Below are 72,089 nucleotides of genomic sequence, written 5' to 3'. Positions count from 1 at the left end.
GCCTCCAATGCAAGTATATCCTTCCTTAAATAAGGAGACCAAAGCTGTATGCAGTACTCAAGGTGTGGTCTCACCAATACCCTGTACAGTTGTAGCAGGACTTCCCTGCTTTTATACTCCAACCCCTTTGAAGTAAAGGCCAACATTCCATTTGCCCTTTTGATTACTTGCTGCACCTGCATGCTAACTTTTTGTGTTTCATGCACAAGGACCCCCAGGTCCTTCTGAACTGTAGCATTTTGTAATCTCTCGCCATTTAATTGTGGATGCATTGGTAATAATTTTCCAAAACTCCCTGGACTCAGCAAAGGTCCCAGCAGATTGGAAAACTGCTAATGTAACACCCTTATTTAAAAAGGATAGTAGGCAGAAGGCTGGAAACTATAGACCGGTTAGCCTAACATCTGTGGTTGGTAAAATGTTAGAGTCCATTATTAAGGAGACAGTAACGGGACATTTGGATAAACATAATTTAATAGGACAAACTCAGCATGGTTTCATGAAGGGGAAGTCATGTTTGACAAATTTGCTTGAGTTTTTTGAGGAAGTAACATACAGGGTGGATAAAGGGGAACCAGTGGACGTAGTGTATTTAGACTTCCAAAAGGCATTTGACAAGGTGCCACACAAAAGATTATTGCCCAAGATAAAAAATCACGGGATTGGGGGTAATATTCTGACGTGGGTGGAGGTTTGGCTCTCTAACAGAAAGCAGAGAGTTGGGATAAATGGTTCGTTCTCAGATTGGCAACCAGTAACTAGTGGTGTTCCACAGGGGTCAGTGCTGGGTCCCCAACTCTTTACAATCTATATTAACGATTTGGAGGAGGGGACCGAGTGTAACATATCAAAGTTTGCAGATGATACAAAGATGGGACGGAAAGTAGTGAGTGAGGAGGATATAAAAAACCTGCAAAGGGACATAGACAGGCTAAGTAAGTGGGCAGAGATTTGGCAGATGGAATACAATACTGGAAAGTGTGAGGTTATGCACTTTGGCAGGAAAAATCATAGAGCAAGTTATTATCTTAATGGCAAGAAACTGGAAAGTACTGTAGTACAAAGGGATCTGGGGGTCTTGGTGCACGAAACTCAAAAAGTTAGTATGCAGGTGCAGCGAGTGATCAAGAAGGCCAATGGAATGTTGGCTTTTATTGCTAGGGGGATGGAATATAAAAACAGGGAGGTACTGCTGCAGTTGTACAAGGTATTGGTGAGACCGCACCTGGAATACTGCATACAGTTTTGGTGTCCATACTTAAGAAAAGACATACTTGCTCTCGAGTCAGTACAAAGAAGGTTCACTCGGTTAATCCCAGGCATGAGGGGGTGGTCATATGAGGAGAGGTTGAGTAGATTGGGACCCTACTCATTGGAGTTCAGAAGAATGAGAGGCGATCTTATTGAAACATACAAGATTTTGAAGGGGCTTGATCGGGTGGATGCGGTGAGGATGTTCCCAATGACGGGTGAAACTAGAACTAGGGGGCATAATCTTAGAATAAGGGGCTGCTCTTTCAAAACTGAGATGAGGAGAAACTTCTTCACTCAGAGGGTGGTAGGTTTGTGGAATTTGCTGCCCCAGAAAGCTGTGGAAGCTACATCATTAAATAAATTTAAAACAGAAATAGATAGTTTCCTAGAAGTAAAGGGAATTAAGGGTTACGGGGAGCGGGCAGGAAATTGGACACGAGTCTAGGTTCGGAATGGTCATGGCCCTGTGGGTAGTGGAGTGAGCCCAGGGGCCGTGTAGCCTGGTTCTGCTCCTACTGTGTTCTAATTCTGTGTTAGATTTCAGGAGATGGTTTTATTCCTGTTCCTGGCTGGGGTGGAGATCGCTTTTACAGAAGGTAAGTACTGTAGAAAATATAGGGACAGAGTGATCTCCTGGAAGAATTTCGATCGCCTAGATGGGTCGGAGAGGAATTTCCCAGATTTCTTTCTCCCAAATTGGCCATTGAGTCTTTTATCTGGTTTTTCGCCTCTCCCGGGAGATCACATGGGTTCGGGTGGATGGAGAGCGATAGAAGATTTGAGGTTAGGATCAGATCAGCCATGATCTTATTGAATGGTGGAGCAGGCTCGAGGGGCCGATTGGCCTACTCCTGCTCCTACTTCTTATGTTCTTATTTAAATAATAATTTGCTTTTTTATTTTTCCTGCCAAAGTGGATAACCTTGCACTTTCCCACATTATACTCCATCTGCCAAATGCTTGCCCACTCACTTAGCCTGTCTATATCCCTTTGCAGGTTCTTTGAGTCCTCTGCACAACTTGCTTTCCCACCCATCTTTGTATCATCTGCAAACTTGGCTACATTACACTTGGTCCCTTCATCCAAGTCATTAATGCAGATTGTAAATAGTTGAGGCCCCAGCACTGATCCCTGTGGCACCCCACTCGTTACCGTTTGTCAACCGGAAAATGACCCATTTATCCCAACTCTCTGCTTTCTGTTAGTTAGCCAATTCTCTATCCATGCTAATTTATTACCCCCCAATTCCATGAGCTCTTATCTTATGCAGTAACCTTTTATGTGGCACCTTATCGAATGCCTTCTGGAAATCCAAATACACCACATCCACTGGTTCACCTTTGTCCGCCCTGTTTGTTACATCCTCAAAGAACTCCAGCAAATTTGTTAAACATGATTTCCCTTTCATAAAACCATGCTGACTCTGTTTGACTGCATTATGATTTTCCAAATGCCCTGCTACTGCTTCCTTAATGAAGGACTCCAGCATTTTCCCAACGACAGATGTTAGGCTAACTGGTCTATAGTTTCCTGCTTTCTGTCTCCCTCCTTTCTTAAATAGGGGTGTTACATTAATGGTTTTCCAATCCGCTGGGACCTCTCCAGAGTCCAGGGAATTTTGGTATATTGCAACCAATGCATCCACTATCTCTGCAGCCACTTCTTTTAAGACCCTGGGATGCAGGCCATCTGATCCAGGGGACTTGTCATCTTTTAGTCCCATTATTTTACCAAGTACTATTTCCTTAGTGATAGTGATTGTCTTTAGTTCCCCCCTCCCTGTGGCCCCTTGATTATCCATTATTGTTAGTGTCTTCTACAGTGAAGACGGGTACAAAATATTTGTTCAGAGTCCCTGCCATTTCCCCGTTCCCCATTATTAATTCCCCAGTCTCATCCTCTAAGGGACCAACGTTTACTTTAGCTACCCTCTTCCTTTTTATATACCTGTAGAAGCTCTTACAATGTTTCTTGCTGTTTTAATGTTTCTTGCCAGTTTACTCTCTCAATTTATCTTCTCTCTCTTTGTTTTTTTTTAGTCAACCTTTGTTGGTTTTTAAAAATTTCCCAATCCTCTGGTCTCCCATTAATTTTGGCAACATTGTATGCCTTTGTTTTCAATTTGATACCATCCTTTACTTCCTTAGTTAGCCACGGATGGTGCTCCCTTCTCTTAAAATCTTTCTCTCTCACTGGAATATATTTTTGTTGAGAGTTATGAAATATCTCCTTAAATGTCCGCCACGGCATTTCAACTGTCTTCCCCTTTAATTTATTTTTCCAGTCCACTTTAGCCAGTTCTGCCCTCATACCATTGTAATTGCCTTTGTTTAAGATCAGAACACTGGTTTGAGATACAACTTTCTCACCCTCCAACTGAATTTGAAATTCAACCATGCTATGATCACTCTTTCATAGAGGATCCTTTACTATGAGTTCATTTATTAATTCTGTCTCATTACACAGTACCAGATCCAAGATAAACTGCTCCCTGCTTGGTTCCATTACATAGGAAACCATCCTGGATGCACTCTATGAACTCATCCTCAAGGCTACCATGGCCAATTTGATTTGTCCAATCAATATGGAGATTAAAATCACCCATGATTATTACCGTACCTTTTTTACAGGCCTCCATTATTTGTTGATTTACACTCTGTCTGTTGGGGTGAAAATAAATTCACATCTAAACCGTGTAAAAGTAAAAAGATGCAGTTTATTACCTGAGCTCTGGGAGAAGCGTCTCAGACCCCGCGGTCTGTGCGAGCACCTTCTCATTCTCTCTTGGTTGGTACAGCTTTTTATTCTATTTTCATCCAATCACATTGTATTACAATAATCACCTGATCACATATGGCTTATTTATTCTTTTCAGTATTAGTAAAGGTTAGTTACATCTTACTATGCCTTTGGTCACAGGTCAAATTCCCATGACCCCTATAATCTGCTGTGTCTACAATTTTTAGCTAAAGCAGCATCTTCCTTATCGCTTACGCAAAACACACATATTCTGTCTTGTCCCACCACTGCGTCTTATCTTGGTTTTGCGAAGCTTCTCACACTGTTCTTTGTTTATCACAGAATCACAGAAACCCCACAGTGCAGATAGAGGCCATTTCGGCCCATCGAGCCTGCACCGACACATATCCCACCCGATCCCCGTAACCCCTACACCAACACATGTCCCACCCTATCCCTGTAACCCCACGTATTTAATCCCCCTAACAATAAGGGTCAATTTATCATAGCCAATCAACCTAACCCGCACATCTTTGGACTGTGGGAGGAAACCGGAGCACCCGGTGAAAACCCACGCAAACACGGGGAGAATGTGCAAACTCCACACAGACAGTCGCCCGAGGCCGGATTCGAACCCGGGTCTCTGGCGCTGTGAGGCAACAGTGCTTACCACTATGCTACCGTGCTGCCCTTAGTTTTGCCTTTTTACGTAAGTCAATTTTTATTGTGATATTTCTTATCTCAACCTGGTTTCTTTTAGTTCTTATTCACTTTCACATGACCCCACTCCTTTGTTCTGATTTTAACTTTGCTGGCATCACTTAAGTAGTGGTCACCTCGGCTGTCTGAATTCTGAGAGGGTTCATTATAACCCCTTCACTGTTCTGCTTCTTGTCTCTGTCACTTGGACCATGAGTTCGGTTCTACAAACTGCCAGACCATGTACTAGGCTGATGTTCCTCTGTCCTACCTTTCCGAAACTCAGAACAACTATTAATTAATATATATATGCAAGCCAACTGCCAATTCTGTGAAGCCATTTTATTTCTTTATGTTACTACTTCTAAGTCTAGCTGACATTTTATTAAATCTTTCTCACACTTCAGCATTAGCTGTGTGTAGCCTGGTGGCTATGCCTTTTCTTATTCTTGTAAGGCTCTATTGTATAATGTCCTTGAGCTGGGCAGACTTTTTATCACCACCTGGCTTCTCCTCAGCTCTTAGTGATTTTGCACATGACCCCTCTCTCTTTCCTTTGTCTAAAGTAATTTGTTTGCCCTGCATTTTAAACACTGAGAGGATTTGCTTTTTAACCCTTTCAATCCCTCCTGTTGGTCCCGTACCAAATTTAAATTTTGGCTAGGGATACCAGCTTCTTTTCTGCTTTTACCATCCTCGGGATTTCTCCTGTATTGATGGTTTCAACTTATTAGTTTAAGTTTGTCTCTCCCTTCTATCCGTCATTTTGTGTTGGGCATGGTGGTCTGTGCGAATTCCCCAAGAGCCTTACATATACATCTCTGCTTCCGCCAGTTCTGCCTTCCATATTAGCTGTGCACCGTCTGGTTCAATATTGACCACAGCAACTAGTATTATCCAGGACATAGCTGCCTTGCAACACACATTCAAAATCATCATCATTACACAAAGCAATATTATAATTACAATAACAATTATCAGTCCATGCATCAAATACGATCCCCAAGTTCCTCCAAATAGCCATTCCCACCAGTCCTCCCCTGGGGTCTTTCGTAATTTCTTAACCTCCTTCCGTATATGTTGTGCCAGGTTTGTTATGTTATCCGAGCTGTCAGGGATATACGTACAACATTCAGTTCCCAGCATTGTGCACGTCCCCCCCTCTTTAGCCAAGAGGTAATCGAATACCATCCTATTCTGGAAGGCTACCGTTCGTATGGCTACCATTTCGGCACTGATCTCCAATAAAGCTTCCGCTGTGTCATTTGCTACCATTTCGAAAATCTCCGCCATTAACCGTACTTCTAGAATAATTCGAGCTGTCCCACAAGACGGGAACATTATGGTGGCAAATCTCTCCGCTTCAGTTATTGCACGTTTGTTTCGGTTTATGGGGTGGTCTGCTAGTGTAGCCACGTGATGCACATAAGGAACTGCGTATCCTAACTAACACAAACCCGTCCAAAGCTGGGGTAGCCACGGATACGCTTTGTGACCACATATAAAATATGTGCCATTATATGCAATGTAATTCTTCCAAACATTGTGCATCTGGGTAATCTTTCCCTTCCATAGGCCTTTACTAGTCTTATTCCAAACTGTACTTATGTTCCAAGCCCCGTGGGTGAAGGTACTACTATCGAGTAACCCAGTTCTGGTTTCCTTCAATTCATAATTCTGCTCGCACTCACTCCATCCCACAACCTGCCCATTCAGTCGTTTGCTGATTAAGCATAAGCTTCCCTTGGGTTGACCGATTCCCGATGTGTTAGTAACTACCAGGAACCGGGGGGGGGGGGGGGGTGAGTGCGGTCATACTTCGGTTGGTAACATCCTTGGAAGGCAGTGAGGCTATAGCCTGCACTCCTCCAATCCTCTGCCTCCATCTTTTGTCTAAATCCCCATTCTACCAGAGTTCCCTCGGTACTATTGTGTCGGATAATCCATTCGGCCATGTCTGAGGCGTTAAAAGGAATGGCTCTTAAGGGAATTCCCCCCTTCGCATGGGTCGGAACATGGGAACATACCCAACAACTAGACTGATTAAAACGCTCAGCATAAACATACGACATGTAAAGAAATGTATTCACGCGCAATTCCCTCTTTAGTCGCTTGAGGGCATCCGGACACCGTAAGTCGATAGAACACAAAGTCTTTCCACATGGAACAGTCCAAATACCTCTGCCAGTCAAGTAGGTTCTTGAATTCCGAATAAGCAGGCTGTCGTTCCGGTTTCTCGCTCTAGTATCCACTCCTTCCGGTCGGCATCATCATGGGCTGGGCATTGAACGGTGTCCCGATTACACAGTCTTATCCGATTCCATTGCTGACAAAGGCATTCATAATCAAGCGGGGTGATGCCCATCACACATGCTGCAACTACACTAATACATATAAGCAATTTCATCTTATTACTCTATTTTAACAACGTCCCAAAGGCTATACCGCCAATCTAACTAATTGTTGCTTGTAGATTCTATTGTCCTGTAGGGGCATATAAGTACATAAGTATTAGTTTGACGGCCCCATCATTACCATTTGGATTCCTCCTTCCCCCTCCTGGCATCGAGGTGGGTGGGATTGTTCCCATGTGTACTTCAGAATCCAGCCCAAGGTGGAGCAAATTAAAATAATACATATTGCTCAAACCAATCCTCGCACTACCGCCCATTCCCATTCTTTATACTGTATCCAGTATCTTGCACTCTCTACAACTGGTATTTGTCTTGGGGCATCCATTTCTACACTGGTGCAGGGTTGTAGGTCTTTAGCTGTGTCCAGTGCTTCCACTGCCCCATACCCTTTATATCAATACAAGCACACGTGTCTCTGCTGATAAGAACTTGATGAGGGCCGGACCATTTTGGTGCAAATCCTGGTTTTTCTGGTAGGACTCCAACCATTACTTTCGTTCCCGCAGGGGGAACGTCTGGCAATGCAGTCAATTCTAAATCTTTGTCCTTTTCTTCCTGTCTTTCTCTAGTCTGTTGTCTCATCTCCTTTAACTGTTTGCTCAATTCCAGGACATAAAAACATAAGAACATAAGAAATAGGAGCAGGAGTAGGCCAATCGGCCCCTCGAGCCTGCTCCGCCATTCAATAAGATCATGGCTGATCTGATCCTAACTGCCAATCTACTATCACAGAACCATCTCCTGAATCTAACAGAATTAGACACACGAACTAGGAGCAGGATCAGGCTACACGGCCCCTGGGCCCGCTCCGCTACCCACAGGGCCATGACCGATCCGAACCTAGACTCATGTCCAAATTCCTGCCCGCTCCCCGTAACCCTTAATTCCCTTTACTTCTAGGAAACTGTCTATTTCTGTTCTAAATTAATGTAATGATGTAGCTTCTACAGCTTTTTGGGGCAGCATATTCCATGGACCTACCACCCTCTGAGTGAAGTGCTTCCTCATCATCTCAGTTTTGAAAGAGCAGCCCCTTATTCTAAGACTATGCCCCCTAGTTCTAGTTTCACCCATCATCGGGAACATCCTCCCCGCATCCACCCGATCCAACTCCTTCACAATCTTATATGTTTCAATACGATCGCCTCTCATTCTTCTGAACTCCAATGAGTAGAGTCCCAATCTACTCAACCTCTCCTCATACGTCCATCCCCTCATCCCCGTGATTAACCGAGTGAACCTTCTTTGTACTGACTCGAGAGCAAGTATGTCTTTTCTTAAGTATGGACACCAAAACTGTATGCAGTATTCCAGGTGCGGTCTCACCAATACCTTGCACAACTGAAGCAATACCTCCCTATTTTTATATTCTATCCCCCTAGCAATGAAAGCCAACATTCCATTGGCCCTCTTAATCAGTTGCTGCACCTGCATACTAACCTTTTGAGTTTCGTGCACCAGGACCCCCAGATCCCTTTGTACTTCAGTACTTTCCAGTTTCTTGCCATTAAGATAATAACTTGCTCTACGATTTTTCCTGCCAAAGTGCATAACCTCACACTTTCCAGTATTGTATTCCATCTGCCAAATCTCTGCCCACTTACTTAGCCTGTCTATGTCCCCTTGCAGGTTTTTTATGTCCTCCTCCCTCACTACTTTCCCCCCCATCTTAGTATCATCTGCAAACTTTGATATGTTACACTCGGTCCCCTCCTCCAAATCGTTAATATACATTGTGAAGAGTTGGGGACCCAGCACTGACCCCTGTGGAACACCACTAGTTACTGATTGCCAGTCCGAGAATGAACCATTTATCCCAACTCTCTGCCTTCTGTTAGATAGCCAATCCTCTATCCATGCCAGAATATTACCCCCAATCCCGTGATTTTTTATCTTAAGCAATAATCTTTTGTGTGGCACCTTGTCAAATGCCTTTTGGAAGTCTAAATACACTACGTCCACTGGTTCCCCTTTATCCACCCTATATGTTACTTCCTCAAAGAACTCCAGCAAATTTGTCAAACATGACTTTCCCTTCATAAAACCATGCTGACTTTGTCCTATTAAATTATGATTGTCCAAATGTCTTGTTACTGTCTCCTTAATAATGGACTCCAAAATTTTACCTACCACAGATGTTAGGCTAACCGGTCTATAGTTTCCAGCCTTCTGCCTACTGCCCTTTTTAAATAAGGGTGTTACATTAGCAGTTTTCCAGTCTGCCGGGACCTTTGCCGAGTCCAGGGAGTTTTGGAAAATTATTACCAATGCATCCACAATCCCTACCGCCACTTCCCTCAAGACCCTAGGATGTAAGCCATCCGGTCCAGGTGATTTATCCGTCTTGAGTCCCATTATTTTACCGAGTACCACTTCCTTAGTGATTTTGATCATGTTTAGCTCCCCCCCCCCCCCATAGCCCCCTGTTTCTCCAGTGTTGGGGTATTCTTAGTGTCCTCTACTGTAAAGACTGATACAAATTATTCATTCAGTGTTTTTGCCATCTCCATATTTCCCACTATTAATTTCCCGGTCTCATCCTCTAAGGGACCAACATTTACTTTAGCCACCCTTTTTCTTTTTATATAACTATAAAAACTCTTACTATCTGTTTTTATATTTTTTGCTAATTTACTTTCATAATCTATCTTCCCTTTCTTAATCAATCTTTTTGTTATTTTTTGCTGTCTTTTAAAATTTTCCCAATCCTCTATCATCCCACTAGATTTGGCTACCTTATATGCCCTTGTTTTTAGTCGAATACTATCCTTAATTTCTTTACTTAGCCACGGATGGCTGTCTTTTCTTTTCCACCCTTTTCTTCTCAGTGGAATATATTTTTTTTGGAAGTTGTAAAATAACCCCTTAAATGTACACCACTGATCATGTATCGTCTTACCCTTTAATCTATTTTCCCAATCCACTCTACTCAATTCCGCTCTCATACCTTCATAGTCTCCTTTATTCAAGCTTAGCACACTTGTTTGAGATCCAACCTTCTCACCCTCTAATTGAATATGGAATTCAACCATGTTATGGTCACTCATTCCAAGGGGATCCTTTACTAGGACATTTTTAATTAATCCTGTCTCGTTACACAGGACCAGATCTAAGGTTGCTTGCCCCCTGGTCGGTTCAGTTACATACTGCTCAAGAAACCCATCCCTAATACACTCAATGAACTCATCCTCAAGGCAGCCCTGCCCAATTTGATTTGTCCAATTAATATGATAGTTAAAATCCCCCATAATTATAGATGTTCCCTTATTACAAGCCTCAACTATTTCCTGATTGATACACCGTCCAACAGAGTTGCAACTGTTCGGAGGCCTACAGACTACGCCCACTAGTGTTTTTTCCCCTTATTATTCCTTATCTCCACCCAAACTGTTTCATTATCCTGATCTTTTGACCCAATATCATTTCTCTGTATTACAGTGATTCCTTCCTTTACTAACATAGCCACCCCACCTCCCCTTCCTTCCTGCCTGTCCTTCCTGATCGTTAAATAACCTGGTATGTTTAATTCCCAGGCATTGTCACCCTGCAGCCATGTTTCTGTAATGGCCACAAGATCATACCCATATGTAGTTATTTGTGCCATTAACTCGTCTATTTTGTTACGAATGCTACGTGCATTCAGATAGAGAACTTTCAAATATGTTTTGTGACACTTAGTTCCTGCTTTTGCCCTTTTTATTACTTTACCTTTTACTCCATACCTTCTGCCCCTTCCTGACACGCTCTGGTTTTTAATTTCCCCACTGCTACCTAAGTCTATGACCTTCTCTGTTGTCATTTTTATTATTTGCTCTCTAGGAACCCCCCCCCCCCCACTAGTTAGTTTAAAGCCCTCTCTACAGCCCTAGTTATATGATCCGCCCGGACTCTAGTCCCAGCACTGGCCAAGTGAAGCCCGTCCCAACGGAACAGCTCCCTCCTGCCCCAGTACTGGTGCCAGTGTCCCAGGAAGCAAAACCCATTTCTCCCACACCAGTCTTTGAGCCATGCATTTAGCTCTCTAATTTTATTTGTCCTAGCCAAATTCGCTTGTGGCTCAGGTAATAATCCAGTGATTATTACCCTTGAGGTTCTGTTTTTTAATTTGACCCCTAGCTGCTTATACTCCTTTAACAGAAGCGGCTTCCTGGTCCTATCTACATCGTTTGTACCAACATGGACCACGACAACTGGATCCACCCCCTCCCACTGCAAGTTTCTTTCCAGCCCAGAGGAGATGTCCTTAACCCTGGCACCGGGTAGGCAACACAGCCTTCGGGACTCTCGCTCTTGGCTGCAGAGTACTCTATCTATCCCCCTAATAATACTACCCCCTACCACTACAACATTTCTATTTACTCCCCCCTCTTGAATGGCCCCCCGTTCCACGGTGCTGTGGCCAGGTTGCTCTTCCTCCCTGCAGTCCCTGCTCCTATCTCCACAGGGAGTAAGAACCTCGAACCTGTTGGTCAAGAGCAAGGGCTGCGGCTCTGCCAGCTCTACCTCCTGGATCCCCGTACCTGCCTCATTCGTAGTCACACCATCCTGTCCCTGACCATGGGCTACATCTGAATTACTTAACTTCATAGTTGTGACCACCTCCTGATACACAGAGTCCAGGTACTTCTCCCCCTCCCTGATGTGTCGCAGTGTCTGAAGCTCAGACTCCAGCTCATCAACACGGAGCTGGAGTTCCTGTAGCAGCAGACACTTGTCACAGACGTAATCACCGTGAGCATCAATGGGGTTCATCGGCTCCCACATCTCGCAACAGTAGCACATCACCTGCTCCATTCTATGTAATTAATTACATTTTTTATTGTTAGTTATGGACACCCTCTGCCCGATTTTAGATGCTAGTATCCCCTTTAATTAATTGGATTTAAATTAAATCAATCCCTCTAGTTACACCAGTTAAATGGTTTACCAACAGTCACTCTGCACCAGAAAGGCCTTATTAACTACAACCCACAGAGTTAAAGTTTGAAAAGAGCACCTAACACCCCACTTACCCTAACTCACACTTACCCAAACTCACAGCACTCTTTGATGACTCACACTCAGGGCTTGTTCGCACTAGGACTGGTCTTTTTATACTGTTTGTTTACAGCCAAATGAGTCACCCCTGCTGACTGGTTAGCAAACTGGTTTCCACTGCCTGCTGTGCCAATTTACTCCTACTGCAGTGTAACCTTGTTTTACTCTTCTTAAACCAACAGAATCCCAAATACTTAACTTTTCCCCTTTACTTAAACTGCTTAAGTAATCTTATCAAGAATGATTTAAAGAGAAATAACAATTAAAGAACTCTCACACTTACCCAAACTCACAGCACTCTCTGCTGACCTCGCACTCAGTGCTTGCTCGCACTAGCAATGGTCTTTTTATACTGTTTGTTTGTTTACAGCTAAATGAGTCACCCCTGCTGATTGGTTAGAAAACTGGTTTTCACTGCCTGCTGTGCCAATTTACTCCTACTGCAGTGTAACCTTGTTTTACTCTTCTTAAACCAACTGAATCCCAAATACTTAACTTTTCCCCTTTACTTAAACTGCTTAAGTAATCTTATCAAGAATGATTTAAAGAGAAATAACAATTAAAGGACTCTCACACTTACCCAAACTCACAGCACTCTCTGCTGACCTCGCACTCAGTGCTTGCTCGCACTAGCAATAGGACATACCGACGGAGTCTGTCGTGCAAAGGTCCTAATTCCTCTCCTCCCGTAATTATTGCATGGGGGAGGTGCATTGCTCGCCCTGTCATTAATTCATAAGGCGACAAGCCTGTAGTTCGATTTGGTATAGCTCTTAGTTTCATTAATACAGCGGGCAGTACATCTACCCAAAATTGATGTTTTTCACTCAGTGCTTTTGTTGGTGCATTTTTTAAGGTCCGATTCATTCGTTCTACCATCCCTGAACTCTGGGGGTGATAGGGGATGTGGAACTTCTGTTTTATTCCCATCCATGCACAAATATTCTTTACTACTGCTCCTGTGAAGTGGGTTCCTTGATCGGAGTCAATTTGCATTGGGACCCCCCATCGTGGTATCACTTCTTCTGCCATTATCCGTGCCACAGTGGTGGCAGTGCAATTTCGTGTAGGAAAAGCTTCCACCCACCGGGTAAACTGATCTATTATTACTAGGCAGTATTTCTTTCCCCTGGAGCTTGGTAATGGCCCTGTGAAGTCTATTTGTATTTTCTCCCACAGTCCTCTAGGTCTTGGCTGGTGGGCCAGTCGTATTTTTACTGGTCTTCCTGGGTTATGCTGCGCACATGTTAGACATTTCTGACAGTACTTTGCTATGTCCCTCCCTACACCCGGCCACCACCATTCTTGTCCTAACAGATGGGTCATTGCCCCTCTGCCCACATGACCTATGCCATGGTGTAGTCCCAGGAGCATTTGTCGAATACAACCGGGGGCTATTACCTTCCCATTCTTTCGCCAAACCCCTTTATCATCCACTCTCCCTCCTGCACGATACCATTCCTGCCTTTCTCCGGGCGAGGTGTCCTCATGTAATTTTCTAATGTCCACTTCCTCCACTTGTACACTAGCTACTCTTTCCTCAAGTTCCTTCTGTTCCAATGCCTGTTGTGCGGCTATATCCGTGGCCCGATTGCCCTCCTGTTGGCGGGTTTCTACCTTCTGATGGGCTTTAATTTTGACTACTGCCGCTTGGCTTGGGGCTTTGGCGGCGGCGAGAAGGGCTTCTATTCGTTGCTGATGTTTAATATAGTCTCCTCCTGCAGTGACAAATCCTCGTCTTCCCCAAGCTGTCATGTAATCGTGCACTACCCCGAATGCATATCTACTATCAGTATAGATGTTTACTGTTGTTCCTTCAGCTAATTTCAAGGCCTCTGTTAGTGCTACCAGTTCTGCCACCTGTGCTGATAGTGCCCCATCTAACCTGCCGGACAATACTGTTTCTAACTGGTCATTCACAACTGCCCACCCTGTCCGGGGTGACCCGTCAATATATTTCCGTGAGCCATCTACATAGAGGGTAAGTTGAGCCTCTTCTAATGGTTCATCCTCCAATGGGTCCCTATCAACTTCATCGTCTACTTCTGCACATTCGTGGGGCTCTCCCATCCCTAAAATACCTTCTGCGGGGTTCTCCCCGGTGTCTCTAATGATTTTTACCGATTCGTGTTTGGGTATTAAAACCGCCTCCCAGCACGCCCTCCGCATGTTAGATATGGACCGTAATTTGTTATTATTCAACATTTCTACCAACGTGTGTTTGGTATGTAGAATAATATCGCCTGCCATTACTGTTGGTTCACTTACTCTCACAGCCCACGCCGCGCAATCCAGTGCTGCCACACATCGTGACATCCCGGCAGCCACGGGTGACTGTTGAGTTGAGTAATATGCTACTGGTCGTTTCCTATCCCCGTGCTGTTGAGTCACTACTGCTGCATAAAAGCCTCCTTCATTCTCACAGTGGATGTGGAATGGCTTTTTCATATCCAGTAACCCGAGGCCGGGAGCTGATACTAAGGCTTGTTTGAGGTTCCCATATGCTTCCTCTTGTTCCGATCCCCATTCAATCGGGGTATTGCCTGGATTTCCCCCTTTTACTAGTCTCTGGATAGGTTCTGCTATTGCTGCAAAGTTTGGTATAAAGTTTCTACTGTAATGAAAGAGACCCAGTACTTTTCTGACCCCCCGGACCGAGACCGGGTGGGGCATCTCTTGGATTGCCTTCCGTCGGTCACTTGGCATAGTCCGGGTCCCCTGGGATATCTGTTGCCCCAAATAAGTAACTGTGCTCTGCCCCACTTGAGCCTTTTTAGGGTTTACTTTAAATCCCCCTTTCTCTAAAGCTTGTAAGACTTCGGTTAAAGCAACGGCGTGTCCGCGCTCATCTTCCGAGGCAATTAATAGGTCATCCGCGTATTGCAGCACAGTGCTGCTGTACGGGCTGAGGTCCACTGTCTCCAATAATGAATTCATTACTCGGTGGAAGATTGCTGGACTGTTATGGAACCCCTGAGGTAACCTAGCCCATGTATATTGTTTTTCCCCAACTGTAAAGGCAAATTTATTCTGCGATTCCTGGTCTAAAGGCAAAGACCAGAATCCATTCGCTATGTCCAAAACTGTAAAAATCTTGTGCTCCGTGCTCAGGGCATTTAGGATTGTGGATGGGCTGGCTACTATGGGGTGTAATTTAGGCGTAGCCTTATTTAATTCAGTATAATCAATAGTCAACCGGAGTGAGTTATCCGGCTTTACGACTGGCCATACGGGCGAGTTGGTCGTACTTTCAGTAGTCCTAATTATGCCCTTTTCTTCTAAATCACGTACTATTTCTTGCACCGCTTCCCATGCTTCTGGCTTAATAGGGTATTGTTTATGGGACTTGTGTTCCGGGCCCGGGACTATGATCAGTTCTATTTTTACCAACCCGGTGTCTTGTTTCGTTTTGGCCCAGGCTCCTTTCATCAGCCCACATACGGTCCCATAGGGTTTTTGTTCCAAATCCCATTCCCTACTTAAGGATGTCGCGCTTCCCACTTTAGCCAAGTGAATACATGGTTTATCTATACTAGCCTTTGATCCGTCTCCTTTGGGCCAAACAATTTTATTTCGCGCGGAGTCTACCAATATATTAAATTCTTTTAACAAATCTATTCCTAACACAGTGCCTTCATTATTTGGACAGACATAGAACTGGGCGGGAAGGAGTTTCCCTGTTGTTTCTAAAACTTGTACCTCACTTTTATAAGCTTTAATCTTGGTGCCCCCTAACCCTACAATAAAAATCCATTCCTTGGTTATCGGAAGGGGCAAGTCAGTCAAGGATACTGATGCCCCTGTGTCAACTAACATCTCACATGGTTGGCTCCCTAATACTGCTGCTACATAGACCCCTTTACTGGGGCCGCCTCCCGTCAAGCTCCTGCCTGCTACTGTCTGTTTAGAGGTACCGTCCCCCTTGTGCCCACTGGTCAGGTTCGCCCTTAATTGTTGATTCGTTATCCATAAGGGTACTTCCCCTGCCTGTATCTGGGCCAGGTTTTCTCGGGTTTGTTCCACAATCCAGTTACCATATGTGCTACATATGTCATTAGCAGCCACCTGCTGAGATGCATTGTACTCTTTTATTAATTTATTAATGGTTTGGGCGTGTGTTTCTAGCACTGTAACTATCTTTTGTAGATGTATGGTCAGTGTTTGATCCTCAGATAATTCTTTACCTGTATTTTCATTTGTCTTTTGTAATACATCTTTAATGCGAGACCCCAGGTCTCTAACCTTTTGATCCAGTGTCGCCAAATCATAATTTTCCTTCTATCACTGTGGGGAAATATTAACTTAAAATTAAGAAACTTAAATTTAATAATGTCCCATATCTTTAAATTTCATACTAAAGTTGTTGCTTGGTGAACTTAAACAGCTGTCAGTGGAAAGGGTTAACTCCTTTGCAGGTTTTTAAGAAGGTGGAGCAAAACATTATCAGGCGTAATTGCGTCACTTAACGTAAATTAAAAAAAACTTTCCTGATCGGAAAAGACAGTTGTGTTTTCACACTTTAACTAAACACGAACAGAACAGATAAAACAAAACAAATAGCACATTCTTGCAGAAAACAGTAAATTACGTCATACTTCTTATTGTCCTGTAAGGGGTTTTAGATCGCAGAGGTTTCTCTCTCTAGAGGCCTCTCTCTTGCACAGTAAAACCTTGAGTGGTTCGACCCACTCGCCCCTTAGATTCTATACTCTGGACTTTGGGGCAAGAACTACAATGTAGAGAAAACTCTTGTAGACCAAGTTTGATGAAACAAAATGAAATTTTATTGCATAAGGAAAAATAAATCAAATGCAAGCAGATAAGAGAGTACATGGGAGGGAAAAACACAGACAAATCATAACGACACAATACTAACTAAGGCAAATACAGGCATCTTATACTCTACAAAAAATCATCATGAAATAAGGAAACACACGGAATATCGAGGGACAACAACTCATGTTAATTGTACCCTTAAATCCACCCCCTTAAACCTATCTAGATCTGATTGTGAAGGGCCAGAAACATGCTCACCAATCCAACTAGGAAGTGCAAGGTTTTGAACCAGCCTGCGTTTGATCCTTTCAGGCGTTCCGTCTCCACATGGATCGTGGAGCCCCAGCGAGCTGCGCCACACGTCTCTCCTGAGGTGGGGGTCGAGGGCGGCTGGACACCAGCTGGTTCTGGCTGTCGGCGGGGTCGGGGATCATCGGCTCGACCCCGGTCAGAGGAGCCTTGGGCTGGCTCCCATCGTTTCTTCAGTTTTTTTTTTTTTTGTCTCTTCTCCCGAGTTGGGAGAAGGCCTCTCGTCTTCGTCAACGGCCCGGGGTTGGTCGATGATCTCCCGATGTGTGACCCCGGGGCGGGACGCTGGCTCGAGCGGTCTTCTTGATGGCGGCTTAGTCTTCTTCGTCTTCCTCCGATAGTGGAGAGGAGTTCGCTGATCTTCTCCCAAACCAGCTCCTCTTGACCCAGCTATTCTCCAGCGACTCACCTGTCCGACGACTGCAACTGTGACTCCACTCCAACTGTCTCCACAACTGCTCAACTCTTGTTCCACTGCAACTCGGTCAATTATACTTTTCCTTCCAGAGCCTCCACTTCCCGCCCAAAATCAGGTTAGTCTTTGTTTAACTTTTGGCGGGCTGGGAGCACAGCGGGGTAGTTATTATATTTTAAAATATTTTAGATGGCCGGTAAAGGCCCATCTCTGGTCTGGAATGACCTTCATTTTTTTTAATGTCCTGCTGATCTCGTTATCTAGTCCATGGTGCTGTTCTCATGAATATGAAATTGTCCCCTTTTGTCTGCGTCAATATTTAGATGGCCTCTGTCTCCAGGCCGATCTTGACTGGATCTGCATCGAATCCATATGTATATGTGGGGGTCTGGTTTCGTTCTCTCAGAAACGGCTTCCAGAACTTACTGTGGGTTGAATCCACAAAGCTGTCTGAGGATTCGAAGGAACCATTTTAAAATGTCCCAATAAGTTGGTTATGTGGTATGGCGGCCATTTCGTATGCCCCTTTTTCTGGGCTTCTTTTAAAACAGTCTTTAAAAATCATGGTCTCTTCTGCCATTTGACCCTTTATAATATAAAGTTCAATTTTGCAAATCCTACACTCCCCCTGATGATACTGTAACTTGCTTGAAGTATCATATTCTGGGTGAGCAAAATTTTCTGACTTTCCACAATCTAACCATCCCCAGTATTTACCTATCTATGACCCCATGACACATGCATTTCCCATTTCAGAAAAATCTAGTGTACATTAAGCATCTATAGATGGCAATACCTTGGAGTTAAAATCTGACAACTTACTTCCAGGCGTGGAGGGGGGCCTTATACCCCTACATCACCTAGTGCATACACATTACCTTCTAATAATAACATCACAGAATCACAGAAATCACAGAAACCCCACAGTGCAGATAGAGGCCATTTCGGCCCATCGAGCCTGCACCGACACATATCCCACCCGATCCCTGTAACCCCTACACCAACACATATCCCACCCTATCCCCGTAACCCCACGTATTTAATCCCCCTAACACTAAGGGTCAATTTATCATAGCCAATCAACCTAACTCGCACATCTTTGGACTGTGGGAGGAAACCGGAGCACCCGGAGGAAACCCACGCAAACACGGGGAGAATGTGCAAACTCCACACATCTAATAAGACTTCAATAATAAAATAAAATACACATGAAAATCACAATGCACATGAATACATATCAAAAATAATACAGAGGAGGGAGGGAAAACTTTAACTTTATACAAAGCAGCAAAATTTAAACGGGTGTCTCTTCTTCTACCCGCACATAATGCTCCCTCCATTCCCCTCTATTCTCATACTTTTGCGAATGTTTGACCTTTTTACAGTGTACAAACAGTAAATAAACTACAATGACAACCTGGCACACTACAAGAATGTGGGAGGTTATCCGAATCCAAGAAGGGACTTCTATATTTGTGAACAGGTCCCACCACGGTGGGGTCACTATGTCCAATATTTCTGCCCCTATCTCTAAAGTCTTCTGCTCCAGTGTGTAGAAGTGTTTCTGTGAAACAACAACGGCTTTTAATATCTTGGTGAGGTGTTCAGGGAGAGGGGGAATGATATACCCAAAATGTGCAACGAATCGATACAGATCGGTGAAATTCCCTTTAACAGTGATGTGAACAGTGGACAGTTCAGGGATGGGGACAATTCGCTCTTGGGCCACTTGAACTTCTGCCCTGGGCTTCAAACAGAAGCTGCTGTCACTGACCGGACACCAACCATGCTGTCCATGCTGGTAGTGGGGTGCTGCAGTGGTGACACAGTATATCCCACCTCCTATATATGCCACCTGTGGGGGCACATGGCCTTGTGCCATTGCCTCCATGGTGCAATTTATAGGCTTCGCGCGAGCAGTTCTGAACCCGCACTGTGGTTTTAAATGGGCATTCAAGTGTTGGGGACACAGGATGATGTGTGCTCCCCGGCTCCAGCACCCCGAGAGGTCGGTACCCATCATTGCATGCTCCCATCGAATGATGTAAGGTGGGACCCCTGTGTAGCGAATGTGCGCACCCCACTGAATGACTCCAATGTTCTCCACCCTGTATACCGGGGTGGGTTTTGCTGTCTTTCCCATCACCGGCATTCTTACCACTATACCCATAATGGTGTGATTAGACCATCCACAGTCCACTGGGACTGGGTAGGCCTCTGAAGCTAGTCTGAGCTGGCACGGACTCGATGTATTCTCAAAAGGGTGGAGGGCTGCGAGGTGCTTGTTGCTGATCCAGGAGGGGACTAAACCTTGCTTTAAATCCTCCAGATTACTGCGGCCCTCGCCCAGTAACCACGCCCCGTATAGCACACAAGCTTCGTTCTGCGCAGCCTGATCGGGCGCATTCCGATCCTCCCTGATGAGAGCATTTACCATTTTGGCGTGTTTCTCCAGCTCAGCTATTATCTCTTTTAAGTGTAGTGTCATGGCCTGGTCCTCATGTAACTCAGAACCCACTACCTTATTCTTGTCAGTCAGTATCTTTCTCAACTGTGTTTTCAAACCATTGATCTGGGTTTGCAGCTCCACATCATCCAGTGTGTTGATGACGGAAGTTCCTGTATTAAAAGCTGTGAAGATATCATTTACTGCACCCCTTCTTTGTCTTCCTACTCTGTCCAAGACCTCATGTGGTGTTGTGTACAATTCGGCTCTGTCGACATCGGCAAAGTCGAATTCGTAAAACTGTTTAAACATGTTTGTTAACAGGACCTGGTATAATTGCTCCGTTTCCTTGGGGCACCACTCTGGCAATCGTACCTCGGTGAGGTTTAAAATCACCGGAGCCACCGCGTAGTGGACCCCTTGGTACAGTACCTGACCTGTGGGTACCAATACCAATCCGTTCCCGGGTCCCTTTGTCATGCTGGGGCACCCTTCCTTGAGGGCTTTAGCTACTGGAATTGTGGGCAGGGGCTTGCGGGGTCGGGTGATGAGCTCAGTGGCGTTTACTGGGATCTGAGAGTATGGGACTCCGCACGCCCGTGTGCTGACGTCCCACCTCATTCCTTGTCCAGCATCCTGCCACTGCCTTTGGAAAAAGATGGAGACGCCTGTGGGGCAAGCGCGTTCTGAACCCCACATACAGATGTAGATCCCCTCATCTGGTTCCCACCATTTGTCCCAACAGACACTCAACCCCCCATGAGTTCCCACAATAGTCCGATGGGTGTTGTTACCCAGTCTCTCCCACTCCACAGTGGAGTTCTTCATGGTGCTGCTCAACTTGTGCAGCCACCACCAACGGTCCAAAGGTACATGTCCCAGACAGTTCAAACAAATCTTCTTTCCCACGGTGATGCTGATCCTGGGTGCAATGATCCGCACCCTGGGGCACATCAGAGACGTTTCTCTGTACGCAAACCCCGTCTGGCTGGAGCATTCAGTAGAGTTCGACCCCAGCCAGCCTGGCCATCTTCCTTCATGGAGGTATGTGGCAGTCTCTTCAGCGTCCTGTGGGCCGGTTCCATCAGTCGCGATGGGGCCTCTGTTGCCAGAGCACCCGTAAATGGTGGAGTCCTTAGTGCGGCCCCGATAGGCCCAGCTCCATCCGATCATCATGAACGCGATGAGGATCCCTCTCATCTTTTCTGGCTCCTGTAACAGATCACACAATATAGCCAGGCTCCCGAGAGATTCTGGCTTAGGTGACGGCATGATCGGGTCTTTTGACCTCGATCCAAAAATACACACATACTGGGCAGATTTAAAACTACTTAAACTCTAACCATTTTAATATTTACACACCTTAAGCTTAAACTTAAACTTATGTACAGCGCCGCCCGTCCCCGGGCGGCTTGCCTAATCCCTGATTGGACTGCAGCTCGCCACTCCCTGTGGCAGGGCTGCAGTGGCCTGTGGCTTGGGTTCCCCGCAGCCTTTTGCTGTTAATCGGGGACTGCGTTTTGTCAAGGATTTCTCAAGTCGGCGTTTACTGGGAGCGGGGGACTCGGGCCAAGGTTTTACTGGCTGAGGCGTTCGACTCGACCTGCGAAAAGGTACTTTGGGCGTGGCTCCCTTAGCGAGTGGACCTTCGGGTGGGACCTTGGCTCTCACAGTCCGTGGCTCTTCCACGACTGTGGGCTTCGGCTCCCTTCCCTCAGGCTCCACCCCTTTGGGATTCGGGCAGGCTCCCTTGGCGAGTGGACCTTCGGGTGGGACTTTAGCTCTCACAGTCCGTGGCTCTTCCACGACTGTGGGCTTCGGCTCCCTCCCCTCAGGCTCCGCCCCTTCGGGATTTGGGTCTGTGGCAGACGGCTCCTCCTCACCTGTCCCTACAGGTGGAGGATCTCTGCCCCCAATTTCTACCTCCCCCACGCTCGAGTCGAGGGCGGGACCTCCGTCCTCCGACTCCACCTCCTCCAGAATTGTGTCGCGGGCGGGACCTTGTTGTTCGGGCCCCTCCTCGTCCGAGTCCCAGGCCATCAGGGAAAGCTCCCCCCAGGTGGGTGGGACAGCTTCTCCTTCCAAGCAGGCTACAACGCCAGCTTGTGTGGTCTGTGGCTCATCGCACGCCTCAGGCTGAGGATCTTCACCTTCAGACCTGGCTTCGGTAGCTGATGCTCTTGCACCCGGTTTAAACAGTTTGCACTGATTGATGTGAAGCCATTTGGTGCGCCGGGGCAACTTCACTGCGTATACCATGGGGCTGGCCTTGTCTACAATGCTGTAGGGCCCCATGTACAGTGGTTCCAAACTCCCTACTCGGGCATAGTGTCTCATCATGACCTGATCTCCAACTTCCCACTCGATTGCCTTTCGGGGTTTAAGCAGCAATCGGTTGCCCTGATGCTGTCTTCCCATGTTCCCAGCCGCTTGCCCATAGATCTGTTTCAGGCGCGCAAAAAGGTTCCGGGCAAACTTGTCCCGATTCACCTCTCGGAGCTGCCCCTCAGTGAGCACCGGGGCGAGTACATGGGTGGGGGTTTGCATGACTCTTCCAGTCATTAATTCGTGCGGGGAGTACCCCGTACTTTTAGACTGGCTAGCCCGGATCCCCATGAGGACTAGAGGCAAGGCCTCCGCCCATTTCTGGGGCGAGTCCCTCGTCTCCTTCCTCAGCTTTTCCTTTAAGGTGCGGTTCATGCACTCCACAATCCCGGATGACTGCGGATTGTGGGCCATGTGCCACTTCCCTTCAATGCCTAAGACCATGAGGGTGTCCTGCATCACTTGGCCAGTGAAATGAGCCCCTCGGTCAGACTCCACAAATCATGGTAGTCCCCACCGCGAGAACACTTCCCGGACCAAGATCCTGGCAGTACTAAGTGCCGTGGCTGTTCGGCATGGGAAGGCTTCCACCCCCTTGGTGAACACATCCACCAGGACAAGGCAGCACTTATAGCCTCCCTGGGCGGTGGGCAGGGGCCCAATGTAGTCGACCTGTATCGACTGCCATGGTCCCTCTACTCTCCTGATGTGCCCCATGGGCACCTTCCTTTTCTGGGGGTCTGGGTTGTTTGTAGCGCACACTAGGCAATTGGCGCAGAACTCGCGGACATCGTCCCGAAGCCCCGGCCACCACCCCGCCTGTTCCACCCGTTGCCAGGTGACCTCAGGCCCGGGGTGTCCTGCTCCTGGACCCTCGTGGGCCAGTTGAAAGAATTCCCTCCGATGCTGTTGCGGCACAACCCACTGTTCCTCTCGGAACAGCGTGCCTTCCTTGATGGAGAGGGCTGCTGTACCGTATGGACCCTCTACTTCCTTGCCCTCGGTGATGGCCTTGAGGACTGTTTTTAGGGTGGGATCTAGGGTTTGGACGGTCTTGAGGTCTGGGGGCAGTGTTACCCCTGTGGTTCCCTGAGTCCCATCCCTACCTTGGATCACTGCCACGGGTTTGGACCCATAGGGATCCCAAAAGGTACCGGTGTGGGCACCCTCCCTGGCTAGCGTATCCGCTTGCTGATTACCCTTGCCGCGGGGTTCCGTGGAGGAATGGGCCTTTACCTTGTGGATAAAGACTTCCCCTTTCTCTCCCACCGCAGCTAAGATCTTTTCTAACAGGGGCTTCACGGTAAAGGGTCGCCCGTCCACAGAGGTATATCCGCAGCGGGACCAGATGGCTAGGTATTCCGTACACGAGTTGCATGTGAACATGCTGTCCGAGCAAATTGTGTATGGGGTGGGGAAGATCTCGGGGTGTGTAACGACGTACACTATCGCAGACAGGTCAGCCTGCTGGGCGCTCATAGTGCTGGGGAGCTTAATCGCCAGGGCAATGTTTGCCGCGGGGTCATAAACTCCACATCCTGTGAGTCGTTCGCCAGCGGATACCGTGCTGGAACCATCTACGTAGATCTCGCGGCCCGTGGGATGTATCGTGGCCCGTGGGATGTATCCCGGCCCGTAAACCTACGTCCACCTCCCATACCCCTTCTATGGAACACCGATGGGCTGTTCCGGGATATACCATGTTGGCCGCGAGCTTGGGCTCGCAGAGACCCTTCACCTTCAGCTCCATCTGGGAAAGGAGGAGGGTCCAGCGCGCAATGCGTGCACTGCTTACTGTCCCATCCTTAATCCTTCCATCTAGAAGCATTCGGGTAGGTGTGTGATGGGTGAGGAGAGTGATGGGAGAGGTGCCTGTGAAGATCAGAGATCTTTTCACAGCCCAATGCGTGGCCAGGAGATGCCGCTCGCAATTGTAAAAGCTCCTTTCCACATCAGTGAGCACCCTGGAGGAATAGACCACTGGCCTCAGCTTGCCGTGTCGCTCTTGAAGCAGTACAGCGCTCAAGCTATCCCCGCTAGCCGCTACCTCCAGGAAAAACTCCTCTCCCCCATCTATGGCCCCCAGGGCTGGCGCGGTCTGCAAGTCTCTCTTGAGTTTCTCAAATGCTGCCTGGCAACCCTCATCCCAGGACCACTCCATTCCCTTGTGTAGGAGTCAGAGCAGCGGGGCTGCTGTGGCTGCATAGTCCTCAATAAAGTCTCTGCAGTACCCGGTCAGTCCCAGAAAGGACCTCACACCCGTTACGGTGGTGGGGATCGGTAGATCTTGCACCGATTCCCGCCTGCCCTTATCTATGGCCCTCTCACCGGCACGGATGGTCAGACCCAGGAATTTCACTTCCTGCTGGCCGATCCGTGCTTTCTTTGGGTTCACTTTGAAACCCTTTCTACCTAACAGCTCCAATAACTCGGCCAATAGTGGGCCATGCTCCTCCCTTGAGTCTGTGAACAGGAGCAGGTTGTCCACATACTGCACTAGTTGATTGGGCCGGCTGAACTCCTTTAAACTCCCTGCCATGCATTGATGGAAAATGCTGGGGCTGTTGTGGAAACCCTGTGGCAAACAGTTCCAGGTGTACTGTTGTCCTTTAAACGTAAAGGCAAACTTGTACTGATCCTCCCTCCTTAAAGGGATGGACCAAAACCCATTAGAAATATCCAGTACCGTGAACGTGGTCACGGAGGCTGGAATACTTCCTATCAGGTCGGCAACTGCTGCTACTGTCGGCGCGCAGGCTGGGATGTTGCTATTGAGGACTCTGTAGTCCACCGTGGCTCTCCAGGAATCGTCCGGCTTCCTCACCGGCCATAACGGAGAGTTCACATGGGTGGCTATCGGTCTCAACATGCCCTGCTGCAGCAGTGAAGATATTGCTGTCTCCATGTCGGGCTCCGCTTCCCGGGGGAAGTTGTATTGTTTTTGGGGTCGGGCCATGGGGTCTCCGTCTACTCTGACCTCAAACCTGGTGACCCTCCCGCAATCGTGCTTGTGAGTGGCAAACGTAGTCAGGTGGTCGGACACGAATGCCTGCAAATCTTGTGGGACGCCCGTGACCATGAGCTCGAGGTCGTAGCCCTCTTTTGGCTTCACGGTACACAGGGTCCCCCTTTCTCCTTCCCCTGGGATGATGACTACCTTGCCTGGCTCACCCTTACCCGCTCCCCAAAGACAATGGTTTCTTAGGTCCACGAGGATCCCGTGTTCGACCAAGAAATCGGACCCTATGATCCCTTTCCCATTCTCCACCTCCCACTTCATCAGTATACACCTCCACTTGGTGCGGAGTGGTCCTAAATGAATGGAGAGGGGAATGGAATGTGCGCCAGCCTGTTCCTTGCCTGTGAAGCCCGACAGAATATATGGAACCCCAGTGGACAGAGGCGAGGCGGTGGGGTTATCTGTGTGGATCACGGTGCACGATGCCCCCGTATCCAACAAATAGGTCCCTTTTACCTCCTGTACTTCCATCTCCACGAGGGGTCGCCTCCATATATCATATCACAGCGCACACAAGTAAACGGGCTGTGCCGGCTCTAGTCATTTGTGCACAACGGTCGGGGTTTCGGGCACGACAAGACCTGTGAAATCATCAGAGACCGCATTGTCTCTAAAATTGATTCAATCGCAGCGGGATCCATAACTGCACCAGCTCCTTGTGCTGGGGCAGGAGCTACGGCTTGGGTTTGGGCTGGTGCTGGGGCGGCGGTCTGGGCTTGGGCTTGGGCTGCAGGAAATTTCCCTTTATTATCCTTCCACGGATTTCTACAGTCCTTGCGCCAATGTCCATCCTTCCCACACCCGTAGCAATTGAGCTTGGCTTGGACAGGGCAATTCCCCTCCTGACGCCACTCCTTCTTGCTTGGGGCTGCGGGTGTTGCCTCATGCACCTTTCCCTTCTCGGGAGGTGTTTCCTGACCTCTACAATTCTTGTACGCAACATTGAGCTGACGGAGCACCGTCTCCTCCGTGACACCGGGACCTTGGGGACCAAACCAAGATCTGGCTAGGGCCCGTATCTGCGGCAAGCTGTTGGTGACCAAGCAACGGAGCCAATGAACCCGCTGTTCGTCGCTCATTGCAGCCCTTTCAGGCATACCCGGACAGCTGCGTCGATACACTGGCCACAGCCTTTCTGCGAAAACCCGTGGGGGTTCTCCAGATAGCTGCACGGTCCCTTCCACATGGTCGAATGGACTACTGTCGTCCACTCCCATTACTTCTAAAACTTCCTCCCCGAGATCCGTATACCCTTTCCATCCCCTCTTACCATCCTCTGAGAGGCACTGAAGGATCGTGCAATCCAGGGAGAAAAGCAACAGTTTCACCTGTTCCTGATCATCACAGTCATTAATGGCTGCTGTTTCCTCTATCTCCCTGAAATGAATCGAGGGATCTCCCTTTACGGTGAGTCATGTGAGGTGGCTCACCATGGGCCTTAATTGTGGGCCAGCGTAGGGCACCAAGAGCTGGTTCTGGTGGGGTCCGATACCGCCATCGGCAGCGTTGGGACCGAACCTCTGGTGCCGAGTGGGACACATTGGTGCCGGTCCCGGCTTTGCTACCAGTGGTTGTTCTTCCTCACATTCCACCTCGGCTACCTCCTCTTTTACCAACCCCTGTTTCTCCGGCCAAGTCTCACTATAGCTCGGCGGTGCTGAGGGCTCGGTGGCTGGCACCACAACTACCTCAGCTGGAATCGGCTGTTTTGATTCCTTTAAAAAGTCCATGTGACTAGTTTTCGGGCTGACGAGACACACCATGCCTTTTGCCTTAACCAGGGCCGTTCTTAGGTCCTCTATGGTCTTTTGGCAGGGGCCGTGGTCTGTGCTCTCAAACCCATGCTCGAGGGCTAGCTTGTAAGCTGCCTTAACCTCCACTACTCTCTCCTCCTGCGTTCTTAGCTGTTGTGCGAGGCGGGCGTTTCTCTCCACTGACTTCTTATTCTCTTTGCTCTCTGTCCACCTGATGGCTGCGTCCACCGGACGCCCATCCAGTAAGAGATCGGCAATCCACTGCTTAGTGAGATTTACCTTGCCAAAGACATAATCCGCTATCCTCTCATCCATTGCATTTCGACCATTCAAACTTGGATCTACTACATTGCAATCCTGCTGCCAGAGTCCTGCCGCGGTCGCCATTTTCTGTAAGGGGTTTTAGATAGCAGCGGTTTCTCTCGCTAGAGGCCTCTCTCTCTTGCACAGCAAAACCTTGAGTGGTTTGACCCACTCGCCCCTTAGATTCTATACTCTGGACTTTGGGGCAAGAACTACAATGTAGAGAAAAACTCTTGTAGACCAAGTTTGATGAAACAACATGAAATTTTATTGCATAAGGAAAAATAAATCAAATGCAAGCAGATAAGAGAGTACATGGGAGGGAAAAACACAGACAAATCATAACGACACAATACTAACTAAGGCAAATACAGGCATCTTATACTCTACAAAAAATTATCATGAAATAAGGAAACACACGGAATATCGAGGGACAACAACTCATGTTAATTGTACCCTTAAATCCACCCCCTTAAACCTATCTAGATCTGATTGTGAAGGGCCAGAAACATGCTCACCAATCCAACTAGGAAGTGCAAGGTTTTGAACCAGTCTGCGTTTGATCCTTTCAGGCGTTCCGTCTCCACGTGGATCGTGGAGCCCCAGCGAGCTGCGCCACACGTCTCTCCTGAGGTGGGGGTCGGGGGCGGCTGGACACCGGCTGGTTCTGGCTGTCGGCGGGGTCGGGGATCGTCGGCTCGACCCCGGTCAGAGGAGCCTTGGGCTGGCTCCCATCGTTTCTTCAGTTTGTTTTTGTCTCTTCTCCCGAGTTGGGAGAAGGCCTCTCGTCTTTGTCCGGCCCGGGGTTGGTCGATGATCTCCCGATGTGTGACCCCGGGGCGGGACGCCGGCTCGAGCGGTCTTCTTGATGGTGGCTTAGTCTTCTTTGTCTTACTCCGATAGTGGAGAGGAGTTCGCTGATCTTCTCCCAAACCAGCTCCTCTTTACCCAGCTATTCTCCAGCGACTCGCCTGTCCGACGACTGCAACTGTGACTCCACTCCAACTGTCTCCACAACTGCTCAACTCTTGTTCCACTGCAACTCGGTCAATTATACTTTTCCTTCAGGAGCCTCCACTTCCCGCCCAAAATCAGGTTAGTCTTTGTTTAACTTTTGGCGGGCTGGGAGCACAGCGGGGTAGTTATTATATTTTAAAATATTTTAGATGGCCGGTAAAGGCCCATCTCTGGTCTGGAATGACCTTCATTTTTTTAATGTCCTGCTGATCTCGTTATCTAGTCCTTGCTGCTGTTCTCATGAATATGAAATTGTCCCCTTTTGTCTGCGTCAATATTTAGATGGCCTCTGTCTCCAGGCCGATCTTGACTGGATCTGCATCTAATCCATATGTATATGTGGGGGTCTGGTTTCGTTCTCTCAGAAACGGCTTCCAGAACTTACTGTGGGTTGAATCCACAAAGCTGTCTGAGCATTCGCAGGAACCATTTAAAGAGTCCCTGTACTGGCCGCGCTAGACGTGCTCCTATCTAGCTATCCAGCAAGTTAAACACTCATTCAAAATAATTCTTCCTGAAGCGGTTGCTGTTTTGAAGCTTTTACTTGAACGAATTTGTGAAACTGTAAACAAAGACAAAGTATGTTTTGTACATAAACTGAGTACTATACATTCGATATTACACAAGATAACCTTTTATAAACATAGTATTATCAAAATATTACTCTGACAACGTTGCTATTATGCTAAGAACTAAAGATACTCACAGATATTGCGCTTGGCCTAACATATGAAGTCAGGTCACACTGGATTGTAATGGAACCTCTCATAGCAAATTCTCCATTACTCAAGTCAGGTTCTTCCTGGTTGAAATAAAGAATAGATTTGCCTTTCTAATCTAGGCTTTATTAACTTTAAAAACCCAGTAGCACATCTTTCAACAGCAGTCTCCAACAATGACTGGAGAGAACTGAATTTAAGATGGCCACCACAAATCACCTGACATCCACTACCAATGAGTTTACAACATATATCTCAAGGTAGAAACAAACAACCAATTACAATACTTCTTACTAATACAGAGAACAACCACCCCATTCACCAATCACAATACTTCTTATTAAACATAGGAAATAATCACCACATTCACCCCTCCTTTTAAAATATGCTCCAACCTAAATAACCTTTACAATTTATAATTAATTTATTTACAACTAAAATACAAATATAATATTTCAACAACTTTAAAACATTAAAAGTCCATTTTCAATCGGTCGACCGGATATCTTGTTCGTGTCGACCTTCTTAACCTTGGTGAAATTCCTTGCCCTCCCACACCCGGAGGCACCGAAGTATCTTCTGCAGACAGGCTATCCATATCCCGATTATCAACGGTTTCCGGATTGGAAATCCCATCAGGAAGTAAACTAGGACGGTCATGAACATCCATCAAAGGCTGACTAATAGAAGTATAATTATCTGCAATAGGATTGGAAACATTCGTAGTATCTATAACAACATCCACATTATCTGAATCATGACTATTATTAGTACCCTCGGAAGAGGGCTGGCCACCACAAGGAGCCAAGTCTTTAATTGAAACAGTACTTTCTTTCCCATCTTGGAATCGAATATGAGCATATTGGGAATTTGCCTCCAACAGCTCCACCTCCTCCACTAAAGGATCATATTTTGACAATCTAACATGGCGTCGAAGCAACACAGGTCCCTGCATAGTAAGCCATGAAGGTACCGAATATCCTGTAGTAGATCTCCGCGGGTAATTAAAGAGCCTTTCATGGGGGGTCACATTAGTAGCCGTTGAAAGCAATGATCTAATGGAATGCAGGGCATCAGGCAGTACCATTTCCCACTGTGTATTCTTAAGATTCCAGGATGTCAAAGCCAACATAACTGCCTTCCAGATCACCCCATTGTATTGTTCGCACTGTCCATTACCCTGGGGGTTATACGGGGTAGTTCTACTAGTAGAAATTCCCCGACTCTGAAGGTATTCCTTCAACTGGGAAGACATAAAAGAACTTCCTTGATCCGAATGGATATACGCCGGCATCCCAAAGATGACAAAAAGTTGAGTCAGGCATTTGATAACTGTAGCAGCTGATACATCTGCGCAAGGAAAAGCAAAAGGAAACCTTGAAAACTCATCCACAACAGTAAATATGTATCGATTTTGAGTCATTGAAGGAAGAGGCCCCTTAAAATCAACGCTCAAACGTTCAAAAGGAGAAGTAGCCTTTATAAGATGAGCTCGTTGAGGCTTAAAGAAATTCGGTTTACACCGAGCACAGATAGAACATGATGAAGTCATCCGCTTGACGTCTTCAACTGAAAAGGGCAAATTCTTACTGCGTACGAAGTGTATCATCCTCGTAACCCCAGGATGACATAAAGCATTGTGAAGATTAATAAGCGTATCTCCGTGAATCACAGAACAATAAGCCCTCGACAGTGCATCAGCAGCAACATTATCCTTCCCCGGACGATAAACTATATCAAAATGGTAACATGCCAACTCAATCCTCCACCTCATTATTTTATCATTTTTGATCTTTCCAAAATGTTTAACATCAAACATAAAGGACACAGATTTTTGATCGGTTACCAACGTGAAATGTCACCCCGATAAATAATGTCCCCATTTACGCAGTGCTTCTATTATTGCATATGCCTCTTTCTCTATTGAAGAATGCCTTTTTTCACTATTGTTCAAAGTACGTGAGAAAAAGGCCACAGGTCTTCCATTTTGGTTCAGAGTAGCCCCAATTGCAAAATCAGAAGCATCCGTCTCAATCACAAAGGGAACCTGCTCATCAATAGAATGCACAACTGCTCCTAGGACATCCTTTTTAAATTTATCAAAACATGTCCTGGCCTCCCATGATAGAAGATATGTCGTAACCCATATAAGGGGCCGGATCTTCTGCAAAAAGTTTGCAATCCAATTAGAATAGTAAGAAAACAGTCCAACAACTCGTTGCAAAGCCTTAGAATTAGTAGGATAAGGTAAATCGAACAATGGTCGCAGACGTTCTGGATCTGGTTTAATCTTATTTCCCGAGATAATATACCCCAGTAGATTTACCTCAGTAGTCGAAAAGATACACTTCTCTTTATTAAAAGTTAAACCAACTTTTTCCGCAGCTTGAAGGAATCTTTCTAAATTAGAATCATGCTCCACCCTTGATTTACCACACACCGTGATATCATCTAAATATGAAAAGGTGTCAGAGAGAGAGTTATCACTTATAAAAGCATCCATTGCCCGTTGAAAACAAGCAACACCATTAGTAACACCAAATGGTATTCGGCAAAACTGATACAGCTTTCCACCAGCCTCAAAGGCTGTATATGGTTGATCCCTCTTAACAATAGGAATCTGATGATAAGCACTCTTTAAATCAATAGTGCTAAAAAACTTATACTGAGATACTTTGTTGATAAGCTCATCAATCTTAGGCAAAGGGTATGCATCTAATTGAGTATACCTATTAATAGTTTGAGAGTAGTCTATCACCATTCGTTTCTTATGCCTCTCGTTAGTGGTGACAACTACCTGAGCCCGCCAAGGCGAATAACTAGGTTCAATGATTCCTTCCAATAAAAGACGTTGGACTTCAGAATTAATAAATTCTCTATCCTGACTGCTATACCTTCTTGACTTGGTAGCAATTGGCTTACATTCCGGCATCAAATTGGAAAAAAGTGATAATGGAGAAATGGATAAAGAAGTTAATCCACAAATGGATAAGGGTGGCTTAGTCCCTCCAAACGAAAGGCTAAGACTCTCATGTAATTTAAGCACATCATGACCAATCAAAATATCCACACAAAGATTAGGCAAAACAGATAGGCGTATATCAGTATACGTATTACCTAGAAGAATCAATTTCACAAGGCAACAACCAGCTACTTGTGAAGTAAGGGTCGTCTGAGCCATACACACCTGATAAGTAACAGGCAAGATTTTCAAACACTTTTCCTTCACAAACTGAAGACTTATAAAACTCTCGGTACTGCCCGTATCTATGAGAGCCTTCACTTCTAACCCATTAACTTGGGCCACAACTATAGCTTTGTTTAGGCCATGAGCAAATGCAGCAGAAATTGATGCAATAAACGCCCTCTCTACAGGTTGAATAGTCGCAGAAGAGGAGGTAATTGAACCTAATGATTTACAAACACATGCATAATGACCTCTCTTGCCGCATTTACTACATACAGCCTCCCGGGCAGGACACTTCAAACGAGGATGCCGGACGTTCCCACAAAAATAACACTTCTGAATCCTAGAGGCAACAGCCGCCGAAGTAAAAGGTGGAGCTGTTGGAGTAGAAACTATTTCAGAATCTAGTAAACCACTCCCATTAAGTCCACCTAATTCCTTTTCGTCCGGAACTGCCGAAACCACAGTCACAGGCCGATTAGAAAGAGCATAAGAATCCGAACTTCTCTGAGCCATATCCAATGTAGAAGCTTGCTCAAAAGCACTCTTGAGATCCAAAGTCTTATTTTCTAACAACCGCTGACGAATTGATCTAGACAGTAGTCCATTAATAAAAGCATCCCGTACCGATTCTTCCTTATATTCTTCGGCCGTCACGGCTTTATAATTACAGTTAGCACCAAGGTGCCGAAGTGCTTGTAAATAAGTATCCAAAGATTCTCCCACCTGCTGCCTATGGGCAGATAGAAGGTAATGTGCAAATACTTCATTCTTTGGTTTAACAAAAATCTTCTCCAATGTAGAAATAGCCAATTCATAAGTTTTACAGTCCAAAATATACTTATACACATCCGGAGCAATGTAGTTGATCAGCATATTCAGCTTATTCAGAGACTCTTGTTCCAACACACCCAAAAAGTTTGTAAATGTACAATACCAATGTTTCCATTTATCATCCACTCCTGCAGAATTAGGGTCAGCATTGAATCGTTCCGGTTGAAGATATCGCTCCATTCTGATAAAAAGTTAATAAATTGAGATAAAGAATAGATTTGCCTTTCTAATCTAGGCTTTATTAACTTTAAAAACCCAGTAGCACATCTTTCAACAGCAGTCTCCAACAATGACTAGAGAGAACTGAATTTAAGATGGCCACCACAAATCACCTGACATCCACTACCAATGAGTTTACAACATATATCTCAAGGTAGAAACAAACAACCAATTACAATACTTCTTACTAATACAGAGAACAACCACCCCATTCACCAATCACAATACTTCTTATTAAACATAGGAAATAATCACCACACTGGTAAAACTGTTTCCTGGGGTCAACAGGAAGAAAGGTAAGAAGGTCAAATGACCTCTCACAGGAAGAAAGGAACAAAGGTCAAATGACCTCACACAGGAAGAAAGGAACAGATGACCTTTCCAGCTTACAAACTGTTAACACAATAACCGCCACCAGAGGGTGCTATTGCATGTAAAAATGTCCAGAATGTCACATAATGTCCATTGGTCCAGAACACTCCCCGTCTGGGGTCATTAACGACTCCACATAGTCCAAACTCTACTTGTCACTGGAGTCCTCTGGCGACAAAAGAAGAACCACCTCGGAGACGGTCCGTCGGTGTCGATGATAGGATGCAGCTTCCGTAGACTGCTGTGAGGGGGTAGGTTGTGTTCTGCTAAGCACAGTTCCAACCTGGGTATGGTGAGGTCTGGCTGGGGCGCCAACTTGCCTCTATCAAAGACGAAGCCGATTTTGCTTTGTCCTTCTTGAGTGGTGACCTTCAGATAAGCCACACTTGCAATGGCCTAAGCGGATGCGTCTGCAAAGACACAAAGCTCTTTGAATTGGGCATTTAAGGGAGAGAAAGACGAATAGCAGCGAGGTATTCGGATCTCCTGTAACTCTTGGAGTGAGTCTCTCCATCTGTCCCACTCTGCTTCCATCTCTTCAGGGAGAGGTGAATCCCACTCTTCAGCGCGTGTGGAGAGTTCCCTGAGAAGCAGCCTGCCTTGTATGGTGACAGGGGCTAAGAAGCCGAGAGGGTCGTATAGGCTGTTGACTGTAGAGAGCACTCCTCTACGTGTGAAGGGTTTCTTGGCGTCTAGGACTTGGAACGTGAATGTGTCTGTTGCTATGTTCCACGACACCCCTAGGCTATGCTGTAGGGGGAGGTCATCAGTGAAGAGGTCTAGGTCCTTGACGTCCTTAGCACAATCTTCTGGGGGGAATGCCTCCATCACTGCTGGTCTGTTAGAGGCTATCTTATGCAGCCTGAGGTTGGATAGTGCAAGTAGTTCCTGGGCTCGTCCGAGGGTACTGATGGCCTCTGCTCTGGTCGGGAATGACTTCAGTGCGTCGTCGACGTAGAACTCTCGTTCGATGAACCCTCTCACATCACTGCCAAAGTCATCGGGCTAGATTTTCAGTCGCTTGCGCCAGCAGTTAGCGCCTTAAGAGAAGTGATTTTCGGGCGCTATGCATGTAGCGCCCGGGCGCAGCGCAGTTTGTGCCCCGCCCCAAATTAAGTTGCCTGTTAGCGCCGGCGCAAAGTTTAGCGCCCGCCCGGATGCGCGCGCAGAAAATGACGTCACATCCTCATGCAACGCCCTTTGTGCGCCCCGATTCCAAACTTCAGTCGGACCGCCCCATTGTGCAGCTGGCGGCCGGAGCATTTGGAAAAAGGAACGCAACACAACCAGCGCGGGCCCCGGGGGGCGCAAATTAAAGGGGACGTACTCTCCAGTATAAAGGCCAGCCTTTTTTCAGAAAACACTCTTGTGCAACGCATTTCTGGAGACACAACAAGGAGGATAGCTAACTGGTTTCAAGCAGCAAGAGCCAGGTATTTTTGGACTCAGGCCAGAGCGCTGCAAGTGGCCTTTTGGAAATTAGAGTGTTTGCCAGGATTTGATGGGGGTTGCATGGGGTGCCAACGTGGAGCTGCAGCTCCATGTCCGTAGGGCTCGCAGACGCATTGTGAGAGGGGCAGCCCTGGCTAGAGGCAGAGGGGGCTACAGGCGTCGGCCACGTAGGCCTTACCCAGTCAGGCTATACCGCCAGCAGCACTCCTACCTAAACATGAGTGCCGCGCGATGTGTTAAAAGGCTCCGATTCCGAAAGGAGGTGATTGCAGAGATCTGCCACCTGCTTCGCCGAGATCTGCGGCCAAAGCTCAGGTGCAGGACGTCTCTGTCGGTGGAAGTGAAGGTGACGGTGGCATTGAACTTCTATGCCACCGGCTCCTTCCAATACGCTGCTGGGGACATAGCAAACATCTCCCAGTACGGCGCGCATCGCTGCATCCGCCAGGTGACCGAAGCACTGTTCAGAAGGAGAAGCCAATTCATCTCCTTCCCCATGGCCCTGGAGAGCCAGCATCAGTGCGCATTGGGATTTTCCAGACTCGGGGAATTCCCCTTGGTGCAGGGCGCCATTGACTGTACGCATGTGGCTTTGCGGGCCCCTCTGGAGCATGGCGAGCAGTATCGCAACAGGAAGGGCTACCATTCTCTGAATGTGCAGCTGGTCTGTGACCACAAGCAGAGCATCATGGCAGTCAATGCCAGCTTCCCAGGCAGCAGCCACGATGCCTTTATCCTGCGGCAGAGTACTGTGCATGACATGTTCCAGGCACAGCCTCCCCCAAGAGGATGGCTACTCGGGGACAAAGGCTATCCTTTGTGCACCTGGCTCATGACCCCGCTCCGCGCGCCCAGGACCGCTGTTGAAGAGGCCTACAACGAGAGCCATCAAACCACCCGCAACATCATCGAGCTAACTATTGGGGTCCTCAAGCAGCGGTTCCGCTGCCTTGATCGCTCCGGAGGAGCTCTCCAGTATTCGCCGGACCGGGTCTCCCAATTTGTGGTGGTTTGCTGCATGCTACACAACCTGGCTATCCGCAGGACTCAGGCACTGCCACCTGACGTTGGACCAGCACCTCAGGAGGAGGAGGAGGAGGAGGAGGAGCAGGAGTACGTTCCCAGGAGGGAGCGACCAGGGCCAAGGGCCGCACGACGCCACCTTATTACACGGTACTTCTAAGCCCCCTGTCAGGGAATGGCCAGGGGCCATGAGGGAAGATGAATGCAGCCGCTCCGCAAGCCCTCAGCCGGCGAAGCCAACAAACACTAAGAAGAACAACCATGGAGACTGCATGAATAAAGATAATTTTTTATTACACAAAAATGAAAAGCCCTTCCCACATGAATCCCCAAAAACAATAAACGGGCCCCACAAAAAGCCCAACAAACGACTCACTCCCACAAACTGGGGAGGAGTCACTCCACCTTTCTTCAAACCGGGCCTCAACGTCGGCCTAACGCAAAAAATAAGCCCTCCAACAACACAACCATGGGCAAAATAAAGATGGCCACCGCCATATAAAAGGAAAGCTGCCCACACCCTCTACTGAGTGGCCCGCGAGGGCGAGACCTTGCCCAGCCTTTTGCCTCCCCTGCCCGGCCTGCTGCTCCTTCGCAAGCTCTGCCCAGTGGCTGCTGCGAGGCTGGGGGAAGGCGCCTGAGGCTCAGATGCCCTTCCGCCAGATGCCGCTGGGGGGCGGCCTACACGGCGTTTGGGCCTCGAGGGGCCGTCTGCTGAGTGGCGCACCTGAGCCTGGCCACCATCAGCTGCAGCCGCTTGCCCTTGATGCCCCAGTGGGGGAATGGCAGCGACGGATGGCGCAATGTGGGCCAGCTGGCGTCTGGGATGCGCTGGCTGGTGCTGTGGCACGGTGGCACTCGGCCGGGCCCGCACTGCAGGATCCGCAACAATCAGCCGAGGGGCGGCTTGCTGGGATGGTCCAGCGCGGCGGCTGCCCTGGCGATGCCTGCCTGAGACAGCGCGTGTGGCAGCAGTGAGTGCCCCTGTGGTCCTGGTGTGCGCGCGCATCACAGCCGCCAGGGTCTTGATGGCATCAGTCAGCATGCGGCCACTCGCGGCAGTTGCTGCCCCGAACTCGCGCACACTGGTCGCCAGCGACTCGATGGCCTCAGGCATGCGCCCCACCACGCTCATGAGCTCCGTGTGGCACCGGTCCGAATCCTCGGCCATCTTATCCAGCTTCCGCACCTCCTCCGAGGTGAAGGTGTCCGGACTGGAGTTGCGACTCTCCCGCTGGGGAGGAGGGGGCCGAACTAGGGGACCCTTGCCGCGTTGGTGGCGGCGAGTGTGCCGATCAGCAGCACTCCCCTCTGATCCTTCCCCCCTTCGGGGGGAAGGCCGCGGGCCACGCGCACGGCTCCTGGGTGGCTGGACGCCACTGGTCCCAGAAGCTGCATTGCCCTGCGACAGTTCCTCCAGGCACTCGTCCAGTGAGGAGGTGTCAAGCATTTCCTCCTCTCCTGCGGGACGTGACTGTTCCCCTGAAGGTCCGGCTTGCTCCTCCTCCTCCTCCTGGTCAGAGGTGCTGTCACTGGCAGCTTCAGGGTCCTGGTCATCACCAGCTGAAAGCAGGAATGCACAAGAGTAGCCTCAGAGTGAAGAGACGGCGTCAGCGAGGGAGTTAGGACTGGTGGTATTCAGCGCATTGGTGGGACAGTGGCAAAGGAGGTAGCTCGGATGGGCCAGTGCGATGCGAGAGGGCCAAAAGGCGAGGTCCTTACCATTGCCGGGCAGTGGAGGGTCGGATACTCCGCACGCTGTGGGGACAATCACACGGGCTCCCATGAGCACACACATGCGCTCCTCCAGCCGAGTGAGCTTCTGCAGCTTGGCGCGGCCACCCCTGGCACACGCCTGGCAATTAAATGCTACTTTAGCCTGCAAGAGAAAGGACGGGCTGTAAGTGCGCAGTGAAGCCCTGATGTAGTGTGCACTGCCTCCCATGGTGGAATAGCTTGGACAGAGTGAAGCCCTGATGTAGTGTGCACTGCCTCCCATGGTGGAATAGCGTGGACAGAGTGAAGCCCTGATGTAGTGTGCACTGCCTCCCATGGTGGAATAGCTTGGACAAAGTGTAGAGTGCCGAATGGCCATGTGATGCTCATGACTGTCCCAATGCTGCTGGCTGAGGGCTGGCCAATAGGACTTTCAGCTCCCTTTGCCCATCATGTCAGGTGTACATGCAAGAATGAGGAGGAGACTGGAAAGGCTACTCACCTTCACAATCCTGGTCAGATCGTTGTATTTTTTACGACATTGTTTGTGGGTCCTGGGGGCATCGCCGGTGAACGTCACCCTCTGGGCGATCTGCTTCCAGGCTTTGGTGTAGTCGTGGTGGGTTGGATTCCTCCCACTCTCTGGGAACAAGATCTTGCGCCTCACCTCCAGAGCTGTGACCATTATGTCCAGATCACCCTCTGAGAAGCGCAGGGCACGCTGACGGGCCTTCTCTGGCGTTGCCATGACTCCCTGGGGCTGAGCAGCAGTGTTGAGGCCTCTTTGCAAGGCTGCAGTGTGCAGGGCGTGGCAGCAGACCAAATCGTCCCTTCCCCCTTTAAGAGCTGGTCGGCGCCACGGGGTCTGCTGTCAGTCCAAAAATGACCGCACCCGCGCTGCGCCCCGCCTGGGCGCTATCCCTCTGGACCGCCGGCTTAGCGCCTAAAGATAGGAGTGGAACGCCTCTTTTAGCGCTCCACCAATCTCTTAGGGCGAAGCCACTGAATTTCCGGCAATGGGGCGCTACTTTGGGGCGGGCGCTAACTTCGGGCGGGCGCTAAGGTTAGCGCCCCAAAACTGTCTATACTGAAAATCTAGCCCATCGTCTTCTTCCTTGGCAGCCCTCCTTAGTCCGTATATGGCGACAGCAGGGGATGGGCTATTCCCAAAGACATGGACACGCATTCTGTAGTCCACAATGTCTCTATTAGGGTCATTGTCCCGATACCACAGGAAGCGGAGGAAGTCTCTGTGGTCTTCTCTCACCACGAAGCAATGAAACATGTGCTGGATATCAGCAGTGATGGCGACGGGCTCTTTCTTGAATCTCATGAGCACTCCCAAGAGGCTGTTGTTAAGATCGGGCCCTGTGAGGAGTACGTCGTTGAGAGAGACGCCCTGATATGGTGCACTGGAGTCAAACACCACGCAGATCTGTCTACTGCATGGGGTAAGGTAGCTTGGACGACAATTCTCCAAGATGGAAGTCTTGAGTGTGCTCACCTGAGATGGCTTGTTCTCTAGTGTGCGACGTCCTACAGGGTACACATTAACGAGGCATATCTTGGAGCATGCTCTTGCGCTCACTCCTTCTCCACACACCTCGGTGCACCTGGATGTAATCTCCATACCAGCAGCTCCCTCTCTCTCCCCACTGTGCTCTGATGCGGGAGGAGGCGTCTCTGACTTCCAAGGAGCTGGGCCTGGGTGTAGTGCTGAAACGTGCCGATCACTTTCACCTTCTGTGCATTTTGCATATACCTTGCAGTTCTTGGCGAGATGGCTCGTGGACGAGCAGCACCTGAAACATATAGAGTTCTCTTTAAGATATTGTTTCTGATCTTCCAGGGACATCTCCCTGAAGCCTCTGCACTTCTTTAAAGGATGGGGCTTGTTGTGGATAGGGCATTGTTTGCTCATATCCTCAGGTTTCTTCTGAATCTTTGTGTGCTCAGTTGAGGACACTTGCATTTTGTGGACAGATATTGGTGTCTTCCCATGTCTGTCGAACTTGTCTCTTCTGGCAAGTGCTGGTTGGGAGGAGAAGAAGTTGAAGCTGGGGTCGTTCCTGGCTTTGGCTTCTTTACGGATGAATTTAACGAACGCAGAGAATGGTGGGAACGCCACATTGTGCTTTAGCTTGAACTTTGATCCAAACGTTATCCACTTCTCCTGCAGGTTAAATGGAAGCTTCTCAATGATGGGACTTACCCCACTGGAAGTGTCTAAGTACAATAGACCGGGTAGGTAGCCGCCCTGCTTTGCGGCTTCGAGTTCCGACAGCAGATCTCCAAGGTCGCGGAGCTTCTGGGGTTCCTTACTCGTCAACCTCGGAAAGTTCGCCAACCTGTCAAAGAGAGCCCTTTCAATGGCTTCGGGCGAGCCGTAGCTTTCTTCCAGCCTCACCCAAGCCTTCTTCAACCCCTCTGGCAGCTGCCCCACATTGGCCGCTTTTATCCTGCAGGCCTGTCCGGCGGACTCTGGGCCGAGCCATTTGATAAGGAGGCCGAGCTCTTCTCCTGCCGACAGGTCTAAGCCCGATATGGCATCGTGGAAGCAGGACTTCCAAGCCCGATAATTCTCCGGCCTGTCATCAAACTTGATTAACCCCGAAGTCACCAGCTGGGTGCGTGCAAGGTATTTGGCAAGGTCGTAGGTGCTGGGACCTGTGCCAGGGTTGCCTTGGCTGGGGGCTCTGTTGGGGGTCTCAAGGAACCGAGAGGGGCTTTGCCTCTGACTTTCTCTATTCGGCGTCCTATTCCTTTGCACCATGTCTTCCGTTCTGCTGGGGGAGACTCTGCAGCTTGAGGATTGCCGTCTGCTTTGACCTTGGTTGGCAACTTGTGGCATGTTATACGAAGTGTTTGCGTCTGTAGAGATGTGCGGGCCTCCATCCCTTTCTCCTGTAAACTGTATGTCGGCATGGTCGCTCACGTAATCTATGGTGCGCTGTCGTGGACTCTGCCACGGAACGGGAATTAAAGGTTTGTAAGCTGTCTCGGGATCAGCTCCCTCCAAAATTGCCTCGAATACTTGTGTCTCGGCTAATGCAGCATCTATCTCTTTTTGTTGCTGCAGAGCCTCTAATGTGGCTTGGAGACGGGCCTGTTCAGCCTGGCGTTCCACTTGGTGTCGGGCCTGTTCTGCTTGGGATTCAGCTTGGAGTCGGGCCTGTTCTGCTTGGAGCCGGGCCTGTTCTGCTTGGAGCCGGGCCTGTTCTGCTTGGGATTCAGCTTGGAGTCGGGCCTGTTCTGCTTGGAGTCGGGCCTGTTCTGCTTGGAGCCGGGCCTGTTCTGCTTGGGGTTCAGCTTGGAGATGGGCCTGACTTACTTTTATTTCTATTTCATTGTCCGTATGTGCAGCTCTGGCTTGAGCTGCTACTAGTTTAGCCCGTGCTTTGGCGATGGCTATGCTTACTCTAGAACCACCCGATGACCGTGAGCCAACTTGCGACCTGTAGTAACCAGTGCTTATAGACCGATTGTCACGTTCTACAGTTTCGTCTGCCTGTTTAAGGTCTTCTACTTGCTGCAAAGCATTTTTGTTATTATCTTCTGACATGTTGATGTGAGGTAGATGTGCTCTACGAGGTTAAGGCTTACTCTGGGCTCCTCCTGCTCCGCTCTTCACAGCTAGCCGTATTACTATCTTTTCACTGATATCTTTTCACTGTACTGGCCGCGCTAGACGTGCTCCTATCTAGCTATCCAGCAAGTTAAACACTCATTCAAAATAATTCTTCCTGAAGCGGTTGCTGTTTTGAAGCTTTTACTTGAACGAATTTGTGAAACTGTAAACAAAGACAAAGTATGTTTTGTACATAAACTGAGTACTATACATTCGATATTACACAAGATATAAACATATTTACAACAGTAGAATGGACTAATTGTATAACTAACTAACATTTGAACTAACTTCTGTAACTATTAAATATTAACCTTTTATAAACATAGTATTATCAAAATATTACTCTGACAACGTTGCTATTATGCTAAGAACTAAAGATACTCACAGATATTGCACTTGGCCTAACATATGAAGTCAGATTACACTGGAATGTAATGGAACCTCTCATAGCAAATTCTCCATTACTCAAGTCAGGTTCTTCCTGGTAAAACTGCTTCCTGGGGTCAACAGGAAGAAAGGTAAGAAGGTCAAATGACCTCTCACAGGAAGAAAGGAACAAAGGTCAAATGACCTCACACAGGAAGAAAGGAACAGATGACCTTTCCAGCTTACAAACTGTTAACACAATAACCGCCACCAGAGGGTGCTATTGCATGTAAAAATGTCCAGAATGTCACATAATGTCCATCGGTCCAGAACAATCCCAATAAGCTGGTCACATGGCATGGCGGCCATTTCGTATGCCCCTTTTTCTGGGCTTCTTTTAAAACAGTCTTTAAAAATCATGGCCTCTTCTGCCATTTGGCCCTTTATAATATAAAGTTCAATTTTGCGAATCCTACAATCCTTTCTTCAGATGTCTTTCCAAAATACTGTAAAAACATAACTGGAGAAAAATTAGTTTTTCACATTTAAACAAATCAAATCAAACTGCTTTAGAAGATTTCACCATAGCAACCGGGACTCCAAGGTTAAATCTTAGTCTGAAACTTAATGTAACATTGTACAGTTTGCACTGCAAGTACAAAAATCTATTGCAATCCAAACTTTTTGTTGCTCTTCTCAGCTTTTACACACCAGCTTAACTTAAATTATTTCAAAGGTTCTTTTTTCAATTCTTGGGGCACAATCTTATTTGCACATTCTTAAAACTTCGAAAATCCGAGACAAGACAAAAGATTTAAACGCTTTTAACACAGAGAAGTGGGTGGAGCTAAAACACACACAACAGAATCTTTCTTTTAAAGAACATCTAATCAGACAAAAGAAATAATGTAACTTCTTAAACATTCATAGTCAGGAACACTTTCACACTTTAACACGCACTTTCACACAAACTGAAATTCCAGCATTTTTTTAAGGTTCCTTTCACTCAGCAAATCTTGTGTTTTATTTGTTTCTGTTTCTCCCACCATTCTCGTTGTGTTATCGGTTTTCCTAATGGATCCCACCCATCTTTTGTCATTTTACCAACCAAACCCTTCTGATCGTCAGCATGGAGCCGATTCAATGATCCTGGCGGTCCCCAATCTGGGCCTCCGCCTTCTGCCATAATGTATTATTTTTTGGTACTAGTTTACCACGCTCCGGTCCTCCCTAGCAACTCATTCTCAGAGGTCTACCTATCATCCACCACTAGTGATGGTGGTCCTGACTTGTAACTATCTCGCTGTCAGAGGTGATTGTTTCACTTGCGGCCGTTAATACATTAATACAGTACGTCCCGCAACGCAACACAACAGAGAGACTTTTGTCTGTCTCGGATTCCCTATTAACTCTGGCCTTCACGTGGGGCCCAATCGCCCTCTTAATTCCGGCTCAGTATGGGTCCTCGAGACATTTACATTCTGAAATAACACATCAGGTTTCACTCAACTTAACCACTATTTAAACTTATCCACTATTTAAACTGCACCTCTCACCCGTCACGGATGCCAGATTCTTTTCGATTCTGCGTCGCTGTCACACCGCCCTCCCGAGTGATCCAATTTCTGGACGGTCAGAAGCCTGACTGCTCGCCCTGTTCACTGGTGCAGGCGGTCTTCCAGCTCCGAAGTACCCCGCTCGCAGCGCCAATTTGTTGGGGTGAAAATAAATTCACATCTAAACCGTGTAAAAGTAAAAAGATGCAGTTTATTACCTGAGCTCTGGGAGAAGCATCTCAGACCCCGCGGTCTGTGCGAGCACCTTCTCGTTCTCTCTTGGTTGGTACAGCTTTTTATTCTATTTTCATCCAATCACATTGTATTACAATAATCACCTGATCACATATGGCTTATTTATTCTTTTCAGTATTTGTAAAGGTTAGTTACATCTTACTATGCCTTTGGTCACAGGTCAAATTCCCATGACCCCTATTTTCTGCTGTGTCTACAATTTTTAGCTAAAGCAGCATCTTCCTTATCGCTTACGCAAAACACACATATTCTGTCTGGTCCCACCACTGCGTCTTATCTTGGTTTTGCGAAGCTTCTCACGCTGTTCTTTGTTTAGTTTTGCCTTTTTACGTAAGTCAATTTTTATTGTGATATTTCTTATCTCAACCTGGTTTCTTTTAGTTCTTATTCACTTTCACATGACCCCACTCCTTTGTTCTGATTTTAATTTTGCTGGCATCACTTAAGTAGTGGTCACCTCGGCTGTCTGAATTCTGAGAGGGTTCATTTTAACCCCTTCACTGTTCTGCTTCTTGTCTCTGTCACTTGGACCATGAGTTCGGTTCTACAAACTGCCAGACCATGTACTAGGCTGATGTTTCTCTTTCCTACCTTTCCGAAACTCAGAACAACTATTAATTAATATATATATGCAAGCCAACTGCCAATTCTGTGAAGCCATTTTATTTCTTTATGTTACTACTTCTAAGTCTAGCTGACATTTTATTAAATCTTTCTCACACTTCAGCATTAGCTGTGTGTAGCCTGGTGGCTATGCCTTATCTTATTCTTGTAAGGCTCTATTGTACAATGTCCTTGAGCTGGGCAGACTTTTTATCACCACCTGGCTTCTCCTCAGCTCTTAGTGATTTTGCACATGACCCCTCTCTCTTTCCTTTGTCTAAAGTAATTTGTTTGCCCTGCATTTTAAACACTGAGAGGATTTGCTTTTTAACCCTTTCACTGTCCAACAGTATTGCTACTGTTCGGGGGCCTGTAGACTATGCCCACCAGAGACTTTTTCCCCTTATTATTTTTTATCTCCACCCGAACTGATTCTACATCTTGAGCTTCTGAGCCAATATCACTTCTCACCACTGCACTGATCCCATCCTTTACCAACAAAGCCACCCCACCTCCCTTTCCTGGGATCCAGCAAGTGGGGGATGTCTCGGGTTGTTCTGGATGGATGGATTAAGATGGGCTGAATGGCCTTCCTCATCTTGTGGTCATCGTGGGTGGGTGAGAAGAAGGAGCCCTCTCCAGTCTTATTCTTTATTTACCTTAATGACTGTCTGCAAACAGAGTAAGACTGGGCCGTCAATCATTGTAGAGGGGTTGGGCTTATTAATGGAATCTGAAGGCTGAAACTTGGAGAAACTTCAAAGCTGGTAATGATGAATCGTTTCATCAGGTAAAAACCTTCAGGAGTCTGCATCAGTCCCTGAATTGCAGCAGCAGCAATTCCTTGGCTTGTGGAAACTGATTTTCAACAGGGTTCTTTCTACACTGAGCAGACCTGATATCTGTGATGGTTTTCTGGTGGTTAAATTTGTTTTATCCATCACTTTCTGGAGTGAGTCTTTGGCTTAGTGCCACCATTGCTGCCTCTGAGTCAGGAGGTGAAGAGTTTGAGCCCCACTCCAGACAGTCCAAGTAAGTGGAAACTAGAATATGGTCTCTTAATACTGGGCTGACATCCAGTGGGGTACTTACATCTGGACGGAGTGACTACTAGTCCTGTAGCAATATTCCCGCCTGGGTCAGAAGGGTGGGTTTGGGCACCACTCCAGACAGCCCCAGTGAGTGGAACAAGGCACTGGTTCTGAATGCTGGCTAAATGTCCAGTGGGGGTACTTGCGTCCGATGGGTGCCGATGACCCCCCATCATAATGGGTAGGATGACTTCTTTAGCCGTGGTTACAGCCTACCTCAGAAAAGATCGAAATCGTGAGGAAACCATCTCAGCTGCTCTTCCCTAGTAAGTGGTTCAAGAATCCCGTGTGTGATATTTGAGTTAGGAAATGCCCTGAGGCAGAACACAATGTCCAGATTGACCTGCCCTGAGGCAGAACACAATGTCCAGATTGACCTGCCCTGAGGCAGAACACAATGACCAAATGGACTTGCCCTGAGGCAGAACACAATGACCAAATGGACTTGCCCTGAGGCAGAACACAATGACCAAATGGACTTGACCTGAGGCAGAACATAATGTCCAAATGGACCTGCCCTGGGGCAGAACATAATGTACAAATGGACCAGCCCTGGGGGCAGAACACAATGTCCAAATGAACCCACGCAGTGGCAGAACACAATGTCCAGATGGATCTACCCTGGGGCAGAACACAATGTCCAGATGAACCCCCGCAATGGCTGAATATAATGTCCAAATGGACCTGCCCTGGGGCAGAATACAATGTCCAAATGGACCTGCCCTGGGGGCAGAACACAATCTCCAAATGGACCTGCCCTGGGGTAGAACACAATGTCCAAATGGACCTGCCCTGGAGCAGAACACAATGTCCAAATGGACCAGCCCTGGGGGCAGAACACAATGTCCAAATGGACCTGCCCTGGAGCAGAACACAATGTCCAAATGGACCAGCCCTGGGGGCAGAACACAATGTCCAAATGGACCTGCCCTGGAGCAGAACACAATGTCCAAATGGACCAGCCCTGGGGGCAGAACACAATGTCCAAATGGACCTGCTGTGGAGCAGAACACAATGTCCAAATGGACCGGCCCTGGGACAGAACATAATATCCAAATGGACCTGCCCTGGGGCAGAATACAATGTTCAGATGGATCTACCCTGGGGGCAGAACACAATGTCCAGATTGACCTGCCCTGGGGCAGAACACAATGTCCAAATGGACCTGCTCTGGGGCAGATTATAATGTTCAGATGGACCTACCCTGGGGGCAGAATACAATGACCAGATGGGCCTGCCCTGGGGCAGAACACAATGTCCAGATGAACCCACGCAGTGGCTGAAAATAATGTCCAAATGGGCCTGCCCTGGGGCAGAACACAATGTCCAGATGGACACCATTTTCCAAAGTGACACTGGTTGAAAACCTTCCTCAAGAAAATAGAGGAAAACAGGCCATAGACATCACTGTTGATCACATATTGTACAGACCAATAGATCACTCAGTCACACTCACTCAAGGTTCCTTGTTTACGAGTAGATGAGATGAAATTGTGAAATGAAAACATTGTACAACCATTAGGCAAATACAATGTTATAATTGGCACAAGAAACAGGTTTGTACAGGGAAATATTTCTCAAGTCTGCAATCTGTACATTAAGTATGAAATGTAACACCAAAAGATGTTTAAAATCCCACATTGTTGGGTTTGTTTATGGAGTGGGAAATATGGTGAATGTCCTCATGTTTTAACATCTGTAATAGGATGGCATCTAAAATGGGGAGAAGGCAGGGAAGGGGTGAACATGGGAGGAGGAAGAGACCTTGGGTTCAACGTCCTTTTGAATTCAGGGCCCTACAGGATCGGCCTGGGTCACATGGCCTCCGCTCCCCTTCCTCCCACACAGGCCTCATTGTGAAAGTGCCACCCAGATCTTGGCCTCCAATCAGCCACAGTCTGTTCCATTGACCTCAGGGAAGAATTAATCTGCAGCATTTTGTTTCTCCATTAACACTAATATGTAAAAAGATGGTGTTATATTTGGTATGTTTTTGTAAAAGATTAACACCAGCTCTAGCTTTTATATTTTATTTTTCCTCACTTTATCTCCCTCCTTTTCTAATTGTTTTTTCCCTCCTCTTCACCTTTCTCATTTTTGTATTTTCCTTTCTTTCTCATCTTATATTTTCTACTTCCTACTGGTCGAATCCACTCCTCATTGCTCTCTAACCCTGGCTGATGCTAATCCAACCATTAACCCTAACCCTAACCAAACCCTAAATCTAACCCCAACCCTAACCCCAGCTGACGTTAATCCAACCCCTAACCCTAACCCTAACCCTAACCCAACCCCTAACCCTAACCCTAAATCTAACCCAACCCCTAACCCTAACCCTAACCCTAACCCCGGCTGACGTTAATCCAACCCCTAACCCTAACCCTAACCCTAACCCCGGCTGACATTAATTCAACCTCTAACCTTAACCCTAACCCTAACCCTAACGCTAACCCTAAGCCGAACCTCTATCGCTAACCCTAACCCTAACCCTAACCCTAACCCTAACCACGGCTGATGCTAATCCAACCAACAGCCCTAACCCTAACCCTAACCACTATCCCTAATCTAACCCTAACCCAACCACTAACCCTAATCCTAACCCAAACTCTCTCCTCATTGCTCTCTAACACTGGCTGATACTAATCCAACCACTAACTCTAACCCTAACCCTAACCACTATCCCTAATCTAACCCGAGCATTAACAATAACCCGACTCTTAACCCTAAACCTAACACGACACCTAACCCTAACCTTGACTGCCGACTAACCCTACTCTTACCCCTAACCCTAACTCTTACCCCTAACCCTAACTCTTACCCCTAACCCTAACCCTAACTGCCCCAAACCCTACTCTTAACCCTAACCCTAACCCTTAGCCCTAACCCTAACCCTAACCCTAACCTTACTCTTACCCCAAATCTAACCCTAACAATAACCGCTAACCCTACCCCTAACCCTAACACTAAACCTAATCCTAACCCTAAAACTAACCCTAAACCTAATCCTAAAACTAAACCTAACGCTAATCTTAACCCTAACCCTAACCCTTAACCTAACACTGGTTAGGGACAAGCCATTGTCAGGAGCGGTGAGAGCTGAGGTTCAGTGAGTATTTAAACTCACTTTTGCGGGCTTTCTTTCATAGGCTGGTGTCTGGAGCAGTGAGAGCGGAGGTTCAGTGAGTATTTAAACTCACTTTCCCAGGCTTTCTTTCAGAGGCCAGTGTCGGGAGTGGAGAGAGCAGCGGTACAGTGAGTACTTAAACTCATTTTCGCCAGCTTTTTTACAGAGGCTTACCAATCTCCCAGACCAGCGGCAGCATTCCGGAGCCACGTCATGATTCAAAAAGTGACGCTGGCAAGAGGAAGCAGCTGATTGGGTGAGTATGGCCAAGTGAGTATTTATACTACTCTATAGTTTGACAGTTAAGATTATAAGTTTATAAAATTTAGAAGGTCTTAATTTTTGTGGTTATAGTTTCTAAGGTCTCTGATGTGTATCAGGGAGTGCTAGTAACCAAGGGCCCTTGAGTATATCATTTAATTGTAGTGTAATTAGTGGTATTGATTTGATTTAAATTAATTTAAATTAATTAAAGGTTAAGTCATGGCAGGACAGCTCGGCCCAGTGGCATGCTCCTCCTGCGCTATGTGGGAAATCAGGGACACTTCCTGTGTCCCTGACGACCATGTGTGCGGGAAGTGTATCCAGCTGCAGCTACTGACGGACCACATTGCGGCGCTGGAGCTGCGAATGGATACATTCGCGATGCTGAGGACATCGTGGATAGCATGTTTAGGGAGTTGGTCATACCGCAGGTAAAGGCTGCACAGGCAGGAAGGGAATGGGTGACCACCAGGCAGAGTAGTAGGCGCAGGCAGGTAGTGCAGGGGTCCCCTGTGGCCATCCCCCTTTCAAACAGATATACCACTTTTGATATTGTTGAGGGAGATTGCTTATCGGAGGAAGGCAGCAGCAGCCAACTCCCTGGCACCATGGGTGGCCCTGCTGCACAGGACAGGAGGAAAAAGAGTGGGAGAGCTACAGTGATAGGGGATTCTTTTGTAAGGGGAATAGATAGGCATTTCTGCGGCCGCAGTGCCACGTGCTAGTCAGAGTAGAAATAGAAGGATATTTCAGATGAATACGTGGCTAGAGGAATGGTGCAAGGGGGAGGGATTCAAATTCCTGGGACATTTGAACTGGTTCTGGGGGAGGTGGGACCAGTACAAACTGGACGGTTTGCACCTGGGCGGGACCAGAACCGATGTCCTAGGGGGAGTGTTTGCTAGTGCTGTTGGGGAGGGTTTAAACTAAAATGGCAGGGTGTTGGGAACCTGTGGAAGGAGACAGAGAAAAGGGAAGCAAGGATAGAAACAAAGGACAGGAAGGAGAAAAGCAAAAGTGGAAGGCAGAGAAATCAAGGGTTTAAATCAAACAGGGCCACAGTAAATAAGAATTCCAAAATGACTAAGATTGTTAAAAACTCAATCCTGAAGGCTTTGGCCTAGAAATTCAGTGGGCTGCGCCACCTGTTAGCGCCCAAAGAGGGCACATAGTGGGTTTTGCGCCACTGGCCACACCTCCCACTAAATTTAGCGGGACGCTAATGGCGGCGCTAGCTGTTAGCGCTGCACCGCCACCAATGACGTCATCGGTGTGCACAGTGCCCCGCTACTGCCCCGATCGCGAAATTTGGTAGTGCCCCCTGCTTTAACGCCAGCCGCAATTTGCGACCGTTTCAGGGGACCTACCTGCGGCGGTAGAGGCGCGGAGGTGCGGGGCGGCCATTTTTTTTGCTGGCCTCCTGCCAGCACCTCTTCGCGCCACCATCCCCGGCCTCCTCAGCACCACCCCCCCCCCCGCCTGTGTTGTGCCGACTGTGTCCCAAGAGCCCGGCACTTCTCCTCGGTGCCGGGCTCTTTTGCCGGCACTCGCGATCGCTGATCGCGCTGCAGCAGGCCCTTCCCCTTTAAGAAGGGGAGGAAGGCCTGCAGTATCACAGCACGTCGTGCCACAGCGTGTGGCACAGTGGCACGTTGCACTGCGATTTTCAGTTGCAGCGCCCCAAGAGGGATGCGGGGTGCCTCAAGTAGCGCTGCACTTCCATCTGGGGCGATTAAACTGAATTTCCGGCCGGCGTTCGCGACTCCTTCCGGGGCAGTACTTCTGGTGCCCTGGCAAGACTGGCACCCCAAATGGGGCGCCAGTGAATTTCTAGGCCTTTGTGTCTTAATGCGAGGAGCATTCGTAATAAGGTGGATGAATTAGCTGTGCAAATAGATGTAAAAGGATATGATATAATTGGGATTACGGAGACATAGCTCCAGGGTGACCAAGACTGGGAATTCAACATCCAGGGGTATTCAATATTCAGGAAGGACAGGAAAAAGGGAAAAGAAGGTGGGGTAGCATTGCTGGTTAAAGAGGAGATTAACACAATAGTAAGGAAGGATATTAGCTCTGATGATGTGGAATCTGTATGGGCAGAGCTGAGAAATACCGAGGGGCTGAAAACGTTAGTGGGAGTTATATACAGACCCCCAAACAGTAATGCTGAGGTTGGGGATGGCATTAAACAGGAAATTAGAGACGCATGCAATAAGGGCACAGCAGTTATCATGGGTTGCAGGGAACATAAAAACTGACTGTAAAAGCTTATATATAGATATATGTGAAGAGAAAAAGATTGGTGAAGTCAAGCGTAGGTCCCTTGCAATCAGAATCAGGGGAATTTATAATGGGGAACAAAGAAAGGGCAGACCAATTAAATACATACTTTGGTTCTGTCTTCACAAAGGAGGACACAAATAACCACCCAGAGATGTCGGGGAACATAGGGTCTGATGAGAGGGAGGAATTCAATGAAATCAGTATTGTTAGGGAAATGGGCGGGATTGAAGGCCGATAAATCCCCAGTTCCTGATAATCTATGAAGTAAGATTCAAAAATGAGCGTAACAGGGCACGTTTAGTAGAACGCAATTGCGCAGCAAAATGTGTAAAGATGAAATGTACTAATTATCCTATGTTTAATTGCAGAAATGACCATACCCGTTTAGAGAGATGAAACTTAAATGAAACTTAGTAGTGGTCAAGAGAGAGAATGACTCGTTTCTCAGAAATCACATGACCTGATGACTCATTTCCAAGAAATCAGAGGGTCCACAGGCCCCTGCAGTGAAAAGTGAAACTTATGTTATAGGTTACCTTGTAGAAGTTAGACACACCTAGTTAGTGATTAATGTATAGACTTTTAAATCGATTGGACCTCTGGAGTAGGAGGTCTTGGAATATGTGTATAACTGTGTAAACCTCAAGAGGTTCGGTGGAGTCGGAGCCTTGTGTTGGGACGCAAGAGCCACAGCTCCCCAGGCCTGAATAAACCATTTTTACTTCAATTATTGGGTCTGTCTTTCTTACAACAAGCCAGTGTCGTCGACTTTGTATATCACTTAGTCCACACTTTGGGGGCTTACATCAATCTACATCCTAGGGTACTTAAGGAAGTGGCCCTAGAAATACTAGATGCATTGCTTGTCATCTTCCAAAATTCTATAGACTCTGGAGCAGTTCCCATGGATTGGAGGATAGCTAATGTAACCCCACTATTTAAGAAGGGTGGTAGAGAGAAAACGGGGAATTATAGACCGGTAAGCCTGACATCGGTAGTGGGGAAAATGCTAGAGTCCATTATAAAAGATGTAATAGCAGAGCACTTGGAAAACAGTGACAGGATCGGACAAAGTGAACCTGGATTTACAAAAGGTAAATCGTCCTTGACTAATTGACATGAATTTTTTGTGGATGTAACTGGTATAATAGATAAGGGAGAACCAATGGATGTGGTGTATTTGGACTTTCAGAAGGCTTTTGATAAGGTCCCGCATAAGAGATTAGCGTGTAAAGTTACGGCACATGGGATTGGGGGCAAGGTATTGACTTGGATAGAGAGCTGGTTGGTAGACAGGAAGCAAAGAGTTGGAATAAATGGGTCTTTTTCCGAGTGGCAGGCAGTGACTGGTGGGGTACCGCAGGGCTCGGTGCTACGACCCCAGCTATGAGGGAACTAGATGTAATATCTCCAAGTTTGCAGACGTCGCAAAGCTGGGTGGGCGTGTGTGCTGTGAGGAGGATGCAGAGACATTCCAGTATGATTTGGACAGGTTGGGTGATTGGGCAGATGCATGGCAGATGCAGTATAATGTGGATAAATGTGAGGTTATCCACTTCGGTGTCAAAAACAGGAAGGCAGATTATTATCTGAACGACAATAGATTGGGAAAAGGGGAAATGCAATGAGACCTGGGTGTCCTTGTGCACCAGTCACTGAGGGTAAGCATGCAGGTGCAGCAGGCGGTTAAGAACGCAAATGGTATGTTGGCCTTCATAGCGAGAGGATTTGAGTACAGGAGCAAGGAAGTCTTGCTGCAGTTGTACAGGGCCTTGGTGAGACCACACCTTGAGTATTGTGTGCATTTTTGGTCGTCTTATCTGAGGAAGGATGTCCTTGCCATGGAGAGAGTGCAGTGAAGATTCACCAGACTGATACCTGGGATGGTAGGAATGACGTATGAGGAGAGATTGTTGGGTCGATTGGGCTTATATTCGCTAGAGTTTAGAAGAGGGGGGATCTCATTGAAACGTATAAAATTCTAACAGGACTAGACAGACTAGATGCAGGAAGGATGTTCCCGATGGCGGAGGAGTCCAGAACCAGGGGTCACAGTCTAAGGATATGGGGTAAGCCATTTAGGACTGAGATGAGGAGGGATTTCTTCACCCAGAGAGTGGTGAACCTGTGGAATTTTCTGCCACACAGGGCAGTTGAGCCAATTCATTATATATATTCAAGAAGGAGTTGGATATATTTCTTGAGGCTAAAGGGATCAAGGGATATGGGGAGAAAGCAGGGACAGGGTACTGAATTTAGATGATCAGCCATGATCTCATTAAATGGCGGAGTGGGCTGGAGCTGCCGAATGGCCTACTCCTGCTCCTATCTTCTATGTTTCTATGTAAGCTTACTGCTAAACCTAACCCTAACCATGACCCTCACCCTACCCTAACCCTAACCCTAACCCCTAACCCTAACCCTAACCCTAACCCTAACCCTAACCCTAACCCTAACCCTAACCCCTAAACCTAACCCTACCCTTATCCCTAACCCTAACCCTAACCTTAACCCCTGCACCTAATCCTAACACTACCCTTACCCTAACCAAACCCTAAACCTTACCATTAACACTAACCCTAACCCTAACCCTAACCCTCACCCTCACCCTCACCCTAACCCTAACCCTAACCCTAACCCTAACACTTAAACGAAACCTAACCCTAACCCTAACCCTAACCTTAACCTTAAACCTAATGTTACACTTACCCCTAAACCTAACCCTACCCTTATCCCTAATTCCAAACCCTAACCCTAGCCTTAACCCCTACACCTAACCCTACCCTTACCCCTAACACAAACCCTAACCATAACCCTTACCATTAACACTAAACCTAACCCTAACCCTAACCCTAACCCTAACATCAACCCCTAACCCTAACCCCTAACCTTAATCCTAACCCTAACCCTGACCCTAACCATACCCCTAACCCTAACCGTACCCCTAATCCTAACCTTAACCCTGACCCATAACCCTAACCCTATCGCTAATCCTAACCATACCCATATCCCTACGCCTAACCCTAACCCTAACCCTACCCCGAACCCTAACCCTAACCCTACCCCTAACCCTATGCTGAACCCTAACCCTAACCTTAACCCTAACCAAACCCTGAACCCTAACCCTATCCCTAACCCTACCCCGAACCCTGAACCCTAAACCTATCCCTGACCCTATGCTGAACCCTAACCCTACCCCTAACCCTATGCTGAACCCTAACGCTACCCCTAACCCTATCCCTAACCCTATCCCTAGCCCTATGCTGAACCCTAACTATACCCCTACCCCTAACCCTAACCCTATCCCTAACCCTAACCTTAACCCTAACCCTACCCTGAACCCTAACCCAAACCATACCCCTAACCCTACCCCGAACCCTGAACCCTGACCCTATTACTAACCCTAACCCTAACACTACCCCTAACTCTGTTGTGTATGTACCTTTAAGGGAATAACTGGTCTCAGACTGCAGTACTGGCAGTGACCACCCCTGTATAAAAGGCCCTAGCAGGCTTCTGTAGTTTCAGTTTCCAGGTTGTCTCCATTCAGTAAAGACTTGTTATAATCAACTCCTGCAGTCCGTGTCTCAATTATACACGGACATAATACTGGCAGCGAGTAAGAAACGAACTTAACTGCAACTCGGCAGCACCTCAGATGATGTTCTCGAAGGTCGGAGCCAGAAGAAAGAGAAAAAAAAAATAATCCAAAGAAACTCGAGAAACGGGCGTCGACCGTTGGCAACCGCCCTCCAAATCATCGAATTGAAAAGTTGCAGGAGAGACTGTCGAGAGCCAGGCTTTGTTCTCCAGTCTGTGGTTTCCCAGCTAATCGGGCTGGTGGCAGGTAGTGCACTGATCCTTCCTGGGCTGCGGCGGGCTAGAGCTCGATCAGGTGGCTCTGCAACGGGGCTGGGCAGTGAGTCGGGAAGCAAAGAGAGAGAGAGAGGGTGGAGCACACAGGGCGCGGCCGGTGCTTCGAAGCCGGGCAGCGTTCGGACCTAACAAGAGGGAGGGAAGTGTCCCAGAGGGTCCGCTCCACGACGGGAACGGTTCTTCAATTAACGGGGTAAATATTGAAGCATGATAGGAAGATAAAAATACCGCGGAGAGCGGCGTTGGCAGCAGCGATCGGGGAGGCGCGAAGACCATAGGGCGTCACCATTACAGGATAGTAAAATAAATATAATTGCCAGCAACAGCGTTGGCAGCAGCGGCAGCGGCGGAAAGCGCCATCTTAACTCGGCGGGGAAGAAGGAAAAGCGCGGGAGGCACCATCTTAGATTTTCAAGATGCCAAAGACTGGCGATATCACTGCCTTCGATAATGCAATAGAAGACTGGACCACGTATGTGGAAAGAGTCGAGGTATATTGCGAGGCAAACGAAATAGCCGATGAGAAAAAGGCATCGGTATTGCTAAATTTAATGGGCGCAAGAACGTACGGCCTATTGCGGGACCTGATTACTCCAGCCAAACCGAAGGCGAAGAGTTTTAACGAAATTGTTGCTATCCTACAGGAACACCTAAATCCTACACCGCTGCTGATAGCAGAAAGATTTAAATTCCACAGGAGAAATCAGCATAAAAATGAGAGCAATGCTGATTACCTTACGGAATTACGCAAGCTATCAAAGCACTGCCAGTTCGGAGCAGGATTGGCAGATACCTTACGGGACAAATGTGTCTGTGGACTCCTGAGTGAAGGAACCCAGAAGAGGTTACTCTCAGAGAAAGAGCTGACGCTAGATAAGGCTTTCAGCGTGGCAGTATCGTACGAAGCAGCAGCAAGGGGAGCTGCGGAAATACAACAAAAGCCACAGGAATGCGGCACCCACGAAATGACACGGGGATTTGCAAAATGTTATCGCTGCGGCAGAACAAACCATGACCAGAAGGATTGCTGGTCCAAGGACAAAATATGCAGGCAATGCGGAAAGATGGGACACATTGCACGAGTTTGTAGGTCTGGGAAGAAGACCAATGACAACAAAAAGGCTACTAAGGAACCGTACAGGAAAGTACAAAAGATGACGGACAGTAGTTCCGAAGACCAGATGAGCAATAGTGAATCCGGGAACAAGAGACTAAGCTGTCTCAAACTTCACAACATAATCGCAAAAGAGGATCACCGAACCATTTGGGTCACCCTCACGATAGCAGGGTCCCAAGTCAAAATGGAATTGGATACAGGATCAGCTCTAATCGTCATGAATCGATGAGACTACGAGCGGCTATTCTCACACATACCCTTGAGAGAGACATCCATTGTCTTGAGGACGTATACGGGGCAGAAAGTATACCCCAGAGGAAAAATAAGGGTGCCTGTCGAATACAACGGCAAGAAAATAGGAAATTGTATCTCTACATTCTGCAAGATGGTGGACCACCGTTATTGGGACGTGAATGGATCAGAAAGATAAGTTTAGACTGGCACTCCATCCAGGCACTGACGGTGGCTGGTAAAAAGGGTGACGACGTCACTCCTGGACGATTGTCAACAATCTTAGCTGACGCCAAAGAGGTATTTCAACAAGAACTGGGCACTCTTAAAGGCGTAACCACCTCGATAAAAATAGAGGAGAATGCAATTCCCAAGTTTTTCAAAGCAAGACCGGTACCATATGCAATTCGCCCAGCCGTCGAGGCAGAGCTGGAGAATCTGGAGAATGCAGGCGTGTTATCTAAGGTAGACTGGAGCGAGTGGGTGACACCCATCGTTCCTGTCATAAAAAAACGTTAAACAATAAGTCTGAGGAGCCAAGGAAGGTTCGCATCTGTGGGGACTTCAAGGTGACGGTGAACCCAGTCCTTCACACAGTACAATATCCTCTTCCAAGGATAGAAGATATCTTCACCTCACGATCTGGAGGGAAGCGTTTTACAAAAATTGACCTAGCACAAGCATATTTGCAGATGGAGGTTGAAGAATCCTCTAGGCAGTATCTCACGATAAACACTCACAAAGGTCTTTACCAGTATAATCGACTGGTATTCGGAGTAGCATCAGCTCTGGCGATATGGCAAAGAGCGATGGAACAAGTCCTGCAAGGGATTCCGGGGACTCAGTGTTACTTGGATGACATCCTAGTGACAGGTGAAGATGACAGTGAACACCTTGCCAACCTAGAGCAGGTGCTCACTAGACTACGTGAACATGGGCTATGAGCCAATCGCCCCAAGTGCGAGTTTTTTAAGAAACAGATATCGTATTGTGGCCACGTGATTGATGAAGAGGGGTTGCATAAGTCCCCTGACAAAATTGAAGCGGTAATTAAGGCTCCAGCGCCTTAAAATGTGTCACAACTGAGGTCATTCCTCGGATTGGTGAATTACTACCATAAGTTTTTGCCGAATTTGTCCACAATTCTGCATCCACTGAACGCCCTACTATGAATGGGAGTAGCATGGAAATGGAGCGATGAATGCAAGCGGGCCTTTCAGAAGAGTAAGGACCTAATCACTTCAAGAGAAGTATTGGCTCACTACAACCCATCACTACCGATAAGACTGGCGTGTGATGCGTCTCCCCACGGCATTGGGGTGGTACTGTCACATAAATTCCTTGATGGTTCAGAGAGGCCGATAGCTTTTGCGTCACGCTCGTTAACTTCAGCCGAGCGTAACTACACCCAGATTGACAGAGAGGCCCTCAGCCTGGTGTGGGGGGTGAAGAAGTTCAATCACTACCTGCACGGTCAGAAATTTACTCTACTGACTGATCATCAACCTCTCGTCTCCATTTTCAACCCTCAGAAGGGCGTACCGATAATGATGGCACAACGGCTACAGAGGTGGTCCCTTTTCCTAGGGGCACACCAATATGACATCGAGTACAAAGGAACTAAACAGCATGGGAATGCTGATGGATTGTCACGCCTACCGTTGCCGACGGTGGAAGAAGAACTGGCAGTGGATCCAGTGGAGTTATTCCACTCGACCATAGTCGAATGTCTCCCTGCGACGAATGCAAACATAGAAAAGGAAACACGAAATGACCCAACACTCTCCTGGGTCTATGATTTAATGGTGAAGGGATGGCCAGCACATGGCGAACCACTGCTGCCAGCATTCTCGCCGAGAAGAGAACAGCTGTCAGTGTGCAGAGGAACCTTGATGTGTGGATCCAGAGTAGTAATTCCACCCAAATTGAAGGATAGAGTGCTCAATGAGCTTCATGAGGGTCATCTGGGAGGGGTAAAAATGAAGAACTTAGCCAGAGCATTTGTGTGGTGGCCGGGAATCGATAGAGAAATCGAAGAGATGACCAAGAGCTGTGCAGGATGCCAGAAGGTCCAAAACGCCCCACCACAAGCTCCTCTACATCCATGGGAGTGGCCCTCATCTCCATGGCAAAGGGTGTGTAGTGATCAATAGCATGTCATTCTATAGTGGACACTAGGTGGAGCCGTAGAGCTGTATATAGCTGTATGTATAAGACTACACTACCCAGCTATATATTATATTAAGACTACATTACCCATGAGGCTAGGCTACCCACAAGGCAGCAGTCAAGATGGAAGCCTCTACAATATGCTGTACAAGTCCACATGTGCTCAATAAAGTAACTAGCAAAAGCTAGCTGTGTTCATAATAAGAATGTCTATTTATTAATGAACATAACTTGGTACCAGGGTGGTGAAGATCTGCTGAAAATTGTGAAAAGCGACATGGAGAATTTGAAGACACCAGAGCATTTGAAACTCACAGGAAAAAATCGACTACAATTGGCAGACTTTTAAACAGCAATTCGAACTCTACATTGCAGCCATCGGATTCGGTACGAAGCCAGACGCAAGGAAGATAGCGTTGCTGCTTACGGTTGCAGGCCCACAGGCGGTAGAGGTATTTAATACATTTGTATTTAATCCAGCGGTGAACAGAGACAAATTAGAAGATGTGCTACAGAAATTTGATGCACATTGTTCTCCCAAAAAGAATGAGACGTATGAAAGATACATCTTCCGTTCTCGGACACAGCAACAAAATGAGACTTTTGATAGCTTTATAACTGATCTGAAACTGAAAGCACAGACATGTAATTTCTCTGAGCTGAAAGCATCCATGATTCGTGACCAGATTGTGTTTGGTATTCATGATAAAAAAGTCAGGGAACGTCTGTTGAGAGAAACCGAACTAAATTTGGAAAATGCGGTGAAAATATGCCAAGCCAGCGAGCTAGCTCGAAGGCACGCGCAGACTTTCAGTGAAATCAATAATGATGCGATTGTAATGAGTGATAATGCTGCTGTCGGTGCTGTGTCCTATAAGGGGAAGAAACATGGGCAGAACAGAAATGAAAAGCAATCGGAGGATGAAATTTTTAATTGTAAACGCTGTGGTTACAAACACCAGTTAAGACAATGCCCAGCGTTTGGAAAAATGTGCACAAAGTGTAATGGAAAGAATCACTTTGCCAAACAATGCTTTTCAAAAGTACAAACTAAGAAAGGGCAACGAGTTAATGTAATTGAGGACACTGATTTAAGTGAGACATTTTTTGTAGGAATGGTGTCATGTGACAATATCAAAAAGGATACAGAAAATGTGCAGCCCTCAGAAATGGACAATGCTGAACATAAAGTTAATGCAGTAAAAGAGGACAAATGGATGATCCCACTGCAGGTAAATGGAGCATTAGTTACCTTGAAACTAGACACTGGGGCAAAAACAAACTTAATCAGTATGAGTGACATTAACAATATGAAAGAAAAGCCCAAAATACAGAAAAAGTCAGTACTACTGAAGGACTATAATGGACAGAAAATAGATAGCTTAGGTGTATGCAGACTTAAAGTGACAGTCAAAGACAAAGTGCATCATCTCATGTTTTCTGTTGTGGCTGAAAGGCTTGATTCACTACTGGGTGACAAAGCTTGTGAGGACTTAGAACTGGTCAAAAGAGTCTACCGTATAAACTGTGCCATAAGCAGACCAGATGACTCAGTGGATTCTGTAGTGAATAATTTCCAGGATGTGTTCAAAGGATTTGGAGTTCTACCATTCACTTACAAGATCCAGCTAAAGCAGGATGCTCAGCCAGTGGTACATGCACCACGAAGAGTTCCAGTACCCCTGCGTGACTGGCTCAAGAATGAACTGGACAGAATGACCACACTAGGAGTCATCAGGAAAGTCGAAGAGCCAACTGACTGGGTTAACTCCATGGTATGTGTAAAGAAAAAGAACAATGATCTAAGAATATGCATGGATCCAAAGGACTTAAATGCAAACATAAAACGTGAACACTACCAGATTCCCAAGCGAGAAGAAATCACCAGTGAAATGTCAGGTGCCAGATACTTTACAAAGCTCGATGCCTCACAAGGATTTTGGCAACTAAAACTGGATGAAGAGAGCACCAAATACTGTACCTTCAACACACCATTTGGCAGGTATTGTTTCCTCAGAATGCCTTTCGGGATAATATCTGCATCTGAAATCTTTCATAGAGCGATGGAACACATAATTGAAGGTCTGGAAGGAGTTCGGGTCTATGTTGATGACATCATCATCTGGGGCTCCACACTGAAAGAACACAATGAGAGACTGACTAAAGTGCTACAGAGCATACGCCGGAATGGACTGAAGCTCAACAAAGCCAAGTGTCAGTTTGGCATCCAGGAAGTCACTTTCCTAGGAGATAATCTATCTGGTAAAGGAATAGAGCCAGATATGGAAAAAGTAAATGCCATACTTAAAATGCCCCAACCCACTGACAAAAAAGGAGTGCTACGCATCATGGGGATGATAAACTTCATTGGAAAGTTCATTCCTAACTTGTCAGCCAAGACAGCCTGTCTGCGAGACCTGCTACATAAAACAAATGAGTTCGCATGGACAGAAAGACATGAACAAGAGTGGATAAACATCAAAACAGTGCTGACAACCACACCTGTACTCACCTTCTTTGACCCAACCAAAAGAATCAAAGTGTCAACGGATGCATCAAAAGATGGCCTAGGTGCGGTCTTGCTACAAGCAGAGGGTGAAGATTGGAAGCCTGTTGCCTATGCCTCCAGGTCTATGACTGATACTGAGTGTCGGTACGCCCAGATTGAAAAGGAATGTCTAGGCTTGGTAGTTGGACTAGAGAAGTTTCATGGCTACATATATGGACTTCCCACCTTCACAGTTGAGACAGACCACAGCCCTCTGGTTGCCATCATAAAAAAATCCTGAATGAGATGTCTCCAAGGATTCAATGACTCATGATGAAGCTGCAAAGATATGACTTTGAACTGATCTACACACCAGGCAAATACATAGTGTTAGCAGATGCACTATCCCGAGCACCCACAATGAGTCATGTGAGCTCTACTGAAGAAGACGTGGATGTTCATGTGAGTATGGTCACTGCTGCGCTGCCCATGTCAGACACAAAATCAAAGCAAATAGCAGAAGAAACAGTAAATGATACAGTATTACAAACAGTAATAGAGAACATTCATCATGGTTGGCCAAAAGGTTCCTGTCCAAAATATTTTCACATAAGGTCAGAATTGAGTGTCGCAAGTGGACTATTACTAAAACAGAACAGAATAGTCATTCCACAGGCTCTACGTCAAGACATGCTCAAAAGGATTCATGAGGGACACCTCGGAATTGAAAAATGCAAAAGGAGAGCAAGAGACACTGTTTATTGGCCTGGCATAAATAAGGACATTGAGAACATGATAGGCAAATGTGAGACATGTCAGAGACACCAAAACAAACAAGCAAAGGAACCAATGATAGTAGCTGACATACCAACAGCAGCATGGCAAAAGGTTGGTATGGACCTTTTTCATTTAAATGGTAAAGACTATCTAATAGTGATTGTGTAGGAACGGAAGTTCCTATCTGAATAACGAAGTCCAACGCAGTGAAACGAAATAATCAAGCTTTAATAAACAAATTACTTTAACTAATAAACTACAAGAGCAGATGTCAGCAGGTCTGTGCAGGTCTACAGCCTCTCCAAGACTGCCACTAAATACTGGAAACCGACGTCATGACGTCATCACGCTTTCCGCGCCAACTGGGGGTCACGTGATCGGCGTCATGACGTCATCACGCAGAAATACAAGAAACTACATACAGCTTAAAGGTGCAGTCCACAACTGCACTACAGAGTGGTTAAAGGAATGATTACTGATTGTTCAGTGTCTCTTGGTGGCTCCGCCACAGGCGCCCCCCCAGAATTCTCTTTAACAGACAGCGTCAAACATGCAGGAGGTTTAATGATTCTGCCCGAACGACTACGAACTTCAGACAATGGACCGTTGGAAGATGAGCCAATACTTGGCTGTGTCTGAAGCGGTACATCTGGGGTGGAGGAAACAGTAGCAGAAGGTGTAGACGAGGATGAAGCTGAAGCAGGCAATTTAATAGTAGACTGCTGCTTAATTGGTCTAGTAGCCAACGGTGGTCGTCCACAGCGAGGTGGCTGAGCAACAACCACTGGTTCACTCCGATCCAGATGGGCTGGTTTAAGTCGGTCGATGGAGATGGTATCAGACTTACCTCCCACTTCGACCGTAAAATATTTCTCTCCCGCTGCAATGACACGAAACGGCCCAGCATAAGGTGGTCTGAGTGTATCTCTATGAGCATCCTGCCGAATAAAAACATAATCGGAACTCATAAGTTCTGCCGGAACATGAGGCCTCTGTAGGTTGTGATGCGAGGTTGGAATAGGCAGGAAATTCTTTGCCACCTCTTGATGCTGAAGGAGCTGCTGAGCAGGCGACCATGATTCTGTATGTGGAGGGAGGAAATCCCCTGGTACTCGAATTGCTTGACTGTAGACTAACTCAGCCGATGAAGCCTGGAGGTCATCTTTGGGGGCTGTACGGAGGCCTAGCATCACCCAAGGGAGTCTATCCACCCAGTTGGAACCACGCAAGCTGGCGCGGAGGGACGCCTTTAGAGACCGATGAAACCTTTCACATAAGCCATTCGCCTGCGGATGGTAAGCGGTGGTACGATGCAGCTTGGTACCCAAGCCCTGTGCAACTGCATTCCACAACTCTGACGTAAATTGTGGACCTCGGTCAGAGGAGATATCAGATGGTACTCCAAACCGGGCCACCCACGATGAAATGAACGCCCTGGATACGTCCGCTGTGGTAGTAGCAACCAAGGGAATCGCCTCTGGCCACCTGGTAGTACGGTCCACTATTGTCAGGAGATGCATAAAACCCCGCGAAATGGGGAGGGGGCCCACTAAGTCCACATGTACATGGTCGAACCGGCGTTCAGGCACTGGAAAGATGGCCATTGGAGCCTTCACGTGACGGTGGACCTTTGATTTTTGACAGTCCATGCAATTGTTTGTCCAGTCCTTAACGTCTAAATGCATTCCCTTCCAAACAAATTTACGGGACATAAGTCGTTGTGAAGCTCACATCCCCGGGTGTGATAAGCCATGTATAACCTGAAAAATCTTCTTACGCCATTCGACTGGCACAATGGGCCGGGGCACGCCCATGGATGTGTCACACAACAGCGTGGTTCCTGCTGATTGGAACATAACATCGGCTACCTGCAAGCTAGAAGGCATAGTCCGATACGCCTGAACTTCAGGATCCACCAGCTGTTCTTTCGCCAACCCGACGAAATCGATTCCCAGGTGAATCGTCTGGACTGGGGCACGCGACAGGCAATCAGCCACAAGATTATCTTTGCCAGACACATGTCGTAAATCCGTCGTAAATTCAGATATAAATGTAAGGTGGCGCTGTTGCCGGGCTGACCACGGCTCCGTCGTTTTGGCCATTGCAAAAGTGAGTGGTTTATGGTCCACAAATATAGTAAACGGACGCCCTTCTAGGAGAAAACGAAAATGCCGGATGGCCAAAAACAAGGCCAGCAACTCCCTATCAAAAGTGCTATATTTTCGCTCATTTTTACGCAGTTGGCGGCTAAAAAAGGCCAATGGTTGCCAAGTCCCGTCAACCCATTGTTCCTGCACTGCCCCGATGGCGTAATCGGAGGCGTCGGTAGTAAGGGCGATGGTTGCGCCCGGGAGTGGGTGTGCAAGCATAGTTGCATCTGCCAATGCCGCCTTGGTGTCCAGGAATGCCTGGTCCATCTGTGGTGTCCAAATGATAACATCTTTACCCGACTTCCCTTTAAGTGCTTCGTACAGCGGCTGCATTAATTGGGCTGCCTTGGGGACAAAACGATGATAAAAATTTACCATCCCCAGGAACTCCTGAAGAGATTTAAGTATATGAGGCCGTGGGAATGCCTTAACTGCCTCTACCTTAGTGGCCAGTGGGACGGCGCCTTCTGAGGTGATCCTATGCCCCAGAAAGTCAATGCTGGTTAACCCAAACTGGCATTTGGCTAGATTTATAATGAGGCCATGTTGGCTGAGACGGGCAAAGAGTGTACGTAAATGAGCCATGTGCTCTTCCTTATCTTTACTAGCAATGAGAATATCATCCAAGTAAATGAAAATGAAAGGAAGGTCCCATAACACAGAGTCCATAAGTCGCTGAAAAGCCTGAGCTGCATTTTTTAATCCAAACGGCATGCGAAGGAACTCAAAAAGGCCAAACGGTGTGATGACCGCTGTTTTGGGGACATCTTGAGGGTGCACAGGAACTTGGTGATATCCACGAACGAGATCTACTTTGGAAAATATTGAGTTGCCAGCCAAATGAGCCGAAAAATCCTGTATATGCGGTATTGGATACCTATCCGGCCTAGTGGCTTCGTTAAGGCGTCTGTAATCCCCACAAGGCCTCCATCCGCCACCTGGTTTAGGTACAATGTGTAGTGGGGAAGACCAAGGACTGTCGGAGCGTCGGACAATCCCAAGGCGCTCCATAATCTGAAATTCTGCCTTTGCGGCTATAAGCTTTCCGGGTTCCAATCTTCGTGCCCGAGCGTAAACAGGCGATCCCGTTGTGGTAATATAATGCACCACACCGTGCTTCGCGACTGCTGCCGAGAATGTAGGCCTGGTGAGCCCCGGGAACTCGCCAAGTAGGCGCCTAAACCCTTCCTGCGATGGAACCGCACAGGCAACCGACCAGGAGACAGCAGTACTGCGGTGACAAGGCACCGCATGGAAAGTAGATGCATTAATGAGTCGACAATGTTGGACGTCGACCAGAAAACCATAGGCACAAAAAAAATCAGCCCCCAGGATGGCCTGTGATACTTTAGCCGTTATGAATTCCCATACAAAACGTTGACCTCCAAGAGTTAAATTAACTGTCCGTTTACCGAACGTGCGAATGGCCGCACCATTGGCTGCCTCGAGGGAAGGGCCGTGACCGCCGGATTGTAGATCTAGCTTTGAAACTGGCAAAATACTGCACTGAGAACCAGTATCACACAAGAATCGTCGCCCTGTTCTGGAATCAGTAATATAGAGGAGGTTTCCTGCTGAACCGACTGCCATGGTGAACTGGGTGTGTTTGTCAGCCCCTGCCTTCTTCATCGAAGTTTGTGAGTCTGCTGGAGACTTTTTTTCAACCCAACTGCAGGGTGGACGGCAGCGTCGAGCTTTGGCGCCAAAACGGGCGTGGTACATACACCAGCCTGCTGGAGGAGGGCTGGACTTTGCTCGCGTAGGGGAAAGATGCCTGGTAGCTGCGCAACTCTGCTGTATGACCATAAAAGTCTTATCTGCCTCTGCAGCCAGCTCGGCACAGTCCGTAATCGTAGAACTGGCCAAGACTGCCTGAACCGGCTCGGGTAGCTGGCAGAGGAAGAGCTCTCGAAATAAAAAACATTGGGGCTCCGAACCCAAAAGCGTGAGCATTTGGCTCATCAATTCTGATGGTTTTGAGTCCCCAAGACCGGGCATTGCGATAAGCTTGCGTGCACGCTCCGACTTAGTTAAACCAAACACCTGTAGCAAACGATCTTTTAAAGCTTCATACTTGCCCTCTGCTGGTGGATTCCCCAGGATGCTGATGACCCGTGAAGCCGTGGCGCTGTCCAGAGCGGAACCCACGTAATAATAACGGGTTGAATCCGCTGTAATGTCCCGGATAGCAAACTGGGCATCTGCTTGGAAAAACCATGCTTCTGGTTGCTGTTCCCAGAACTGCGGCAATTTAAGGGCAACGGCGTTCGTGTTCATTATGAGTATCTCGAAGAAAGTTGTCCAACGAGCTCGGGGTCACCAATGTAGGAACGGAAGTTCCTATCTGAATAACGAAGTCCAACGCAGTGAAACGAAATAATCAAGCTTTAATAAACAAATTACTTTAACTAATAAACTACAAGAGCAGATGTCAGCAGGTCTGTGCAGGTCTACAGCCTCTCCAAGCCTGCCACTAAATACTGGAAACCGACGTCATGACATCATCACGCTTTCCGCGCCAACTGGGGGTCACGTGATCGGCGTCATGACGTCATCACGCAGAAATACAAGAAACTACATACAGCTTAAAGGTGCAGTCCACAACTGCACTACAGAGTGGTTAAAGGAATGATTACTGATTGTTCAGTGTCTCTTGGTGGCTCCGCCACAATTGACTACTATTCTAACTATCCTGAGATGGCGCTGCTCTCAAGCACCACAGCAAGCAGTGTCATAATGCATGTGAAATCCATCTTCGCCAGACATGGAATTCCCAGGATTGCCGTTAGCGACAATGGTCCGTGCTTCAACTGCAAGGAGTGGCAACAGTTTGCAGCACATTATGACTTTCAGCACATCACATCCAGTCCTTTGTATGCTCAGTCAAATGGTAAGGCAGAGAAAGGTGTTCAAGTTCTCAAGCAGCTACTGAAGAAAGCGACATAAAGCAAGTCTGATCCTTATCTCACCCTGCTGAGCTACCGAGCCTCACCTTTAGACTGTGGTTCTTCACCTGCTGAACTACTAATGGGTCGCAAGTTGTGCACCACGCTACCCTGCTGTGCAAAAGAACAGCAAAGTGAGGAACTGAGACAGAGACTTCAACTGTTAAAGCTGAAACAGAAATCATACTATGACAAGTCATCCAAAACTCTAAAACCATTGACAAAGGATGATGTTGTCAGGATTGAGGATCCAGATGCATGGAACAGGAAAGCTACAGTTCTTGAGGAAGTAGGACCAAGGTCATACACTGTTAGAACTGAGGAAGGACAGATTCTCAGGAGGAACCGCCGTTCCCTCCTAAAAACACAAGAGACTATTCAAGACCAGATTGATGACAATGCCGCAACTGCATCTTGTCATTCACCGCCAGAACAATCTCATGAAGACACATCAGACTTACCCGTGTTGAGAAGATCCACACGTGAAGTAAAAGAGCCTGATAGACTTAATCTTTGAGTACAATGTAAAGCTTTGAAAATGTGTTGACTGTTTTGAAAACGTTTATGTTTATAGAGCACTAACAAAAGTGTTACTGATATTATCTTTATTGTTTTCTTGAAAGTTGATTGATATTGATTTTGTTAAACCTCAAAGAAAGGGGGATGTAGTGATCAATAGCATGTCATTCTATAGTGGACACTAGCTGGAGCCGTAGAGCTGTATATAGCTGTATGTATAAGACTACATTACCCAGCTATATATTATATTAAGACTACATTACCCATGAGGCTAGGCTACCCTCAAGGCAGCAGTCAAGATGGAAGCCTCTACAAGATGCTGTACAAGTCCACATGTGCTCAATAAAGTAACTAGCAAAAGCTAGCTGTGTTCATAATAAGAATGTCTATTTATTAATGAAAATAACAGGGTGCACATTGATTTTGCTGGTCCATTTATGGACTCGATGTTTTTAATTGCGGTGGATGCACATTCAAAGTGGCCAGAGGTAATAAAAATGTCCTCAACCACCATAGAAAAAACTATCACAGTCTTATGAACCATATTCACCAGGAATGGGCTGCCTGAACAGATTTGCTCTGACAATGGACCACAGTTTGTGTCTGAAGAGTTCCGGAGGTTCTTAAAGAACAATGGTGTTAAGCATTACTCATCCGCCCCATATCATCCAGCCACTAATGGATTGGCCGAGAGGTTTGTTCAAACATTCAAGAAGGCTATCAAGGCAATGTGTAATGAAGATATACCCCTACAACACAAGGTGGATAACTTCTTGTTTGCCTACCGGAATGCGACACATGCGGTTACCAACCAAACTCCAGCCATGATGTTCTTCAATCGAAGACTACGATGCCACTTGGATTTGGTTAAGCCAAACATCAGAAGAGATGTGGAGAACAGGCAGTTTCAGAATATGAATGAAAGGCCGACCAGGAGTTTTAAGATAGGTCAACCAGTTTTGGCCCGGGACTACCGCACAGAGAAATGGCAGCCAGGAACGATCTGTACACGGCAAGGACCTCTAATGTATACCGTGGACATTGGGGAGAGCATTGTAAGACGCCTTGCTGACCAGATTCTAGAGTCACTGGAAAACGTCAACTCCACACCACGATCTGATACACCTGACGAGGAAACCGAAGTACCAATTGCATCTACCGCAGAATCGGTGATATTGGAAGCAGACGAACCAAACAACGACATTGATCCCGACTCAACCTTGCCAGGAGAACCTGATATCCCAAAGAGGCATTATCCAGACAGAATCAGGAAGCCTCCTCAAAGACTGAACTTATAATTGCTTAACTTCAACCAATGTATCTAGCAACCGTAATTGTAATTGTAATTAGTTATTATTTAGTTGTTAAATGAATGTTATGTACTGTTTATCTAAAAGGGGAGGAATTGTTGTGTATGTACGTTTAAGGGAATAACTGGTCTCAGACTGCAGTACCGGCAGTGACCACCCCTGTATAAAAAGCCCTAGCAGGCTTCTGTAGTTTCAGTTTCCAGGTTGTCTCCATTCAATAAAGACTTGTTATAATCAACTCCTGCAGTCCGTGTCTCAATTATACACAGACATAATAGAAACCACCATGAGCAACAAGAGCCTCGCCTTGTTCTTTGACTGTAGGAATGAACCTCAAAACTGGGACTTGGATACTGCATCGGCGATACGGAACCAAGAGACACATTCTACACGGGAGCAGCGAGCAAGAAAACGGACAATCGGTGTAGTGTATGTACTTTGCAGAAGGAACTATATTCTGCAGCCCCTGTATGCTGCAGTACCAGTAGTGACCACGCCTGTATATAAGCCTGTGTAGTAACTTTTGCATAGTAGTTCCAGTTTGTCTCCACTCAGTAAAGACCTGTTATAACCAACACCTGCAGTCCGTGTCTCAATTACACACGGACATAATACTGGCGATGAGCAGATCCGAACTTACCTACAGTCTACACCACCTCATGGGGATCCATCCCTGAAGCGAAGTTGTCAGAGGTCGAGGCCAGAAGGAAGAAAGAAAATAAATAAATAAATAAATAAATAAAACGAACAGAAGAAACGGGCGTCGACCGTGGCCAACTGCCTCTGATTCATCGGAGTTGAAGATTTGCAGGAGAGGCTGTCGAGAGCAGGGCTTGGTTATCCTGTCGATGGTGTTCCAGCTAATCGGGCTGGTGGCAGGTAGTACACTGATCCTTCCTGGGTTGCGGCGGGCTAGAGCTCGATCGGGTGGCTTTTCAACGGGGCCGAGCAGCGTTGTCGGGAAGAGGAGAGAGAGAGAGAGGGTGGAGTACACAGGGCGCGGCCGGTGCTATGAAGCCGGGCAGCGTACAGACCCGAGAAGTGGGAGGAAAGTGTCCCGCAGGGTTGCTCCGACGACGGGGAAATAAAAGAAATTAGAAGCGCAGAAAGCCGCGAGGAGCTGCAGTTTGCCACGGGAACCGCGGAGAGCGGCGTTAGCAGCAGCGCAGGGGGAAGTGCGCGAAGACCATAGGGCGTCGCCATCAAGGCATAAAACGCCAGCAACAGTGCTAGCAGCAGCGGGGAAGACGGAAAGTGCGGGAGGCGCCATTTTGTTAAATCGGGGAAGAAGGCAAAGTGCGGGAGCCACCATCTTAGATTTCCAAGATGCCGAAGACTGGCAATATCACTGCCTTCGATAATGCAATAGAAGACTGGACCACGTATGTGGAAAGAGTCGAAGTATATTGCGAGGCAAATGAAGTAGCCGATGAGAAAAAGGCATCGGTACTACTAAACTTAATGGGCGCAAGAACGTACAGCCTATTGCGGAACCTGATTACTCCAGCCAAACCGATGGCGAAGAGTTTTAACGAAATTGTTGATATCCTACAGGAACACCTAAATCCTACACCGCTGCTGATAGCAGAAAGATTTAAATTCCACAGGAGAAATCAGCATAAAGATGAGAGCAATGCTGATTACCTTACAGAACTACGCAAGCTATCAAAGCACTGCCAGTTCGGAGCAGGACTGGCAGATACCCTACGGGACAAATTTGTCTGTGGACTCCTGAGTGAAGGAACCCAGAAGAGGTTACTCTCAGAGAAAGAACTGACGCGAGATAAGGCTTTCAGCGTGGCAGTATTGTACGAAGCAGCAGCAAGGGGAGCTGCGGAAATACAGCAAAAGCCACAGGAATACGGCACCCAAGAAATGACACGGGGATTTGAAAAATGTTATCGCTGCGGCAGGACAACCCATGACCAGAAGGACTGCTGGTCCAAGGACAAAATATGCAGGCAATGCGGAAAGATGGGACACATTGCATGAGTTTGCAGGTCTGGGAAGAAGACTAACGACAACAAAAAGGCTACTAAGGAACAGTACAGGAAAGTACAAAAGATGACGGACAGTAGTTCTGAAGACCAGATGAGCGATAGTGAAACCGGGAACAAGAGACTAAGCTGTCTCAAACTTCACAACATAATCACAAAAGAGGATCACCGAACCATTTGGGTCACCCTCACGATAGCAGGGTCTCAAGTCAAAATGGAATTGGATACAGGATCAGCCCTGACCGTCATGAATCGACGAGACTACGAGCGGCTATTCTCACACATACCCTTGAAAGAGACATCCATTGTCTTGAAGATGTATACGGGGCAAAAAGTATACCCCAGAGGGAAAATAAGGGTGCCTGTCGAATACAACGGCAAGGAAATACAGAAATTGTATCTGTACATACTGCAAGATGGCGGACCACCGTTATTGGGATGTGAACGGATGAGAAAGATAAGTTTAGACTGGCACTCCATTCAGGCACTGACGGTGGCTGGTAAAAAGGATGACGACGTCACACCTGGACGATTGTCAAAAATCTTAGCTAACGCCAAAGAGGTATTTCAACAAGCACTGGGAACTCTTAAAGGCGTAACTGCCTCGATAAAAATAGAAGAGAATGCAATTCCCAAGTTTTTCAAAGCAAGACCGGTACCATATGCAATTCGCCCAGCCGTCGAGGCAGAGCTGGAGAATCTGGAGAATGCAGGCGTGTTATCTAAGGTAGACTGGAGCGAGTGGGCGACACCCATCGTTCCTGTCATGAAGAAAACGTTAAACAATAAGTCTGAGGAGCCAAGGAAGGTTCACATCTGTGGGGACTTCAAGGTGACGGTGAACCCAATCCTTCACACAGTACAATATCCTCTGCCGAGGATAGAAGATATTTTCGCCTCACTATCTGGAGGGAAGCGTTTTACAAAAATTGACCTAGCACAAGCATATTTGCAGATGGAGGTTGAAGAATCCGCTAGGCAGTATCTCACGATAAACACTCACAAAGGTCTTTATCAGTATAATCGACTGGTATTCGGAGTAGCATCAGCTCCGGCGATATGGCAAAGAGCGATGGAACAAGTCCTGCAAGGGATTCCGGGGACTCAGTGTTACTTGGACGACATCCTAGTGACAGGTGAAGATGACAGTGAACACCTTGCCAACCTGGAGCAGGTGCTCACTAGACTAAGAGAACATGGGCTACGAGCCAATCGCCCCAAGTGCGAGTTTTTTAAGAAACAGATATCGTATTGTGGCCACGTGATTGATGAAGAGGGGTTACATAAGTCCCCTGACAAAATTG

General features: G+C 47.3%; 1 long non-coding RNA gene across 1 annotated transcript; it reads left to right on the top strand.

The window, feature by feature from the left end:
* The first annotated feature begins 28,065 nt into the window (after window positions 1-28,065).
* Window positions 28,066-51,933, top strand: LOC147103019 (uncharacterized). The gene is made up of 2 exons (XR_015072883.1): window positions 28,066-28,586; window positions 51,575-51,933. It is a non-coding gene; the product is annotated as an uncharacterized LOC147103019 (long non-coding RNA).
* Window positions 51,934-72,089: the final 20,156 nt, after the last annotated feature.

Source organism: Somniosus microcephalus, chromosome 20 (genome assembly GCF_052327205.1).
Source record: "Somniosus microcephalus isolate GS21.2 chromosome 20, FLI_Smic_1.0, whole genome shotgun sequence".
Lineage (NCBI taxonomy): Eukaryota > Metazoa > Chordata > Chondrichthyes > Squaliformes > Somniosidae > Somniosus > Somniosus microcephalus.
The sequence above is the reverse complement of the archived record's forward strand: the minus strand, read 5'-3'. Positions and strand labels throughout refer to the sequence as shown.